Source organism: Myiozetetes cayanensis, unplaced genomic scaffold (genome assembly GCF_022539395.1).
Source record: "Myiozetetes cayanensis isolate MyiCay16 unplaced genomic scaffold, myiCay2020 scf4, whole genome shotgun sequence".
In the NCBI taxonomy this organism is placed as follows: Eukaryota; Metazoa; Chordata; class Aves; order Passeriformes; family Tyrannidae; genus Myiozetetes; species Myiozetetes cayanensis.
In genome coordinates, this window is record NW_026087631.1 from 5,854,533 (window position 1) to 5,916,002 (window position 61,470).

Sequence of the window (61,470 nt, forward strand, 5' to 3'; positions counted from 1 at the left end):
AGCAGATCCCACACAATTTCAGGGTTGAGTAGGAGTTGATGTTGATCATTCTGGCAGTAAATGGTCCTCCAGCTCAGGGCACTGAGACCCCCTTGGTGCATCATCCCTGTTGAAGACAGAGGCAAAGAAAGAGTTAAACTCCTCTGCCTTGTCTCTGTCCCTGTTTGTGAGGTGACCATCCTCATCCTGTAATGGGCTGATGGTATTTCTATGCTGCCTTTCTCCATTAATATATTGGAAAAAACTCTTTTTATTGTCCCTCACATTTCTGGCACCTTCAACCCCAGCTGAGCTTTGGCCTCACAGATTTTCTCCCTGCAGCGGCGAGGAGCATCTCTGAATTCTTCCCATGTCACTTAACCTTGCTTCCATTGGGCATAGACTTTCCACTTTTGCCTTATTTCCAAGAGAAGATCCCTGCTGAGCCAGGCTGGCCTTCTGCCTCAGCTGCTTGACTTCCAGCATTTGGGAATTGCTGCTCCTGTGCCCTCAGGAGGTGATGTTTGAAAAGTGACCGGCACTGATGGACCCAGCACCTGCAAAAACATTTTCCCAGGGGACCTTACTTCCTAATTCCCCAAGCAGCCTGAAGTCTGCTCTCCTCATGTGCAGAGCTGAGGTTTCACTGGCACTTTTCCTGCTGCCAGTGGAGATTTTAAACTCGCTGACTTCATGGTCGCTGTGGCCAAGAGACCACCAGTGTCCACTTCGCTCACGAGATCCACTCTGTTGACAAGCAGATGATCAAGGAGGGCATCTTTCCGAGTCAGCTCCCTCATGACCTGTTCCATAAAGTTGTCCAGGTTTCTGTAGGAATCTTTTAGCCCAGCTTGTATCAAGGCTTAATTACTGAAATGCACCAAGTAAAGGTTTTAGTTCCTAACTGAAAATACATAAAGCTGTACCTACTATTTGAGCAGTACTCAGTTAACGGTTGGACTTGATATTAAAGGTTTTATCCAAAATAAACTATTCTGTGATTCTGTGAGGCATATAACAATTTCTCATGTCCTGGCTTACCTACTTGTAGTTCCTAACACTGTCTCATCAGATGCAGTAATGACTGCAGTTAATTTAGCTGTAGTGGATGTAAAGTAACATGGTTAGTGCAAGCAGGCTCTGCAGTTGTTCCCTTATGTGGGAGCAGCTGTGCAACACTGTCAGCATATGCTATTATATGCAACTAACTCCAAGTGTAATTTTGTAATAAAAACATAACTTAAAGCATTTGTCTGCATTTTTTTAGTGTGTTTCTTTTGGTCTTTATGTGTGTGTAGTTTGTCCTTCTCAGATGGTGGTAGAGATAAAATATCCCCTTTCACAGATACTGGATTCTATTGCAGTGAGGTGTCTTTTGCGCTGGAGTATTCTTAACCCGGAAACTTTCAGTACACTTGATGTATTCAGTGGAGCCTTGAATTCTTATCTGCACAGTCAGGAAAAATCCTTTGAGGATCCTAGAAGATCTGCTTCGTTTTTTCTTGGAATTCTGTTCAGATGGCTGAAAATCTGATTTTTTAAATGATTTTATTCACCCTTTGTAACCAGATTGAACTGAAGTCACAGGTCAAGAGATTAACTGGTAATGTTACGTATCTTCTCTGAGCTGGAGGAATGGCTTTATTTGGGACCTCTTTGTTTTTCCTTTTCCTATTAGTAACATATTTGCCACTACCAGTCAAGGAAGCTCAGAAATACAACAGTCAAATGCAATCCTTAAAATAAACATCATCAATGAGGAGGGAAGAGAATTGTTCCTCTGTGTATGGTGTTCCCATGTCTTTCACGAACAGGATTCACAGGACGCTTGGAATAAAGCAGAGTATTCTTTATAGACACTTGCATGAATTTCAGCAAGAATAAGTCATCCCAAGGTAAGACTGATGAACAGTGTCCACTGGGACAGTGTCTTTTGGGATGTGACCTCTTAGTCACTTGTGGTCTGAGGGAAGAGCTTAGATTTAGTCCTGTAGTCTTCTGTGGCAAAAACAGTAGGATCCCTCTGACAAAATGCATTTTTGGGATGTGGTCAATTTATGGCCTTACTCTCTAAAATGATGTCTAGAAGTAATCATCAAAGAGCTATCTACTGACAAAGTTAGTAGGTTTTTGTACTGGTTATGCAAGCACAGTGGTACTTGCAAAGATAATGCCACTTCTGAGCTAAGTTTACCAATGAGGAAATAAGCAGATACATAACAGGGAAAATATATTGTCTCATGTAGAACATACTCTTAACAGAAAAAAGACATTGTCTCATGTAGAACAAATGTGTAACCAGACAAATCATGAAAACCCTATGCTGAAGACTGGCGTTCAGCTTAAAAACAACAGCAACAAAAGAAAAGTCATGTTGTAACAAAAATGTTCCTTTTTTTTTCTTTCAAGTGTTTACTGTCATGTGGATTGCAAGGAAGCTCTCAAATTCTCTTGCAAAGGCACCTCAGTTCTGTGGTAGTCAGCTGTTCACAGAAATACTAAGCCAGAAGAACGATGGCTGAGCCAGCTAGGTTGCAACTGTGGCTACCAAGCCTTTAATTTTAATGTGTCTGAGACAAAAATCTTTCTTTTCAAAGAGCTTGACTAAACATTTGAGCTGTAGAGAGGAGGGTCTTAGAGTAGGAAGTTTTAGATTACTTTAACCTGTAGACATCAACTTTAACCTGCAGCATTTGATCAGGGGAAACACCACAGTGTTTTGTCCTAAGGGGTTCTTCTGTACAAGAAAACGTAACCGTTGTTGCTGGTAGTGTGTAGTGATGTGACTTGTGTATAATTTTGCTACCAAAGAGCTGTGTCTAAATGGAAGACTATTGGTACAACTGTCCCTTGTAAATCAGTGTAACTGGAACATTGCATGCACAATGGAGCATTATTAAAGTGCATGAAATCCTATCCTATGCCTGTTTTCATCAGAGGCTGATGTTCTTGCCTTTGTCTAGCTCCATCCACGTAAGCCATTACTGACTTTCATCTTCGTGGTCTTTGCAAATCGTCTGACAAAACGGTGTGTAAGTCCTTCCTAATCCATTCAGTGCAAAATCACCTCCGCTAGCACAAAGTGCTTCCATCAGTTGCTGTCTGGTTGTGCTGAGGCAGATTAGGAGTGTGCCATTCAGCTGGACCTTCTGTAGCAGCATTCTCCAGCGGAAAAGCAGGGGAGTTTCTCACCACTTTCACCACAGAGAACACTTTCACAAGTGCTAGCAGCCAATTCATGCAGTGCTGTGGTAATGAGGGAGTTATGGAGAGGTGGGACAAGTCTGCCAAAATTGAGGGAGCACGCACTTATTTAGGTTTCTGTAAGTACCTGCCATGAAGAGCTAATAGAAGCTTCACCAAATTTAGCCAGGAATCCCACCTCAGGATCCTTTGGCGCCTACACTGGCTGTCTTATAAAAGCTCTGTGGTACTAGGACTCTGTTCTCCACGAGGTGCATCACCCATCACTGTCCCAGAGAAAGCCCGGAGGTACAAGCCTACCTGAGGTTTCGGCCTTGCAGAATTGAAGTCGCTGCTGTATTCTGCTGCTGCCGCTCCGCAGGCAAGGTGGGCAGCGGCCGCTAGATGACAGTGACGCGCATCCCCAGCCTGCCACGCCGCTTCAGCGCCGGCCAACAACGGTGCCACCTCCTTCTCCGGGCAGCATCACTAATTTCACACCTGCTAATAAAACACGGGGGAGCAGCTGCTTGGTAATTCAATACGTAGCGCCACACAGGCATCGAGCGCAAGCATGCTGGGAGGGGAGGGGCTAAATGACCATCTTCGTGTTGGTGTTAATTGGAGAGCAATTTTTTGTTAACTGAAATGATGGCTTCTCTGACACTGGACACCTTGTACCAGATTTGGCCTCTGTTTAGTCCTGGTGTTCTAAAAATAACCCCTCTGCTCAGAACTTGGGGTCTGTGGCCCATTTACACCTTTTAGAGACAGGCTTCCAGTCAGAGAGCTACACTCATGTGCCCTCACAAGCTGGGAAGTTTTCATCCCCTAAAGCCAGCCTTGTTATAATAAATTTCTCCAGTCTTTCTGTAATGAAGTGCTGGCCATTGCTGGCTGTTTCTGGGAATACAGGCTGAAGGACAAGAGGACCTACTCCTGCTTCTTAGAAGGCAGGGGAGGGCTTGGGCCAAACTGAGGAAGTCGAGCCCTCTTACAGGTCTGAAAGTGTTTTCCTCACTCTCTGGTAAACAGGACAGAGGACTTTGCTAAAGAAGTCAAAGACAGGCCTCTCTTCCTCATCCACTGCTTTGTTGAAACTGAGTCTTAGGGGGCTGTTACCAGGGGTTTTAAGTAAATGAAAAGATGACATCTGTGACTTTAGCCAAACCAACTTGAGCACGCAGTGACACAGGTGCAGCTGCTTGCTATGTACGTATACACTGAGCTGCCAGGACATGCTACCCCTCCCCAAGGGTATAATGCTACCTCTGGTGCTTCTGCCCACATCTGAAACGGTCAGGTGACTGGTGTAATGCTGCCTTCTCGGTACTGCTTATGAGCAGTGATCTTGCCATGGCAGAAGAGGTCTTGCTGTACGTGGGCTTCTCGTTCTTTGGGGTTTGGGTTGCTTTGTGTAGGTGCATTTGGTTAATTACTTCAGTGGTTTTCTGATGTGTCCTGCCTGTTGCCCAAGTCATCTCTGTAAAAGATCCAAAACCAGCTGAACAAATGCTTGTGCTGCTACCAAGGAGCTTTGGAAGGAGGAAAAGGGAACTGGGTTTGTATTGCTGATGTGCATTCCCTGTCCAGTGGCAGGTAGATAACCTTCTTCCCTTTCCAGGTGCTTGCACACATCTGTCCCTGCTCCAGCTTCCGGACACACCATGAACATGAGCTTTATTACCAGTTTTCCTAGAGGACAGTGAGAACACACTTGCCCTGTACATCAAAGCATATGGGGCTCACTGGCTTTGCTGGCTGCCTCTTGCAGTAATAGTTTCTCTGCTGCAAAATTAATCAAAATTACCATCTGCAGGTACCCACAGCCCAAAAGCACAGCCAGGGCTTCTGAGCACTGTTCCAGCACTCTGCTGCCAGCTGGGTGGTACTGACAATCAGTTTGCTGAGTTGATTGAGGTCTAGTCTGCAAAGATCCTGAATTCAGCTGAAGGCTACAATAAAGTAGAGACTGTTGAGTGTTTTACAAGGGCAATGAGAAACATCTGTTTTTAGAAACCCATTTTTAAATTATCATTCTTTAACTGAAAAATGAAACACTTGTAAAGTGAGAACAGAAAACTGCTAGATCCATCTTGTAGCTGAAATTTTTCTCCTATGTCATTGCAGAAGGAAGGGGAAGATGAAGGACGACTGGGGGGGGGCAAGCCAAAATCATTACTCATGCATCACTAACAACAGTTAAAACTACTACAGCAAATGATTTCAGGATAGGTGCCTGCTGCAGAACCACCCAGCACACCCAGCAGTTCTCTGCATTTGCAGAAAGAGCAGTGTCTTCCCTCCAGGTTAGCCTGTATTGACTTCCTCATTTCATTTTAATTGCTACTACATTGCCAGATCTGTGCTTGTCTGAGCCACGTAGGATAAAATTTATAGGGGGAGAAGAGGAAGAGAAAGATGAGATATAACCCATTTTACTGCAGGACTGCTACTCAGCAGCCATGGCCAAGACATGACCCGCATACCCTGGGCTTTGCATCCCATGATGCCAGCTTTCAGCTGTCACTTAATAGTATGAGCTTTTCACAGCAGAAATTACACATCCTCAGAGTCTGAAAATGCCTGGTGTACACAGAGATGCCCCCTCACTCCAACAAGTGCTAGCAGTCTCTTTGACACGTTAGGAGTCTCACCTGACTTCTGTTCCTCAGCACCATGCCTGCATAGTAGACACAAGCAGGGCAGGGCAACACTTTGCCATGCTTTGCCATGCTGCATTCAGCCTGGGTGGTGCTGGAGTTGATGAGGTTTTGCAGTGATTTCTGAGGGGTCCTCAGGGAAAAGGACCTAGACATGAAGGCCTCCTGCAACCCACCCCAAAGTCTTAGGCCAGTGGTGGAGACTGGCGTTGTATCACCTCTTCATAGCACCCCATCCACCACATGATCCCGGCAGGTGAGCTCAGATGTCTAGGCATAAGGTAGCAGCTGGCTTGAATTTTACTGAAGTAGAGGTGTGCAGATCCAAAGATTAACCAGTGTGTTCTGCAAAGAGTAACTTGTCTCCTATATGTCAGTGTCCACTGGAAGAACGGGCACAGACCACCACTCAAAAAGGTCAAATAGGATGCCTCAGTGATTTGAATTCCCTATGAACAGGGGGATTCCTTGTGAATAAGTGCAGGTGTTGTTTTGAAGTAGGGAGGAGACAGCAGAGAAGAAAAGGTCAGAAAAACCCAGGGAGTAATGCAAACTTAGCTCATAGCCTGAACCAGTATTGCAGCAGGACTCTGAGAAACGTACATAAAATATATCTGGACAGCAGAGGAGTGCTTATGTTGTTGAGCAGATAATGTTTTAATTGCTTCCTCCTGTTCACAGAAAACGGGCTTTGTAAGTACACAGGATACATCCCTGATATCTCCTCCTGGCTGGAACAGTGCTTGGGACGTTATGTTTCTGATTCATTCACATGTATTTGAGTCAATGATAATCCTCTGCTTGATAACCACAAATGTTGCTGTTTTCGGTTCAGCGCTAATCTCCAAAGGAACAGTAAAAACAATTTCAAGAAAGGATAAAGTCTTTTTCCTTTGTCCTCTTCTAACAGAGAGCAGAGCTGGAATTTGGAGAATTTTTAAAAGCTGTTTCTATTTCCTAGTGTGCTGTGACTTTAGGTCCTGTAAGAACAGTGTGCCTACTGGAATCATGCCATTACAAGGGTATGTGGTCAGTTTGGAATATTTTTGTAAGAGGACAGAATGATTAGATGAATTTTCCGTGTTTGTTTTAGCTCAAATTCCTCATAAAGGTTTAGCTAGAAAAGCAGGAGAGAAAGAGTTAGCTGGGGCACCTCTAGCTTTATATCAACATCTGGTATTTTAACCAGCATCAAAAACTAACTGCTGAGAAGGATGAAAGCTGTTGGCAGTGAGGGACTGATCTGGGGTATGAATGACCTCTGAATGCAGACTCCAGAACTGAGTGCTCTGGAAAGGTGAGGAGATAAACAAGGCAGTTCCTGATTTTGCCAAAGTCCACCTATTTTTGCGCATAGAAGGAGAAGATCACGAAAATATTAGAATTCTATGCAGGGCCTGCACATGTGTATGTCCCATTGTGTACAAGAACCAGTCAGCTTAACCTCTTCACACCACCTCTCCAACTTCCAAAATGATTCTGGGAACATTCAAAATCTGTCACAGATGGCTTGAGAGTGGCAGTAAATTTCAGGGTATGTGCAGGTGACTATGGGGATGCCACCGGTCAGGAAAGATGGCAGACGTGACATTTACACCTGGACTGCGAGTCTAAAATAATGGAACAGCTTCTGCAGCTCCTGGCTGCCGGTAAAGTATGGCCATAGCAGCACGGCATTTCCATTGCACTTCCTAGTGGTGCCCAGCAATCAAAAGGAGTACTTCTAATAAAACTCCAAACTGATGATCAATATTCAGTTGATCTTAGCTCAGTTTAGCTCCAAGGCCAAATTCAGTTACCATTGGGGCGGGGGATAACCAGCTAGAAGTGGAAGTTCTACTCTGCTCTCATCTGATGAGATGCTTGTACTCCATTGCAAAAGCTTCAAATGAGAGCCACTAAGGAAAGCCGTCTGATGTTCCTGATTCACACAATTTCATTTGTACTGTTCCTCAGTGCTATGGTCCTTCAAGCTGGATTGCAAGACACTGTAAGGAAGCCTGGGAACATGAAAGGATTCAGTTCACAAGAAGTATTTATGTAGAAATATAACTTCCTATCCAGCATCCAGTCACAGGAATCCCTGAGTTTTTGGGTTTTCTGGTCCATTATCACGGCAAAGTAGGTGTCCTTGGTGCAGAAGCAAAAACAAAACAGAAGAAGGTAAGAAGAAGTTAAGTCCTTTCAGTATTTCCTCATAAATTAGAAAGCAGCAAGATTATCCTTCTGTGTTTGATTTTAAAAGCTTTTTTTTACGTATCATTCTAAACGGTGCCAAAATGCAGCTCTGTATCATGTTGAACCTCTACTGAACAAGAGGAGGCAGAAAAACAGCAGTTAGAAAAGAAAGTGCAGTGGGAGCCCTGACATGTACCAGTGTATGTAATATTTGAGCAGGTATGTATCACAGTCCCACTGATGACCAGGTTGATCCAAGAGACTGATATATGCAAGTTTTGCACCGCTGTGGTAACAGCGTATCCTACTTCCAAGCTGAACAACCAAACTGGAAAAGAGAGAGTGCTACACGCAGCGGAGTGCCCCACCTTGGCCATGACAAGTTCAAGAAAACTGAGACTGAGACTATTTCTTCAAATGGATGAAGCTTTGTAGGATATCACTGAAACAAGTCAAAAATAAAATTTCAGGAGGCTTTCAGAACCACACAAGAGAGTGAAAGATTTCAAACAGATTGATGGACTGTCTCCTTGTAAAGTAACAGTTTAATACTTGGGAGTTCTGATCTAGAATGTCACTGTTCTGTTCAGTATTCAGTCTTTTCCTGCTCTGCTCCAGACACCAGCCCTATGTGGTGTCCATGTCTTCCCTGTTTCAGAATTGTATTACTTCCAGGCACAAATTTTATCATATTATTATTTCATGTCTGGAAAATTCACCAATTTTTCTGTTTATCACTGTGACTTATTCAGTGGCCTAATTAGCTGTGAGATCTGGGTCTCTAATCCCTTGACTGGCTCTGACCTTGAAGGATTTTGGATAAGCAAATTTTTTGGTTTTAGCTTGCATTTATCCATTAGGAAAATTCTAATGTTGAATTTTTTTTTACATTGTGGCTTTATAGGAACTATCACCTCTAAATTCTTGTGCTGAATGTGAGAGAAAGAATAATAAACCAAATTTCTTCCTTTTGGGACAGAAAGATCCAAGTGCACCAGAACTTTATAAACCTAACTAAAATCTTTCTTTCTCATCCTGCCTGTGAAATAACAGCATGCAGGTTTGAGAAACAGTATCATTCAAAACCAGGACAGTATAGGTTATTAATTATCATGATAATGCTAAGAAAATAATAGTTTTTATTGGTGGCCATGACATTGTAAAGGACCTTCAAATGCTGTTACATACCTCCTTGCACACACAGCCAGTTTCTACATCCTTATCACTAGGAGCCTGAGCATCTTACATTTGCAGTATTTACTATATTTGCAGTGGAGATAATCAGCAAAATTCCCACTGCAGGATATAATGCAGGTGTATTTTACATACTGTTGCACATGCAGGCACATTCTAATGTGGTTCCAAAAGTACCAAGGCTTTTATCTATACTGTCTCATTGGGTATAGATACTGGCCTTAAGGCAAGAAAACAGCAGATAACAACAAGATTCCAGCTTTAATTTTGGACTCAAGCCTACAAAGATGTAGAAGAGGCCACAGGAGAGGCACCAAGGGTGTTTTAGAAAAGTTGTGTGCTGAGGGGCTCACCAGCATTTGCTGGGCCATGAGCACTCAGGGAATATCCAGTTGCACAACACTTAATGACAAAAGGTTATTAAACTGTTTTTCAACCAAAATGTGGAGAAACAAGTTGATTAGATCAAGGACTTCTATGACTAAAACCAGAATCTTCCAAGTCCCACTGAAATGCCTGGTTTGAAGTCTGTATTTTATCAGATGCATGGGGAGAAGCTCCTGTGGGAGGCCACTCTGTCAGAACAGGATACAGCCTAGCACAGGCCAACACAGCAGTGCTCAGAGTGAGGCAGAGTTATGCACACAAGGAACCACAATCTGGCACAGAGATGAAATATCACTAACCAGCTGAGTTACCAGCTTGCAAGCTCACCTGCTCTTCTAGGGACTGAAAGACGGCATCAACCGTGAGCACCTGACGGACTGTATTTTGCATCTGGGTGAGACAACTGCCATTTTAAAATGCTGGTGATTAAATAAAAGTAGTGGGACACGTGATACTCACTGCCCCGCTCTGCGGACTGTTGCTGCGAAACGCTGGCAAGACAGGTGCATCTTCATCTCCAGAACTCTCTTGCAGAGACTGCTTTCATAGTTTGGTAGTGAATTTTATGACAGCTGCAAATTTATCTTCAGTTTCTTGTCATCTGTGGTGTACTTCTTGCAACCTTCTTTCGTGGTCATTGACTCTTCCCCTGCTTTCACAAGCAGTGAAATCATTGGCTCCCATCAGTCAAAATGACCCCCAGTTTCCCCTACAGTTTATCCAGTGCACAGTCATAGCTTGGTGCCACTGAAAATGTCCACAACCCACTGGACTTCTAGACTTTTAGATCCAGGCTGCCCTCTCAGTAGGCACTGTTTATGAAACTGCATGTGGCTAAAGGAAAGCTGGAGGTGAATCAGGCGGTCAGAGTGCAGGGAACAAAGCGTGCACATGCCTGTTAGGGTGTGAAGCAGAGGCTATGTAATACAATTGGCAATGGAAGGAGGTGGTGCAAGGAATGAGGTTGGTACTTCCTCCTTTTAACACTTATGGTTCATTCCTGCCTTTCCCAGCAGCTCGGGGGGCCCTCACGGCCTTTGAAACAGACTGAAAAGGTACTTCACCAATGTAAACATACCAGAATTGCAGGGCTGGGGCAGACATATGGGGGCTGTGGTGTAAGACAGCGGAGAAGATGGAGATGTTGGGACAGACAAAGGAATGCCACAGGCATGGCAGGAGACAAAAACCTTAGAGGAAAACGAAGGCAGGTGGGAAGTGAGAGAGATGGTGCTATCATCATGGATGAAATCTGGGGAAAGGCCAGGATGCCGTAGTAAGAAAGGCAGCACAGAATCAAAATACGCGATGTATGTGCCTCGTGCATTTGAACTGGGAAAGGAATGCAGTCATGCCAGGGGGCTTTCACCTGAAATGTCAAGACTGGCCTGCTTCCATGAAAGGACCAAAAGCAAGGATGACAGGACAAAAAGTCTTCGTGGTGTGGACACTGAGACACTTGTCTGGAGTGAAGGCCCTTGAGGAGAAGCTGTATGAGGAGCAGCTGAGGGCACTTTCAGCCTGCAGGAGACTGAGGGGAGACCTCATTGCAGTTACAACTTCCTCATGAGGGGAAGAGGAGGGGCAGGCACTGATCTCTGCTCTGTGGTGGCCAGCGGCAGGACACAAGGGAATGGCCTGAAGTTGTGCCAGGGGAGGTTTAGTTTGGATATTATAAAAAGATTCTTCCCCCAGAGGGTGGCTGGGCACTGGAACAGGGTCCCCAAGGAAGTGGTCACAGCACCAAACCTGACAGAGTTCAAGAAGTGTTTGGACAATGCTCTCAGGCACATGGTGTGACTCATGGAGATGTCCTGTGCAGGGCCAGGAGTTGGACTCGATAATCCTCGTAGGTCCCTTCCAACTCAAAAGGTTCTGTGATTCATACGGCACCTCGTGGGCCTCCTCCATGTGGAGCTGGAGCCTGTCTGGAGGACGCTCCCGGTAGTCCTCCACAGGCCTGACAAAGGCGGAAGGGGAAGAACAAGAACGAAAAAAGCCTCCAGCCCTGCGCCTGGGGTCCGCAGCTTCCCAAAGCTGGCGAAAGGAGTAACGCGATCGGCGACCGAACGCCGGCCGGTGGCGTGGGCCGGGCTGCTCTCTGCCGCTCCTTCCCCATAAAAGAGCTGAATAACGCGTGTCCTGCGGGTCGGGCCGGTGCTGGGTCCCGTTACCTCGGCCGCTTCCTGCCCGCCCCACACACACACACACCCCCGGCCGGCCCGGCCCGGCAGCCCGCGCGGGAGAGCCGCCGCCCTGCCCGAGAGTTTCCTCTTCCTCCGCCGGGGCGGCAGGAGGAGGAGGAGGAGGAGGAGGAAGGGGAAGGGGCCGGGAAGGCTCCAGCGCGGCCGCCGCCGGTGCGGCAGGGGCGGGGCGGCGCGGGAGGCGGCGCCAGCGGCCGGCGGGGCCCGGAGTCACCGTGTCACGGCGCCCGGGAAGCCGTTGCCGCCGGATCCGCCCCCCGCAGGGCGAGCGAGGAGGCAGGAGGAGGAGGAAAGGGAAGGAGGAGGAGGGAGGCCGGCTCCTCGCCGCCTCTTGTGTTTTCGCCCCCTTCCCGGCCCAGCCCCGGCCCCTCTCCTCTCGCAGCGGGGCGGCGGCGGGGGGGCGAGGCCGCAGCGGCGCCCGAGCTGCCCGCGGGAGCCCTGGGAGGGGCCTGGGCCGCCGCCTCTGGACTAGGATGTCCCGACATGAAGGTGAGCGGCGCGGGGCGCCCAGGCCGCTCCCGGCGGCGGCGGCGGGGCCCGGCCCGGCGGCCTTGGGGGCCGATCATCATCATCATGGCGCCGCCGGCAGCGGGGCCCGGGGCCCGGCGGCGGAAGGAAGGCGAGGCCCGGGCGGGCGGGCCGCGCTCTGCAGTGTCATAGCGGGGCAGGCCGGTACGGCCCGTTCGCCGCGCGGCCGCGGCCGGGCGGGGCCGGGCCGCAGGTACGGCCGGCGGGGCCTCGAGCCGGCCCCGCTGCTCTGCCCGAAGGACGGGCGGAGCGGGGCGCGGCAGGCCCGGCCGCGCTGGGTGGGCGGCGGCCCCGGCGGCGGCGGCCCTGCCGACGTGTCGGCCCCGCCGTGGCGGGTCCGGCCGGGCCCGGGGCCTCGCTGGGGGCCGGGGAGCGGGGCCAGGGGCGCGGCGGGGCGAGCGGCCGGCGCGGCCTTGCCGGCGGGTGTCGCGTCCTGGCGGCCCCGGGAGCGGCCCGCTCCCCCTGTGCCGTGCCTTGCCTTGCGGCGCAGGAGGCCGATGCTGGTGTGGTAGTAGCGTGTTTTGAGGCCGCCGAAGAAACGTGTCCTGTGTGCTGCCTGCCCCCCTGGTCCCGCTGTGTTTACCGCCGTGGAGGAGTTCGGTTGGTAGTTCGGCGTTAGTCAGAAGGAGCAGGGTGGAGGAAGAGATGGAAGCTAAGCAAGGAATCTGTACAGGAAGAAGATGGGAGTGTGAAAACAGGAGAGAAAGTCGCTAGGTTTTTCTGTGCCTGTTTACCAGTGTGCCAAGTGTTTGGACTAGTGTTAAAATAAGTCTGTAAAAGCAGGGTTTGTCGTTTGAAAAGATAACCTTCTGCCATGTTGGGAACTTAATTCAGCACCTGTCTCCATTTTATCTTATCTAATTTTTAATTTCTCTGTTTAATCTTAAAGTGTTTTGACAAAACCATTTTAGGGGAATCCAGTATTTATGACTCATAATGCTGACTTCTAGTTAGTCGCTTGATGCTCGACAGTGGTGTGTATGCGATGCATTTTTGGTGTGTGGTGCAGTATTTTGCAGACTTTTGCAGTATTTTGCAAGTATATGTGCTTCCCTATCAAAGAACTGTCTTCCCTGAATCCACTAGCTCTTTTTTTGCTTGCTTGCTAAAGTTAAATTTAGTGGGAGTGCTACTTTCTGTTTCTCCCCTCCCCCTGCCCTCCATAAAATACATGTTTTCCCAAGAGGCTGGAGATGGATTTCTTTATGGTTAAAGATGCAGTTTTTAACTGAAATGAAATGAGCACTGATCACAGAGTTGTTGTTGGTGGTGGTGTTGTAGAACTACGCAGTCAGTAAGACTTTGCTGTGATGCATGTATCCATAAAATTTCTTTAAAGTGCATTAGTAGAATACAAGCTTTTCTAGCTTGAACAGGTCAAAATCATGGAAATGATATCATAGTGATATCACGTGTTGTTTTTTAGTGTTCTTCAGTGGTAAGTGCATGGACTGTTATAAAAGGTGTTGATGTGTGCTAAAAAGACATTTCAGTCCTGGAGTAGCCTTTTTAAGACAGAAAAAGTTTGAGGGTGGGTTTCCATGTAACAATGTTTCTGATGGAGAAGATTTTTTTGTAGCAGAGAAAATTACATTTCCTCTCTCAGATATTTGTTGATATTTTTAGTAGGAGTGACTGTTAATGAAATCAGGCTTAATATTCTCTTTCCGAAGCAGATTCATCAGTGATTGTTCTGTTTAGGCACATCTAGTTAGATAGAAAGGTAAATAGTTGTCTCTCTTGCCTGGTGAGTGTGAGTTTTGGTAATTTTTTTACCATGGATGTGTACTTCTCAGGTGTGGATGAGAACAGACTCATGTTCTGAAAACATGAGAAGACTGTGAGATTAAAAATGACATCTGCTACTTTGTCCTTGTGATCATTTTCATTAACGAACTAGTCTGTCTCTGAATTTCTCAATGATTCTCCTCTTACCTCACACTTCAGGTGTTTTGTTTTAGTCAGCTTTAGCTGCAGGGATAGAATATCATGTATTAGTATGGGGGTTGTGGTTTTCCAGCTTCGTGGAAAAGAGGTTTGGAGACTTGACTTTGGTAGAACTCTGGAAATCTGTAGAAATTAGATATTAAAAAAATAATTCATGTGTAAGGTCATTCATAGCTGACAGCTTTTGATCCAGTGTAACTAGTTAGGGGATGGCTGTCTTGGAAGAATGTGGCATAGAGAAAAAAGCAAGATTTAATCATGTTCAAGTGATTTTTTCTTTTTCTATGTGTTTCCTTTAAAATGGTCTATCTGCAAAGTTACAAAGATTTATTGATGGTTCTTGACAGCATCTGGATGCTGTACCAGTTTTATGATGGAAAAGGATTAAATACTGGAGAAGTTAGAATTCGAAAGTTGTGAAGCATCTGATGGAGACTTAAGCTTACTTTACAGCCAAGTTTCTTGACTTTTTCTTTGGTGTAATAATCTCTGCAGTTCAGTTGTTGGGGTGTTTGTGGTTGTTCGGTTTTGGGGGTTTTTTGGTTTTATTTTTTTTGAGGGAGACTTTGTTATACTTCGGAAAAATTCTGACCACAGCCTCCCTGTTCACTGTGCTCTCATTTCACACATGAACTCTAGATTCATGTTTCTGCCGAATTCAGGAAAATGGGCACCAACTAGAATTTGAATTTTTGATGCTTTTTTTGAAACTTTCATTCGGTGTTTAAGAGGCTTCGTTGGTAATGCTGTCAAGAGTTGAGTATTTATCACTTGCTATTGCTAGTCTCTTCTAACTTTTCAAATGCCTTTTAATTCTGTGATTTGGTGTTAAGAGACTAGCTACTCTCTGGTTTTGTAGAATGCAATATGAGGTCATCCCCTGGTCTTGGATTTCATGTTGTTCCCTTAGGAGCAGTGTGCTGTGTTTCTCTGGATTAGCCCCTCTGTGGTGGAGTATGTGGTGGTGTAATATTTGGGAGCCTACAAGGAACAGGTAGGTAACTTTTTTTTTTTCCTAATGCTCTAGAAAGTTTACCAGAAGATAGTTTGCTTATTAAAGATTATTTCTTTCTTTGGACATCCATCTGGCGATGATCTCTCCTGTGGCAGGAGACACCACCCAGGCCAGCACAAAAATACAGAATTGCCACTTCCAGTAGAAGACCACTTTTGCAACTTCTTTTGCAGAACTGGGTTACTGCAGCATTACTGGCCGGGCCTCAGGTTCCACACAGCTGGCAGCTCCAGAGGGCTTCCAGTGCCATTCCACCAGCATCACCTCCGTCTGGTGTGCTCTGCATCCCAAACCTAGTTCCATCCTTTTTTCTTATTCTTACTAAAGGGTGTAGTCTTTAAGCTTCAAAAAAACAGCGATAAGTAGTGGTGATTTTTGATGGTGCCTGTTTGTCAGCGGTTTTTGTGAATCAGCAAAACTCTGCAGTTAATCCTAGTCCCACATGTAGTAAAGTTGTGAACTGGTGGTGGTGATGCAGCTAGGAAGGGAGAGCTCCACGGAGTGACTGTGGAGTTTCCAAATGTTCTCTGCCGCCTTCAAGCTCCTTGTACTTCAGTGAGCTGATGTCTCGGTGCTCCTCTCTTGTGTGTGTATACATAAATGTGTTGCACAGAGATACTTACATCGAGTGGTTATTTGTAAGAGAAGGGTAAATAAGTAAACCTTAAAAAGAAATACACCAGACTTGGTCTTTGAAATTCAGTCCGTCGTAGTTGCAGGTGAATATGTACCAGCCACTTAAAAACAATTAATGTAAGGGTAATGGTAGCTCGAGTCCACTAGCAGAACGGTGAAAAATTGGGAGTCTGGGCTGGTGACATCTTCTGTATGCTCACAATACAAAACATAAACAAAACTTCATAACAAACTCCTTGAAAATGTTAAAAGCAAGAGTAATTTCTGCCCTTTGTAATTATGCAGCAGCTGTTTCATACCTGAGCTGCAGAAGGGCACTACAAACTTCTGAAAAGACAAATAACACTAAGCAGTCATGTGTAACTTAATACATCATGTAATGCTTGTTATAGAATTGCTACTAAATGCAGAATTAATATATTTTGGCATGTAAAACTTTTAATTCAGTTAACAAGACTACATATTTTTCATAGAAAGTAGTCAAGGTACTGTGTTGGTGAAGTATGGCAATTAATAATGAAACGTGCATCTGTGATAACCAGTTACAACTTGCTGCCTTTTGGTACTTACTTTGCTTACATATTCTCCAAATATGGAGTTTGCTATTTCACAATACAGAATAATAACAAATTCTTTTGTATGCTGCTGCCACTTCGATCTATTTTGTAGAAAATAAATCCAGATTAAGTTGTATGTGTAATACAAAACAGGTTTTTTGAATTTGCACCAGTACTCGAGTCTGATGGAACATTTTATAACTGTGTATGCAAAGTGCTTTATACTCCTGTTAGTTTTACTCTATGGTAGCATATGAATGCATCTAATTACAGATGTAGTGCAGTATCTGAAAATGAGCTAGTGTGACAATTGGACTGTTGAGAGCTGTGTTTAGACAAAAAATGTTCATGTTAAATATAAACAGCTGGAAATGTAATTAGAAATATTTGAACACAGTAATTTGCTTTATTATTAAACTGTTGTTTGATTTCAGTAGGAAACTGAATGATCATTTAATAATAAAAAGGGCTGGAAATGTAATTCATATTTTAACTGGAAAGATAACATACTGGTTTTGTGGAAGCTAGGTTTTCATTTTAAAAAAAGGTTTCTGGTTCTGATGGTTTAGGAAACAGGGTGTGAACCAAGATGCTGCTGTCCCTACTGAGTCTGTGAACAAGGTCCTCCAAAAGTGTTTGTAAAAGAGAGACCATTTTTTCTCCCAGGTGTTCATAAAAAGTAGTACCAGGGGGTCATGGGTAACAGGAGAAAAAGGTTAGATCTAAGTTATCTATGTTAAAAGGTTGGTAGCCGTATCTTAAGCAGAAAAATGGGAACAGAACAGTGACACTTTAACTGGTTTTGGGTGGGAGTGAAGAGAGAAGGCTAATAGTGAAAAAATATTGGTTTCAAATATTTGTTTGAACAGAGAGGGATTCAGGGGAAATTTATAGAGCCATGAAAATTGCTTGAGCAGTACTAGGCACATAAAATTCATACATGTTAAATAAAAAGAAAACCTTTCAAATACTTTAGCATGTTTATATTACTGATAGCGTTTGAGGGAGAATTGTTGGTGCCACTTGTTCATTGTTGTATCTTCATTGTTACCTTACTTCTGTTACTGTTAAATACAAAACCAAAGTGGTGGCTAATACAGGAAGTGTTAACACATTCAAGAAGTTTCTGGACACTGCAGCAGATTTGAAGAAACTTCGCTCAGGAATTGGGGTGTACCAGAGTTTGGCTGCAGGGACAGCAATAATTCAACCTGCTTTGCGTTATCTTCACGTTGCACACAGTTGCGTAGTGTGTACTCCATACCACCCCTGCCTCCTTTGAGGTTTGCAGGAGTGTTCTCTGTGTTAGACCACTTCTCAGTGTTTGGGAGTGTGCAGCGGACGAGCAGGTAGAGGTGTTACAGAAAGAAAGGACGGTCGAGGTGTTGGCAGTGGAGCTTTGTTGTGGAGAGCTGGATCTGCTGTCCTGTCTTGTGCTGCAGAGTTCATGTGAACTGCTGGGTAAATCACTTCAGCACGAATTCACAGGTAGCTGTTAGCTGTTCCTTTGGCTGTGAAGGCCTGACCTGGGGTTTTGGGATTGAGCATTTGTACCTGCAACTGTAGTAACTGAACGGTGAGCTTTGAAAAAAAACCCACTTAATTGTAGAATATCAAGGATTCTGAAAAATCCATCCTTTGGCATCTTGAGTTTGGTGGCTGGGTTCAGTGGATTTAGAGTTTTTACATGCCTTGGTTTCCCTCTATTTCAAGAGAATGAAAATACTGCTCAAGAAGTGCTCTTAAAGTTAATTTGTTGATGTTTGTGCTGCACTGAAATGCAATAGAGAAAATGCTTGCAAGGAGAAGGCAGTGAGAAAATCCATAGTCAGTGTGAATTTTTTTGAAGTATGTGATAACTAAGAGCTCAGACTGTCAAATAGGGACAAAACAGACTTTCCTGTTTGTTTACTGAACATCATACATACTGGTGCACTGAGTAAGGTGGTATTTTTGGAGAAAGGAATCTAATTGTGTTTGGTAGCATTACCAGTTAATTCTGACTGTGGATATATATATGTAGGGATATATATATCTCCCTATATTCTAGGGATATATATTTTTTAATATGGGTAAGGTTGTGAACTTTCATAGTTTTTGTTCTCGAAATAACTCGAGCTAAATCCTCCACATGCAGTGTATTCTTCCCTGTACAGGAGTTAGAACAGATGAGTGGGTTTGGAAGCTGTCGATTCTGAAAACAGGGACATAACAGAGAAGGGGTATAGGCAGAAATGTTGCTCACTCATACAGAAACAACATTATTAAGGTACTGTGAGCAGTTTGGACACACGGAGTTCAGAGAACTCAAGCAGAGTGCTGTTAGTGACTCAGGGTGTGTGAGGGGGAATTACTGCACTGACAGAAACTGAAAAGCTGTTTGCCTCAGAAATGCTGATATAGAATCTGAAAAAAAGGCATCATCTGCATAAGATGTAATCTCTTATCTCCCTTTTCAAATAGAAGAAGAAATTTCATTAATTCAAAAGGGGGAATAAAACTGAACTGCTCTTTCATACACCATGTAATGACAGTGTGGAGAATTTTTTTCACTGAATGTTCTTAAGGCTACCTCATATCCAGATTGAACAATTAAAGCTTTGGATTTTATCTTAAACTTTCTACTCCAGGTCTTTTGTCTATCTCAGATTCAGGTGTGGCTGTTAAGGATCTTAAGTTTTAGGTCCCTTTGCCTGAAGCATCACTTGAGCATCTAGTTTGAACTTACTCCTATGGAGTTTTTCTATATCTAGTCCACAGGGTTATCCAAATTTTTATCTAAGCATAGCATTTTGACAGTTAATTTTGGTGCACTGAAATACGAGCATTTTGAATTCAGTGTGGAGCATAGAGACAAGCTTGTTAGTTTCACTGTTTCAGAATAGAATATATGTGTAACCCAACTTTTCATTTACTCAGTTTGGAAGCAAGGTCTGTGCCGAGTGAAAATTGTGAGACAGCATCATAGAAGCCCCTAAGTTATTTATCAAAGGCGAGTGCAGGTGATGGCTTGAAGTTATCTGTTCTAGTTCGGAATTAACTTTTAAGTATGAATAGAAGTTGTCACTGGAACTTCTGACATATTAGGAGAAAATGGCTCCCCCTGCCAGTTTTTTTCTGAGAATATGGTTTGAATGGGTGATAGGGAGAGGATGGATTTATTTGGTAATTTTTGTCTTCTAATGTTAAAATATTTGTAAAAAATATTAGGCTAAGTCTGTGATTTGCTTCTGTATGAGAATTCCTCTTCTTATTGCTCATTTCTCACCCTGAAGTGAATTTCCTGCACGTGTTAATTCTTTCTGCTGTGATTGTTTTATTTGGAGCTTCAAGGAGACTTTCTGTAAAAGTCGCCCCTTTTTCAATTGGAGACCTGGGTAAAACTTTTTTTTTAGATTAAGCATGGAACCTGGACACGAGAGACCATGATGTCTTTCCTATTTGCACATGGGATATTAGGTGGAGATAGGTGTCTTTCCTATTTGCACATGGGATATCAGGAGACACTCAGGAGAGTCTCCTACAGGTAGGAGTTGGTCTTGAACCCCATTGCAGTTTTATCAGTGCAAGGCCATCCTTCCAAATTTTTTACTCCTTGGGACATTTCACTAGCATATACTGTTTGCAGCTGTCACTTTATACAGCTTTCCTATACTATTTAAAATTTGTTTTTACTTTCAGCATTTGTATAATTTCATTTTTCTTAAGATTCTATTTATCCTATTCCACATTGATTTGTATTATCCCACTGTCATCACTGACAAAAATCCAGCCGAAGAAAGACATTAAACAAAAAAAATCATTTTTAAAAAAATACTGCAGAAGTAAGATGAAACAACAGATAAAGTTTTAAAAAAAATTATAACTGCATTTTTTTTTCTTATCTCAGGTCAGATTTGGTCTTCCCCCACCACTTCTGCCACTTCCTGGTGCCAGATTCTTTTTGGGAGGCAATGTTTCTTGTCTTGACTGACAAGAGGTGCTGTCTCTGGTAGGATAAATTATCTTCTTTGCTTTCTTTCTTTTTGTCTTTGATCTCTTATCTTTTACCTCATACTTTGTTGTCACTATTCTTTTTTCCCTTTGCTGTGCTCTCCCTCTCTTGCCTTCCTCCTTTGAGTGCTCTGGGGTGGGATTTTCAAAAACACCTGGGGAAGCTGCAGACCCACATCGGGTTCAGGTGCAGTAGAAGTTTAATGCCTGCCTCTGTAAGCCTCTTTGAAAAGCAGAGCTCTGGTGTTTCTTGGTAGCACAACTAGCCCTCGCTTATTTCAGAAAACAGCTGTTGCTGGAAAGGTTTTTTAGGCAATGCTTTCTTTGGCCAGTTACAGAGATGAATTTGTGTTTTGTTGTTTTTTGGTTTTTTTTTTTTTTTTTAGTTAGCTGATGAGATGAGGTGTCTTTAGTAGTGAAGATTTAACTAGGTTATGACTGATGTATTCTTTAATTGTTGAGGAGAGTCATTGTGTAGTAAACTCTTCAGTGACAATTGATTCCTAGTGAAATGCTGTTTGCTGTCAGCTTATTGGTACTAAAGCAGCCACTATTCTTGGCTGAAGGTGATTTCTAGTGGCCTGCTCTGTTAGACTATATTTATTCTAAAAAGTTTAAAGGATGAGGTGAAATATTTACATATAAACAGCGTACAAATTAGCATAAATTAATGCGACAGAGGAAAATATACATATTCATATTAGGGTTGTAGTTTTAAACCGATTTCTCGACCAATATTCAGACCAAACATGAGTTGCTTTCCGGGTGCTTGACAGTATGGCAGGAACTTCATGGCAGCTTCTGGAAAATAAACACCTGGGCGTGTGCCTAGAACAACATTAGAATTACTTGGCAGTTGAATAGAGGAGTCCTGGAGGTTGGAGGACGGTGCTGTGAGCTGTGTTAAACAGGTGGTGCTCTCTGTACTTGGTATAGGTACCTCAAGTATCCTAGCTCCAGCAGCAATAGATCACACAAGATTTTCAAGGTCAGAAATGCGCTAGGATATAGTCATGAAAGGACTTCTTGTGTGATTGTCAGTAAGTGCTGTCTTTACCTCCACAGAAATGATTCTGATGAGAATCTGTGTTCAGTTCTACTGGAAATATGTTTTTGCATAACTTAGCTCTGTGTGTGTGTGTGTGTGTATTAGCTTAGGATGCTTAGGAATCAATGTTCACCTGGAATGAATTTTAAACTGCTGTGAGTCTTGGCAATAACCATTGTCAGTTGGACTTTCTTTTTTGATAGAATGAAATTAGCTCTGAAGAAATCCGTGGTTTGGGCACAAAGGCCTGTCACATCATTTTTCACTTCAACGAAGCAAATGTTTGAATTATTGCAAATGTTTGCATATGCTTTTAATACAGGCAGCAATACTGAAGTGTACCTCGTACAGCTGGTGTTTAGTGTACAGCTGTTATTTGTACCAGAATGCAGGCCGAGGTGGGGATTGTCTCTGCAAGTGGAAAATCTCTGTAGTGCGAAGAACCTTGTGATCCACTGAAGAAATGGGTCTGTGAGAGCAACTTCAACAGCAGTAATAGTGCTGGAACATAGGTCACATCTGGACTGACACAGCTGTGCCATTGCAGTTTCCAAGGTTTCTTCTGACTGTCTTTACTTTCCGAGAGTAAATAAGGCCACTAATTTCAGCACCCGAATTATTGATACTATTGTTTTTCAAGTACCCAAAGCAGACTCTCTAAACCTAGCTGTGGAAAATGAGGTAAGAGATGATGGAAAGAGAATTCAGGATGCCCTTGAAGAAGGACACCTAAGCTTTGCAAAAGTAAGCTATAGAGAATGCAGAGCTTTCTACGTCATGACTAAGCTTTTTTCAATCTAGATTTGAATAAGGTAGCTCAGATGATCTTAATTTCATACCTGTCTCCTGCTATGGTTTGTACTGTTCTGATAAGATGAAAATGTCATTAAGTGTGGTTTGATCTCTGTGCAGATGGGAATCAGTCACTTCTGCTGTAAATGATGACCTGTTGATTATATTAATTAAATACCTCGTAGATTTAAGGAGATGGAGTAGAAACTGTAGGGAATGTCTTGACCCTGGAATAGGTCAAACACATTTTCAAGCTCTCTTCTCCTTTGGTTACCTTCAATTTTGGAAAAGTACAAAGGGGAATAAACCTATTTGCCCTCCTAAATTCAGAAAGAATGTGTGGTGTGATCTGTAGGTACCTTTTCTGAGGTTGCTTTGCCATAAGGCTGTGAAATACCACGCAGGATCTGGCATTACATACACTGTTCCTTATTCTGAAAGACTGTTGTGAGGAGTGGAGGAAACAACTGGAGATTTTGCTATAGAAGAGTGGCTTTGGAAGTGAAGATACACAAGTGAAGATTTCTCAGAATATAACCTTGTCTTTATAGTGAAAATACTTGAATAATTGACTGTTATTAGTCAATTATTTAGTGGTAGAGGCTGCTGTTGATAACATTCTTGCGCTGTTGCGAACTGCTGTCTGAAGTTTAGTTAGAAGCAAACAATCGGCAAGATTCAAACTCAAGTTTAACTGATGTTACATTAAAAAAATAAAAGTATAAATGGAAGATTTTAACGGGTTTTGGGGTTATTTTGGGGTTATTTTATTATATCTGTTAGAATATTATCCAGCTCTTAAGTATTGGAGCCAGTTACTGGGAAGTGTCATTACTCTACCTGAAAACTCAGTTAATATTTTGTTCCTGGAAGCATTACAAATTAAAGGAAAGTGACCAGAGAGCGAAGGAATGAATTGTTGAGAATTCCATGCCAGAATACGTTTATTCAGCAAAGAATGAAGTACTCTGAGGTGGTAATCCATGGAGATGCAGGACTCCAGACTCGAGCTTTGAGGAATATGATTATGTATTTTTTCAGAGCGAGTATTTCAAGTCAGCTGCTGATGAACACTCTTTGTAGAACTTGCATTAAGCATTGTGTTGAGCTTCTTCCACGCCTATTTTTCCTTTCTTCTAATGCTCCTCAAAAATTAATTGCTTTTCAAGAAAGCAGCCACTTCCTTAACGTTTGTAATAGGACATTGCATTAAATGTCCCTAATTGGTAAGATGACACTGCCTGTGCACTCTTGCACAGTGCTCAGCATTTGGAGATCTTAGTAGTGCGTAGCAATTTAAAAGGTCCATACTGTAGTTTGTTCCAGTTAATCCAAAAACTCGAGAGAAGCTGCTGGGACTCAGGGATGTGTCAGAAATTAGAAACTGCAGAGGAAATGCTTTGAATGATCTGATGACCTACATTTGGGATGGAGCAAACCTTAGGGGTAAAGAAGACTAAAGAAGTTGTGTGTAAATAATAGAGTCGTTTTGTTTTCCTCCTGCAGCAATTGTAAAGTGTCTTCTAATGGTATGCAAGAAAAATGGACTCAATGCTGACTCTGCCACAGGCTCTAATGTACAGCAGTTGGGTCTGCTACCTGCACTGAAGGATGTCTGCAAATCAAAAAAAAAAAAACGCTTACAAAAGTCCAACTGTAAAATATATTTTATGTGGAGAGTATTTCAGGTACATTGCCAAACCTCCACCCTGAAAAACCTTATGCTCTGATAGAACTGTAAACTTTGTGAAGGTAAGAGGTGCTGAGAGGTATATCAGTGAAGTAAGGTAGCTGCGAGCTCTAGCACACCCAGAAGTGCCTGGAAGGAAAGTAGTTAATGTTTACTTTTACTTGTAATACCTGGTATGTTGTAACAGTTGATAGAGAGCTGAGAAAATCTGTTAAAATAACAGTTGGCTTAAAAACTGTACAGGAACGTGGACATCCTGTTCAGCTAAACAGGCTGAAGGTGTCTCTTCATCTGTGAACCCCAGCGACACCACCTAGGGGACTGCCAAGGGCAGTGGATGGAGTTTCAGGCTCATACCAACCCCACTTCATGGGTATCTCTAGACTAGAGGACTTGCTATTCTCGTGGTAGAGCTGGTTGCGTTTGACACGCGTTCCCAAATCAAACATGAGGATCAAAAACACTGTGCAGTAAGGCAGTCTTAAAAAACTATTTGTGTTTAAAGAAGGTACTTCTTTATGCAAGTTTGAGGGTGAGTGATTTTGCTCATAAAGGTTCAAGAACTTGAAAAGGTAGCTTAGTGGGTGAAAACCACCTTTGTGTGGAATTGAAGCGGAGTCCAGTGGGCAGTGGAGAACAGAGCTTTTAAGTTAGTCTGAAAATGTAAAGGAAAAGTTATGTGCTTCCAAGAGGCAGAAATTGAGGAAAACAGTTAAAATATCTATATGTCTACCTTCCCCTACTTCATTATCTAATTTTTCTTCAGTAGTATCTTTGTATTGTAGCACTCAGAGATTTTTTTTTGGTAATAGACTGATCTTTTAAAAACTTTTCTCCGTGAAATTCTATCAGATTTCTTTGTTACAGTTAATATTTCCTTTATCCTTAAAGTAGTGTGTCATGCATTTTGTAACTGTAGCATGGTATCTGAACCTGTAGTAGGGAGTAATGGGAGTAATGAGACCTACTGGGTGTTTGGCCCTCCCTCTCCTTTTTTCTTAAATCATGAAGTGAGGTATGTTTTACATGTTTTGATAAAATGCTGTACTATTGGCACCTGGTTTATTTTGTAGTTCAGCAAATAAAAATGTCTCGGTTTTGTTTAAGAGAATGAGCTACTTACAGTAAAGAGACTTAAGTACTGAAAACTCATGAACAGGAATCTGTTATATCATTGTTGGACTTTAGTGTTTAGTGATAGATCGGAAGTTCTTCAGGAAAATGATGTGACTTGTTATTTTCAAGTAGGGTAGTGTAGTGGGTTTCTGTGGCTGGGTTTTGGTAGTTGGGGGTCTACAGGGATGGCTTCTGTTAGAAGCTGCCAGAAGCTTCCCCTGTCTGGGGGAGCCATTGCCTGTCCTGGAGCCGGCTTCCTGCACCTGGACAAGGCTGAGTCCATCAGGAATGACAGTAATGCCTCTGGGATAACATACGTAAAACCAGAAGATTGTGGCACAGAAAGAATTCCAGCCAAGGATGAGCAGAGTGAGAACCTGGGAACAATAATGCAGACACCAAGGTCAGGGCAGAAAGAGGGGCAGGAGGTGCTCCAGGCCCTACAGCCCTGGTGCAGTCCATGGTGGGGCAGCTGTGCCCCTGCAGCCCATGGAGGAGCCCACGCTGGAGCAGGTGGATGCAGGAAGGAGGCTGTGACCCCGTGGGAGGCCCAGGATGCAGCAGGGTCCTGTAGGGGACCTGCAGCCCATGGAGAGGAAAGCTCAGGCTGGAGCAGGTTTTTCCTGGTAGGATTTGTGGCCCCTGTGAGGGACCTACAGTGGTACAGCTCATTGGTGAAGGACTGCACCCCATGGAGGAGTGACCCACGGGACAGCAGTTTGGGAAGAACTGTTGCCTGAGGGATGGCTCAAGGACTGTCTCCCATGGAGGGACCCCACGGGAGCAGGGGAAGGACTCCTCTCCCTCAGCAGCAGCAGAAACAACAACTGACCACAACCCCCATTCCCCATCCCACTGCACCGCTGGAGGGGGAGGTAGGGAGAACATGGAAGGAAGGAGGGGTGGGGGGAAGGCATTTTGAAGGTTATTTTACTTTTCACTCTTTTGCTCTTATTCTGTTAGTAATAAATTTTAAGTATTATCCCCACTTTGAGTTTGTTTTACCCATGAAGGTAATCAGTAGCTGACTTCTCCAGCCTGTTACATCAACTCATGAATCCTTAGCTGTTTTTTTTTTTCTCTCTTCAGTCCAGCTGCAGAGGGGAGTGAGAGATTGGCTTTAGTGGGTACCTGGCGTCTGGCCAGGGTCAACCCACTACAGGTGGCTAGTAAATTATTCTTAAAAGTAAGTTGGATATATAAGTGGGATGCTTAGCACTGTCAGGGAAGCATTCCAGAAGATAATAGATCACTTTTGGTTCTTTATGCATGTGTGGTTTAAGAGGACAAGAAAAAGAAACTGCAAGTAAAAAAAGCTAAATGAAACTCTTCCTAAACAGAAGAACAAAAAAGAAAGGAAGGCATTTGGTATGGCTGGCAAATGCCTGAGTTGCCAATCCAGGGACCATATGAGCATGTATGAGCAGCCCTGCCAAGAAGGACTTGTTGGTGCTGGTGGATGAGAGGCTGGACATGACCCAGCCATGTGCACTCACAGCCCAGAAAGCCAGTTGAATCCTGAGCTGCATCCAAAGCAGCGTGGGCAGCAAGGCAAGGGAGGGGATTCTACCCCTCTACTCTGCTGTGATGAGACTCTGCCTGTAACACTGCATCCAGCTCTGGGGTGCTCAGCACAGGAGGGATATCGACCTGTTGGAGCGAGTCCAGAGGAGGGCCACCAAGATGATGAGAGGGATGGAGCACCTCTCCTGTGAAGAAAGGCTGAGAGAACTGGGATTGTTCAGCCTGGAGAAGAGAAGGCTTTGGGATGCCCTAATTGCAGCCTTCCAATACCTGAAGGGAGCCTACAAGAAAGATGGAGAGATTAGAGCATGTAGTGGCAGGACAAGGGGGAATGGCTTCAAAGTGAAAGAGGGCAGGTTTAGATTAGATACTAGAAAAAAAATTCTTTTGAAGGTGGTGAGGCACTGGAACAGATTGCCCAGAGAGGTTTTGGATGCCCTATCCCTGGGAGTGTTCAAGGCCAGGTTGGATGGGGCTTTCAGCAATCTGGTCTGGTGAGAGGGGTCCCTACCCGAGGCAGGACAGTAGGATCTGTATGATCTCTAAGGTCACTTCCAACCCAGGCTATTTTACGATTCTGTGAATTAGCAAAGAAGTCTGTACCATGAAGAATCGGAAAGAAGGGGAGAGGAGCGGAACATGCTCAAAGCCTGATATGAAACCTTTTTTGTTTTGGCTTACTGTATATCCCACAGCACTCTTGTGGTGTAGCTTTCCCACGATAAGCAATTGTTGTTTCTGCAGGCATGTTTACCAGCCTGAGAAGCAGTTCTCTGTAACAAAGAGTGTGAGGGAAAGACTGCCAAGGCAATCTATTTATGTTCATAGTAAGAAAAATGCCTGAGAAAGCCCAGGGTAAAATATTTCTAATACCTGAGTGAATGTACTGTAAGTTTTTGACCTATTGCTGCTCTGTCTTGTGTTCAGAAAAATTCAGTTGTTTTTTGCAAGTTTCTAGACCTCTTGTGGTGCTAAGGAAAGCTAAATTCTTTTTATGATATTGTGGTGCCGTTCAAAACAGCAATTTTGAAGGTAGTAAATTTGAAAGTGTTTTTGTGCTCCTCCCTGTGAACTGAATGGGTTGGGAGGAATCTAGGTATGACTGCCGTGCACTAGACATTGCTACTTTCTTTAGTGAAGAGGAGAACCACTTGCTCTTCTTTCCCTCCCTCTTCCAACTGCTTTCTGGATGTGTGTTCCTCACATGAAAAGCCTGTATATTTCCAGACCACTCTGTGCAAGTCTTTAAGTCTTGAGTTACCGTGGGGTATTTAATCACGGAGCTTTACTGCTATTGCTGGAGCATTTGCTGCTTGAAATCTTTTTTTGTCTTTCACTTCCATATCTTTGGTTTCCCAGCCAGTGTTGCCCACTTTCTGCATTGTGCTAAATCTGACCTTTTCCCCATCCCATAGGGGTAGAAAAGCTTCCTGTGTTTGCCTACCTGTGGAATGTTTAAGAGGATCAGGAGTGAGTCTGGTAGTGCAAAAGGAAGTAAAGCTGAGTGTGTGTCCCTGACACCAGGGCTATGGATAGGGGTACCTAAATATTTAATTTCAGCTAAGGTTCTTGTGAAGGTAAGAATTTACAAAGAAAACAAATGCATTTTGACTCTGCCAGGTGTTGTGGGGTTTTTTTCTCATGTGCCTGAAACTTGTCTCACAGAAATAGCAGTCTTCAGGCATGTTTACTTCTCTGCTCAGCTGGGCTGTACTAATCAGTTCACTCCCATCCCTGATGTGATATGTGTCTTGTTTTTCTTGTGTGTTTTTCCCTTTTTATGCCACTTTTCTCAACACTAATCCAAATGTACAAAGGCTTATTTTCTGAGAAAACTGTCTCTTAATTCTTTCAGGGCTCGACAGAGCCTGAAAAAAACAAGTAATTTTGTTTAACTTCTTTTTAGGGTTTTAGTGTTTCTTCATGTTTCTTCCACCTGTAAAACTCATTTGTGTGTGATGTACTTTCCCCCAGCCCAATTGTCTTTTAGAAGGTGCTTACCTGAGCAGTATATTTCTGTTGTCTCTTTAGTCGTGAAACAAACTCAGGAACCTGGTCCTGTCTTATTAAATAAGAAACTTTGCCATTGATTTTCCTAGATAGAGGATGTAGCTTAGTGCTGTTACTGTTATTTTCTTGCCCTGTCAGTGTTTGTAGCTTCATCAGTTTAAATATTTTTTCTGTTAATAGAATTTACATGCTGTTTGCCATCTTCCAGATTAGCAGAGTTGTTAAATAAAATCATGTTTTGGTGCCGCATTACAAACTTTCTGTGCTTCATTGCAAACTGTCTAATTTTAATGTATTTACAGTACTTAAGCAGGCTTTTGTGTTGTGATGGTTTTGGTGGTCACATGAAATTGTATTAATTGAATAATAAGAGGCATGTGAGACAATGTCAAATATTAAATAAGAAATCCAAGTTTGCTTGATCAGAAGTCTTGTCAGATTTCTTCGTAGTTTTGGGCATGTTTTGCAAGTGTTGGGCATGTTTTGCAAGTGTTAACTAATGACTTGTTCCTCAAGCACTGGAGTTGACTGAAGGTGTTGTGTTTGTAGCTTCCACAGCCTGGGATGTGAAAGCAAAAATGGAAGAAGTCCTTTTTGCAGCAGGCTGGCTGATGCTCATGGACCAAGGCTCGTGGGCCTTGCTTGGCCAGCTGTGTTGCTTGATTCTTTGTTTCTACACCAGGCCAGCAGGATGAGGGCAGTGATTGTCCCCCTGTATTTGCCACTGGTAAAGCCATGCCTTTTGGGCTCCTCTCTTTAAAAAGGACATTTTGATGCTGGAGCTCGTCCAGAGAAGGGCAACAAGGCTCATGAAAGGTCTAGAAAATGTGTCTTATGTGGAGCAGCTGAGGAGCTGGGTTTGTTTCGTATCAAGAAGTGCAGGCTTGTTGGGGGACCTCGTTGCTCTCTACAACTGCCTGAAAGAGGAGGTGGGTTGGTGGGGACTGGTCTCTTCTACTGTGTCTGTAGTGAGAGGAATAGGGGAAATGCCTTGAGCTGAGGCAGAGGAGATTCAGATTAGATAATAGAAAAAAATTTTTTCACTGTTAGCGGTCAGGCAGTGGAATAGGTTTCCCAGGGAGGCGGTGGAGTCACCATCCCTGGAGGTGTTCAGAAGGCATCTCAGTCTGGTGCTGGGTGACGTGGTTGAGTGGCTGAGGGGTTACAGTGGTAGTGCTGGGTTGGTGGTTGGACTGGGTGATCTTAAAGGTCTCTTCCAACCTTGACGATTCTGTGATTCTGAGTATCAGGCACTGTGCAAGGGGGCTTCATGAAACTTGTTGACGACAGAGAGATGACCAGATTCAGGTGTCTGTTTCTACTCCAGACTCTAGACAGGAAGGAGGAGTGCAGTTAAGAAAACAAAAACCTTTTATAGGCCCGATTCCCTCCCTTTCCTCCTCCCTTTTTTTTTTTCCATTTCCAAGTCAACAACATCTCTTCCTGCAACTTCAATCCTACTGGTTCTTTTTGCAGACATGCTAGACAGTGTTTTTAGTTACTTCAGGGGTATGGTGTGTGAATTTTCTGTTCAGCACTTGGAGCTGCAAAGGTGACGAAGTATATATTCAATGTTGTAGGTGTCTTTCATGTTTGTTTTCACAATCTGCTTTAGTAAACACATGAGGAAAAGTAAACAAAAATCAAAGTTCTATGGTTTGAGTGAATTTCTGGTGAAATTTTGGCAGACAGCAGAAATTTATGCTCTTAATATTTAACCTCTCAAATTAGGCAGTAGTCTGCATTAAAGAGATGATGCTATTGAAGTAAGAAACATGTGTCATTCCCCTTTTTTTAATGCTCTCAAATAGCATATATTTTCCTATATTCGGTCTTGGAATCAAGTGAACTGCTTCAGTACAATGTCTTACCTTAAGGTCTAGGCTTACTGTATGGCATGGAAACTACAGGTAGTTAATGTCAAGCAAATTTATTTGAAAAAACCAAACAAAACCGCAAACAACCCTCTGAAAGAGCATCTTGCACTGAAGTGAATCAAAGGCATTTTAAAAGTAGTGTGTTACTTATGATCCTCAGTATATATAAAATGCTATAAACGGGTTGCAGCCTCTTCTACCACAAAAGAGGCAGCACAACTTCTTAGTTTTCACTTGCATGTTTTAAGTTGGGGGTTTTGAAATGTAGAAACCATGACGTTTGTCCAGTCCCTTGAAGTTCAGTGGTACTTCAGCTTGTCTTTTGGAAAGGTGAACCCTCTTAGTACCTCACATAAATTAGGAAGAAATTCTAAAGTAAGTGGCATTTTCATTCTGGAAGAGAAACCATTGATAGGCCGATTTTGTATTTGTGTTGGACATTAAAGAAATTCAGTGATCCTCACTCTGAGCACTGATGAATTAAAAGCAATATCTGAATTATGGGCTGGAAGGTTGGTTTTTGGACACTGAGCTATTGACAGGACTGTGAAATGGTGAAACTACCGAGGAAACTAAGGTCTTCTGGTGTACTGCTAAAAGTGAGGAGTTTAATTCTCAGGAATAGCAGAATGATTAAGTATTGCTCTCAGGAACTAATTGTTGTGTTTTCACTGTTTGAATACTTCAGATGTAGGCTTTGTATGCATTTAAAATATTTTCTAGTGACTGGTGAAGGGCATTTTCTTTGAAATTTCTAAAAATTGAGCAGTACATTGAAAGTATCAGTAAAGTTTAGCAGCTCATGTTGTTGAGCTTGGAACATATTTCAGTATCTCTTTATAGCTCATCTCTGACTGTAAGTTCTCCATAAGAGGAAAACAAAACCAAACTGAATTTTCTACAGTTTCTCAGGTAATTTTTTACCTGGGTCTGATGTCAGGGCTTTTATTATCATTACTATTCAAATTGCCCCTAGTTTCTGAGGAGACCAAGCTGGGGAAAAAAATCTTTGCTTTTTTCACAAATGGGTGTCTAACCAAGGCAGTAGTGGCTTGGGGACATTAAAGGCATTTTAATTGAAGTTATATCCTAGCTTTGTTTGTAACTGTAAATATAAATTAACCCTAATACCTGCGGTATGTAAACCGTTTTTTTTTCAGTGTTGGTTCTGTCCATTATGGAATCAGATTGTGCTCCCTTTGGTGTGTCTATTAAACCCAGAAGTTGCTTTAATTTTAATTAATTCCTAGGAAAACCAATTATATGTCATAAGATTAAATTATATTTGGCTATCAGGATCAAAATAGGAAAGGTGTTGGAGAGGAGCATTATTTTGGCTTCTTTTTTTCCATCACTATTCAATGTACTGCATGTAAAATGCCGAAGTCACGGGCCTAAATTAGATGAAGATGAGGGATGACTTGACATAAATGTAGTAAAAATTTTGTACTGAAGGGGTAAAACATATTTTATTAGTGGGACTGTTAAGTGTCTCCTGATTGATTTCACTCCAAGTGTGAAGCTGGAGAGGTTGAGCCTGTTGGTACTGCGGGAGAATTCTGCTGATGAGGGACCTTTGAGAATGTGGAGTTTGACAGTTAAAGGTGAGCCCGAGCTCCTTAGGCTTTTAGCACAATGCTGTCCTCTGGTGGAACAGTGCTGCATTAAAACAGCACTTCTCACTGAGCAGAAAAGTTTTAATTAGGTATGTTATGCAGTGTATGCTGGTACTTATATAGCAATCACAAAGTAGAAAAAAATTTGAGGACACCTCTGATATTATCCATGATAACGACTATGTGAACTGTAACTAAAATGGGTATTTCTTACTCTTACCACTCCAAGTCAATGCTTTGCAAAAGGTGAAGCAGAAGTTCTTACTGAATAACAAGTAGTTTGGGGTTAATAGGGTTTCACTCTAGGATTCTTTTGAAAGTCAGTAGTAACACATTATGCAAGTCAAAATGTATCGAAATCCTTGGCACCCATTGTTCGTGCTCTTCTCTTGGTCATGTGTATTTGTTACCTGCTTTAAAATTAATCTCTCCACACTGTGTTTGTTGTGGGTTTTTTTTCTACTCACAACCAGTGATTAATACGGATGCATCCATTTTAATCTGTAACATACCTGCTATAGTTGCAAATATAAGGTAAATGCAGGGACACGTTGGATAGGCACATACTGAAAGACATGCTGTGCTAGATAGAATATGTTATCTTTGAGCGTTTGGGGTTTTCGCAGAGTGAACTTTTGGAATTTCAGTTGATATAAAGATTAAAGTATGAAATGTTAAAATTAAAGCTGTTACTATAGTAGAGAAGATAAGATGGGAGGAAATTATTTGGCTATTTTGGTTTCCACATCCCAGGTTGGGTAGGTGGTTGAGGTTTTGGCAGCCAAATAATAGGCTTGAAGAAGAGCAGGAAAAACTGTTAGGCCTGACTTTGCTCGGACTCTTATAAAAAGGGAAAAACAAGAGATATAATTTCTGGAAAAGAGATCCCGCTGGATTCCAGGGGAGATCTGGGAATTTAAGCATGTGTTTAACTCCTAAATTTCTATTTAATAATTTTTCCTTTTTCAGTTTTCATTCTCTTCTATAAATAAGGAAATAAGAGTAATCTGGCACGTCCCCTGCTGCCAGCTGGTTGCTCAAAGGGGAGAATGCAGTAGCTGTGGCAAAGTACTGACCCTGAGAGATGCAGAAAGCACAGTGTTTCTAAAATGTTATTCTCCTGATCTGACTTCACCAGCCAAAGTGATGTGTTATGCTAGTGTCAGCTTTTCTGTGTGAGTTGGGTTGTAGATGTTTTGATAATTGATCAGAAGAAGTGAAGTTCATCTATTACTCAAAGATGTGGTGCATTTTCACTTGCAAGTGTTCTGAGGTTTAAAATACAAACGTTATGTTGTGATTTGTGTTTATGGCTGAATTTCTGCCAAGTCAATGTCATGTAGTATATGCAGGCTGCAGTTTGGAATAATATGGAGAAGTATTGACATAAAGAAGACGTGTAAATGAAAACTTAAAAATGTCTGTCTTCAAGTAGGAGTGATGTAGATGTTTGAGAGAACGTGTGGCAGGAGGAGTTTGTTACAAAGAGGCTTACACCTGCATTAAATCAACTTTTCTGAGGTAAAGGGAAAAGAGTGGGTAAAATATGACTTACTGGAGAACTGTGGCTTAGTACTTCATTTGGAAAGCTCTTGGTGTCTGATGTAGGCTCTAGGTTAAATAAGTCTGCTTATTTCACTGTGATGTCTAACTTGCTGATCAACTGTTTTCTAGAAAGTTTAGTAGGAAACAAAAAGGCTTGCAATGCTGCCAATGACTGATAAGTGTTGTGTGTGTGGTGTGCATTGTTGGGGAGATGTGCGTGCTGCTTAGGTGAAATGCTGTGGGTCTCTGTGTGGAGAAGGGAAAAAAGCAAACAAACCAACTGAAGCAATTAAATTCAGTCTACAGAGTTAGCAAGCAAATGTTCCCAGAAGTTAAGTTGCTCTCAGTGTCCAAATCACCAGATTGTTGAAGATCCTTCAGAGCTAATGGATAAAACTTCAGAGAAAAGCAAGTTTTAAGTGAGAAAGATTATATTTAAAACAAAACCAACCAAACAAGGAAAAAACCAAAACAGCTTTGAAGATGGTAATCTGACCATCTTGAGGCTATTAACAAAGATTCTGTAAATATATTCTTCTAATGCGCTACTCCATGTAGAGTGATGCTTGCAGAACGGGTACGGAGTGAGGCAAATAGAGAAATAGGTTCAGTATTCACATAAGTACTGTGCTTACATATTAGAAACTTAGATAATGCCTTAAGCTCTCCTAGTAGGTAAAGAAAGTAAAGTAAAAAAATTACAAAATTATTTTTCTCACTGTTCATCTGACTATAGTGATGCAATTGTTTTGAACAAGTAGGATATATCAAAAAGAAATTACTTACTGATGTGCTTCTGCATTAATTTGTTGCAAAGCTTCTGTTCAGATGCTATAAAGAGGAGTATTCAAAAAAGAAAGGGCAAAAAAAATTTCTGTAATTAACACCAATCCTCTTACAGTGAGGCTTGAAAAAATAGGGAGATGGCTAATATGACTATTTAGTTGTGGCAGTTTTATTTCTCTGAAGTTGCCTGTGCTTTTATCAAACTGTGAAGAACAAGTGTTAACTGATACTGAAACAGGATATTGATCAGAATCCTACCTTAATTGTATACACTGGTTTCTTTTGTGAAGGCCCTTAATTTGCTGCTGCAGTTGCAGAAGTTTGTGTTAGCCTTCACAGATTACAAGACAGTGTCACTTCTGCCCTTTGATGGGTAACCCAGAGGGAAGTGAAACCATACGGAGGAAAATGAAAACCTTTTGAAGGTATAAAAGCCTTTCCTCTGACCACACATGCAGTGTGACTGCTTTACAGTGCAAAGGTTGTGCTTGAGAAGGAAACAGAATGGAGGGAACTGATGCAGCCTAACTTGAAAAAACAACTTAGGTTTCTCTTCTGCTGTTTTAAATGGAAAAATTTATTCCTAATTTATACCCCACTTCTAATGTCAGGGATGGTTATGGTGTTCTTCAGAATTAAAATGTTAGGAAGTATGGAGGTAAAGGCTTAAAAGTTAGTATATTTTTGTCAGTGGTTGGTTTGCTTGTTGTTGGTTTTTAATCTCTTAATCAGTCATTATGCAATTTAGCTTTTAAAGGTGGCCCAAGATTCCTAATTGAACAGTCAGAATCCTGGTCAATGCTAAGAGTTGAAGGTTCCTGTAGGAAGTTGCGTCCTAGGAGATTTTATGACTTAACCTCTTATAATTTCAGGTGCTTGGGTTTGCCCTTATTTTGCTTCAGGAATTCGGGATTGTAACTTTGGGAGAGCAGTGTCTTTCAAAGACACAAACGCGTTTAAAAATCGAGTCCCGTGCCAGCTGCGCGCGCCAGACATGGTTGGCTCCTTTTAGGTATTGAGAGGCAACGGCAACAAATCTGCCTCATAAAAAAGTGCATTTGTTACTGTCTTAAAGCAGTTTTATTTGTTCACAGGTGTCAGCTGTGATGCATGTTTAAAAGGAAATTTTCGAGGTCGCCGATACAAGTGTTTAATTTGCTACGATTACGATCTATGTGCAACTTGTTATGAAAGTGGTGCAACGACGACAAGGCACACAACTGACCATCCAATGCAGTGCATACTAACAAGAGTAGATTTTGGTAAGTGATAATTTCAAACTCTAGTAATTTGCTGCTCTGTGTCTACAGGCGTAGTGCTGATTTTCATATTTCTGCTGATTACTCACTTCCCCCATCAGTGCACTGAAATAAAAGCCAGGTTTTCATGTTCTGATAAACAGGCATGTTTTCTTTGATTTTCTGTAGCACAGAAGAACTGCTTTATAGATATATTTGTAATTGGTGCATATATATTTTTGATTTTGTTATTTTGGTCTGATAACAGCAGATTATCAGACTAATAAACTTACTTAATAACAGTGACTATTACTGAAAGTGCCATGGTCTACAAGAGGAAGAATCCTGGTGAGATTTTCTAGGAAGGTTATTCATGGGTGGCTTATGTGGGACTGTAGGTACAGGAAGGGTAGGGATGGGCTGTATTGACCTTGAGAAATTAATGGCAAAGACAAGTATGTAGTCTTTTTGGAGCTCCTTTGTAGATCTACTAATTTAAGAACTATTTCTGACTGTAAAGCCATGTCAGTATTTAAAATAAAAAATAATTGTTCTTGTCTCGTATCCCATTGTTGTTTCCATTGCATTGTATTTGCAACAGGTTGTAACTTGCAAAATAATTCTGTGACAGTCCACTGCTCTAAGATGTTGCTGATCTGGACATGTATGTTCTTTTGATGTTAAGCTCATGAGACTGGCATTTTAATATTTTTTTTTTGTGATTCCAGCTGTAATCCTAATTTTTTGAATCCTTTAAATAAGATGATTTCTCAGAAGCTGAAGTCTTGTACTTCTTTACCTCTTTGATTAAAATAGGAGTAAAATATATACTTGATTGCTTTAATGTTTAGAGAATAGGTATGTATAGAAACATGCAGTTTCTAAAAACAGAGTTTATATCAAGGTATCTTAAATTTCCTTTCAATTCTCAGACCTCTGCTTGCCCTCTAGACTGGCTGGTTATGACTTCAGAAATCCAGACCCTGGGAATCCAGAGTTTGAAAGGAAATAATGTAGTGCATTATTAAAAATCCACACCCCCATTTTAACTTGCATGTGTTTGTTGTTGGGCTTTTTTTCTTTTTTTTTCCTCTGTGTTACAGTATCAGGGATCGAGGTCACTGTTTGAAATGCAGAATTGAAACTTCTTAGCCCGTTAGCAACAGTTATTTTTGTGTATTATACGTGGGTTAAAAAGACAGCAGTGCTGTAAATATTAAATACTCATCACGGTGGTAAGAAGACTGAAACATACTTTCTATGAAACCTTAAACTAATATTAAATGTCAAGGATTTCAGCGTACTGCAGTGAGAAAACTTTGTTCTAAACCATCCTGTCCTTAAAGATGCCTGTCATCAGAGCCCAAGAATGGCTAGGAATTGTATTTTGTTTTGCTACTTGGGTACTTCTCCTGTGTAAGTATTTGATAAACATATCTTTTGGCTTAATGCATTTTATGTGTGCATGTGGTGGGGACAGAGAGAGGTTATTTTTTACTAATTAAGTATGCATGAAGGATATGGATGGTGAGGTGGAAGAAGGTTCACAGTGAAGTATTGAACTGAGTAATAGGATTCCAGGGGCAACTTCTGCATCTCTTGGTGTTTATGCTGCTTATTTTCCAAGTGAGGATAAGAAAACAAGGTCTAGCAATTTCATATGGCTTGGTATCCAGGCATTGCTCCCACAGAACCAGTGTTAGGAAAGAAAACACTGCAGCTCAGCTCTGCAAAAAGAATTCTGGTTTGATTAACCCTATAAAGCAAGAACATCACCCGACTGTGAGCCACAGCAAAGGTTAATGGCACCCACTAACTGCCTGTGAGCTTATAACTGGAGAATTAATCGGGAAATACTTAAAAATAACGCATTCCTTACAGCTCAGGAAGATCTGTGACATCATTCCTAAAATGTTTTGATTTTAGAGTTCCCTGCAGAATACACATAAAGGAGTGTACCTTTACAGTGTTGTACAGATGCTTAAAGAAGCTGTGGTAACTTTTCAAAGGGCCTTGTGTAGCCAAGGAGATCATGTGATTTTGAGGAACATCTAAAAAATTAAGAGCTAAGGAATGGTAAGTTTAGTTTAAAAAATCAATAATGAACGGTAGAAGTAGTCTAGAATGACTCAGCGTTGTTAGGATCATTGTGCTAGTGGATACTAAAAATCTCCAAGGAAGTGGATATTAATGGCTGAAAAGAAAATAATCAAGGGTAAATTGGCAACATAAATCTAAATGGCATTGTTACGTTTTAAGCCCAGGCAGCAGCCAAACCCCACACAGCTGCTCGCTCACTCCCCCACCCGTGGGATCAGGGAGCCAGTCAGAAGGGTAAAAGCCAGAAAATTTGTGGCTTGAGATAAAGACAGTTTGATAGGGAAAGCTAAGGCCAGACACACAAGCAAAGCAAAACAAGGAATTAATTCACTGCTCCCCACGAGCAGGCAGGTGTTCAGCCATCTCCAGGAGAGCAGGGCCCCATCACGTGTAACGGTTACTGGGGAAGGCAAATGCCATCACTCCAAATATCCCTCCCTTCCTCCTCCTTCCCCCCACTTTAGGTGCTGAGCATGATGTCGTATGGTCTGGAATATCCCTTTGGCTGGTTTGGGTCACCTGTCCTGGCTGTCTCTCCTTCCAGCCTTCCAGGCACCCCCAAATCCCTCCCCAGCGTGAAAAGCACAAAAGGCCTTGACCCTGTGTAAGCCCTACTCAGCAATAACAAAAACATCTCTGTATTATCATATCAACCCTGTGTTCAGCACAAACCCAAACCACAGCCCCACACTAGCCACTGTGAAAAAGTTAATTCTACCCCAGCCAAAACCAGCACAGGCATAGAAGTAATGAAGTCTTCAGTCACTTAGTGATGATGTGGAAGTCAAATGAGAGTGTCTTCTAGTGTATGACAGTCTGAGTAGGGAGTTTTCCAGAGCAAGGAGAATATCACTGGAAACACAAACTGGAAGGCTGTTAAGTGTAGGTAGGCGTGCAGGCTGTGGTTAACCTGGCCACTGACGAACTTCAATACTGTTGTCTGTAGGCAGGTTCGTTTCAAAGGTATGAAAACGCCCATTTACTCTTGTACTGTTGGGTATTTGTCTTCCAGGAGTCAGTGTATGACCCAGGATTAATTCTGAAGCAAGATGGGATCCAGAAAAATGCCAGTGCTGTTGTTACTGAGCCCCCACAAGACTTACTGGAAAAAATGCTTTAACCAGCACGAGAGTAATGCGCTGCTGTAACAGGGACAGAGCTTAAAATAAAATATGAAGTCTCACATGTAATGACAAGTGGACTTTAAAGTGCAAATCCAATTAGTTTATTTCAGAGGGGTCAGAGAGTAGCATTGCAATAGGCCTGTGTAAAGAACAGGAATGTGCTAACCAGGCAGTCATGGTACTGTTGTGCTCTTTGTAGGACAATTTGTCAGGACAATGGAGAAGTTCAGAGCAAATTTCCTAGTTTTCTTCTTCCTGAAAAAGAATTCTAAAGCTGTTAGGATGTTTTTCGGGTCTATGCTGCATCATTTTAAAGTGGTTATACTGACAGAGAAAGCAATACAAATTGCTAGTAGAATCCTCTGCCAAAATCATTTTGTGTTGCTTTCATCACAGTCCAGAAACTACCTTGGTTCAGAAATACTTTTGCTTGTCAGCTCAGGTGCTTGTGTGACAGAAGATCCTGCCACCTTTTGTTCCTGATTCTGAAGCAGAGGGCTCTTATTAAATAATGGGTACCTTGGTAATGTTTGGTGTGGAGTCTGACTGGATTCACCAGAATTTAGCTTGAGGCTTTGGTAGTTTAGGGTGGCTTTTTTCACCCGCTAAAATAAAATCTGTTTGTTAAATGTGTGTATTGCAAAGTCATAGCATGGTAGTTTATTTGGAAGGGGAGCAGCTTTGAGGGTAATACTGTTTAGAATGGTATGGCTGCTTCATCAGTGATACAGGAATATATATACTTTGTTTTGTTAAGTGTGGTGTGTTGCCACCATTTGGTCTCTTCAAACATTGAAAAAAAATTCAAATAAATACAGTACAACTTGTAAAATACTGATATTTTTATCTGTCTATATATATCACATTGAAATTGCATTACTCATATAAAGAGAAGTGAAACTAAAATTCCTTTTGGCCATGTACCCTTGTAAAAAATTATGTCTTAACAGAAAAGACAGGCTGTTATAAATGTAGTCGTGAAGCAGACGTCTCTTTGAAAGACAGATTTTTATCCAAGGAATGCTACAGTTGCTTTTGTTTCGTTGCTAACCTCCTGCCAATTTTGAGAATGTGCTACTTAGAGTTACGTATTAAATATACATGTAACTTTTGTAGCTGTAGATGGATAAAAAAAAAAAACCTGTTTATAATTTTGGTTGGATTTTCATATTAAATTTGTGTTGTTTCTTGGTTGGTTTTTTTCCCCTCCCAGGAAAAACTATAATGTCCAAGCACTCTGGTGCTTGAAATCTGACTTCTTAAACTATTGTTGGGTCCTTGTCAGAAAGTATTCTGATCCTTCTACTCCTTTGTATTCTCCCCCAAACTGATCAGCAATACGGGGACCAAATCTTCTTCTAGAGGGATGTCGTTGAGCCTGGTGTTCTTTTTGCTAAGTAGCCTCGCCTTCCTAGCTGTGAACAGAGGGCTTTAGAGGTCCAGAGGAGTTGGAAGAGTCACAGACTCCTGCTTCTGTCTTTGGAAAGAACCAAAATTTAACGTCTGAAAAGGTTTCTTTGTGGCCAGAAGGGACAATCCTTTGGTCACAGGCACATTGCATTCTAACACTGATAGATTTGTGAATGAAAACAGTAACACAGTTGTAGGTTGCCTCACTTGTGCAGCCATGGAGGCATGGGGTTTCCATTTTTTCCCATATGACCTCTAATTGTTAGGATCTTCATTAGCAAAGGAACTCTTCATAGTCAAGAATACGATTGTTCGTAATTTTTAGGATTTTTTTATGAACTTGTAAAAACAAAACAGATGGGGAAGTAGCCATTTAATACCCTCAGCACTAAAACCAGATATAAAGATTCATAATATCACCTAATTACCTTTTCTTTTTATTTTAGATTTTTTTTTAATTTAGATTTTTTTTTTTATTTAGATTTTACTTTAAAGGAAAACTTATCTGGTCATTTGTATTTTGGATTAGAAACAGGATAGATTTGGATTTTAAGAGATGGAGAGAGATTAAAGTTGAGGGGGAAAGACGAAGGGAAGTATAAACTCACAAAGGAAAAATATTCTGATTTGCCAGTGACTGTTTTAACTTCTGCGGGTGCATTTCTTAATATTTTTTTTTCCAGGTGAAGGCATTTTTATTTGGCTTGTGCTTGTAGGTTTGATGTGTATTACGAGAAAGAAATGGAAGGAGGTTTGAGTGGGAGAACACGCGAAGGTGTAATCGCGAGACTGGAAAGAACTCACGTTTTTATTTTTTTGTTGAATAAATGTTTCGTTTCATATTCTCTAAAAACAGGGACCAGCACAGGATTTGACAGTACTCTCCCCTCCGTGATAGAACAATGTGTATTACTGGACTTTTTGACATCTGCATTGAGCTGACAGTGTATCCAAGGAAAAGATACTTCCATGTGCTTATGTGCCTGCTCATCTATTCACAACTCTCCTCAGATGGGTTGTGGCCCTGGGCCCTTTGCTGAGCTCCAGGGAAGTTGGAGTTGGCACTGCTGCCTCACTTGAAAACAACCAGAGAGTTTTATAGATGGTTTTAGACCACTCATCATTTTAAGGGATTTGTTTGTTTGTTTTTAGGCAGTAAATGCAAAAGTTGCTTTTCTGTGCAAAGTCTTTAAACAATAAGATGATTTGCTCCTTTGAGTCATAATCTTCGTGTTTTATCCATATCAGTGTATAAAATACCAGGACTCAGAAAATTCCCTGAAGTTAAGCTGCTCAGGTAGAAAGGGTCCTTCAAGGAAAATTTGACTTGGTGTTCTTATGTGTGTGTCTGTTTGCAGGGATGGAGATTTTCATTTTACCAGTCAGTAAGTAGGTATTTAATTTAAGCATCATCATAAGAGTCATAGCAAAGCTTAAGTGAAAGCAGAGGATCAGCTAAACAAACTGTTGTTAGCTTTGGATGTGTTTGTGACTGACTGGTGGTTTTGTATTCCCAAAGGTATGCAGAATTTTTTTGCAGAAATTCTTGTTCAGTTATTGAGTTTCAGAGAACAATACAGTGTTTGCATATATTGTTTGGGGCAGACTAAATGCAGTTACATTTGGAATTCTTTTAAACTATTCAGCTCCAAAGTTTGGCCATCTTACTTACTTTGTTCCCAGTATCTATCTTTATTTAAGTTCCAACTCTCTTATATCTTTGGGACACTGGAAAAAGTGAAAACAGAAGTTTGCATTTACACTGTGCAATGACACTGTAGAAATAAAAATGCTCTTAAAGCTTTCTTTTTTTCTGTATACTGTAACAACTTGGGTAGCGACCTGTTTTAATTGTAATTTTTCATTATATATAACTGCAAGGAGGATTTTCATTCACCTTCACTAAAGTGTTTTGCGGTTATCTCTTTAAAAAACAACCATCACTTGAGCCTCTTGCTTTACAGGTAGATTTTTCTGAAAGAATATCTCTTCCAGAATCCATATGACTGATCCATTTAGAGACCATTTTAATGACTGCTTAGGACTTTGTCCCACATAAACCGGGTTCATACTTTCCTCATTTGAAACCATGACATGTGCAAGTTGTTTGTGTTTGGTTACACTGCAGGACATTGGTAATTTTTTTTTACCCACACTCAGGTTTTTGGGTGCATCAGAAGGGAAGTGTGATTCTTGGAGAAACTTCCAGAGGAGTACTTAGCCAAAGATGTACTGACACTGGTTAGGTGTTCCAAAATCCTGAAGTCTCGTGATTTATGTTCATGTATTATCTGAAACAGTCTCCATAACACCTCAGACTTGGAGCAACTTAATTTTTGCATCAGTCTTTATTGCGTATCATGTAATAAGAGGAGAATGAAAGACTCTGAAGCAAGACTGGTCAGCACCTGTAAAATATGTCTGTTGTAATTTTAGAGAAGCTACTCAAGGCAAAAGATAAACATAAGCTTACTGTGAGTAATGGATAAGAACAACAGATAGTGCAAAAAGGAGGAATATGCTGTAGTTGTTTCTGGTTTTGAACATTCAGAACACACTCTAAAGCTGATTCATACTTAATTTATAAATGAAACAAGCAGGTATGAGAGTTTTAAGAGGGTTTTTTTCCAGTCTGGTAGTCTTATCATCTTCAGTTGAATGTGGTACATTTAAGTGTTGGCCAGCAACCTCTCCTGCAAATATGGGAAAGTAGACTTTTTTCTTCCTAGCTTCACTGGTTCTTCCCACAGATTTACAGGGTATTAGTCAAGGACAAGTGGTGCAGAACATGAGTTCTAGTATCTGTTCAAACGTCCAATTTTTAATTTGTAGCAGGAGATCCATAATTTTATGAAAGTATTTTTCTGTTACTTATCAGTGAGTCCTAGAAAAAAATGTCAGTGAAAAGATTTTTAATTAATTGCTGGAGAAAACCATGTATTTTGGTTTTTTTTATGTGAATGTGAATCTTAGTTGTGTTTCCTGTAGAACATATAATACCAGAGAAGATGAGAGAGGAAAGCTATTGCATGATTTTATAAATTTTAATGTTATGTTTGGTGAACTTCTGTGTTAGCAACTTAAAAGCACCTGCTTTTCATCAGTAGTGCAAAAGTGCTCACATTCAACACACCTAAAAGTTACAACCAGTGTGTAACAGATAATCGGATTCCTTTGTCACTATCAAACTCTGATGTTCTGGAAATCTCTCAAATGCATTACTACTTAACTGTGAAGCAGTGGTTCAGCTGTGGCATAAATATTGACACATGGTATCCCTGAGGACTTCTAAATTGCAGTCTAAATTTGAGCTATTGCTGAGAGTTCAGCTTGTGAAATCTCATGTTATGATTGAAAAATACCATGGTTGGGCCCCGTACATGGGATAAGAGTAGTGGTGGAAAAGTGAAGGTTTAGCAATACTGGCAGCATCACGATAGAAGTCTTTGTTCCTAATGAGTATTAGAAAACTATGTTGTGTGTACTAAATGGAAATGAAATGTAGTCTCTGATTTTTGTCGTCAGTACCTGGACACTTGTTGAATGTGGCCATTTCAATGAAATGCCAGATTAACTTGGCAGTGATTACAATGAAGGACATTTTTAAAGAGAGGTTGATGTGAATGCAATAAATGATGATACTACTTTGAAGTAACCCCTGCTTAAATGCTTTCTGTTCCAGATTTGTACTATGGTGGAGAAGCTTTCTCTGTAGAGCAGCCACAGTCATTTACTTGTCCTTATTGTGGAAAAATGGGTTATACGGAAACATCTCTTCAAGAACATGTTACTTCTGAGCATGCAGAAACATCAACAGAAGTGGTAAGAAGCCTCAGAATTGGCTTTTGTGGTGGAAATACATTTAAAATAGTATCTTTTCTGAAATTGTTACCCTCCTGTTCTTTTTCTGTCTTGAGGCATGTATTCATTTAAATGTTTTGTCAGAACATGTAGCTACTACACGTGACAGGGACATCAAAATTCTTGTGATTTGTGGGTATCATAATATAGTGAGCTTGCTTGCTTGTTTTGTGGTTTTTGTTTTGTTGTCCTGATAGAAAGGCTGCCATGTTTAGGAGATTATTATTCTGTAAGACACAATTTTTGGAAGTTCTCATGGTTAGCCTGTCTAGTTGTGTCTCTCTTTTCACAGCCAGTATGTAATTGTCCTGTAAGCTCAAAGCTATGCCAGTCTTTTGTAACTGTAAGAGAGAAGGAAGAAATACAAAGAGTTTGGTGTGTTTTTCAAGTAAACTGTTTTAATGGGCCTGGTATTTTTATGAAGTGGGATTTTACCTTTTTTTTTAAATTGTTACTGTCAAAGCAGGGGGGGTTTCCCCCATCCCTAACCATTAGGACACTAGATGTGTTAAAAATGCACATCTTAAACAAGTGTCAACAGAAATACTTCGATCAGAGGTGTTAGCTCCTGCTATCTTGGTTGACCTTGGGAGCAGGAGAAACTGTTTTAGCAGAATGACATGCAGGGTGTTGTTCTCTGGTGAATTGTTTTGCCAGAGATTCCTAGAAAAAAAGTGATGCTTGAAGTGTGTTGCTCATTGTTAATGCATTATGAAGAAATTAATTATAAGTAGGTTCTCTTTTCTAATCTTGTACTTTTCTTAACTTTCAAGGAATTCTGTGGAAGAAAATGAATGATTTCTCTCCAAGCCTGTTATGGAACTTGGGTGAAGGGGTAGTATGAAAGGGTGTTTGTTCACCGTTTTTGAGACTCAAAGGTGTCCTGATCTTTCTTAAAAACATAGGAAGTTGAACAGTTTACTGCACAATCAGCTGGACTGTAGGATCACTATTTAACACAGCGACACATGCAATTTTTGTAATCTCCTTGAGGTTTTTCTTAAATTTTGCAGCTTTCAAACATAGCATCAAGCATTCAGAATTCCACATTTGGATGCCTTTGTTTGGTTTAGTGGCTTAGTATTGCAATTCTCATTTGCACCACTTGATGTCAGTGATATGTTCCTGACACAGAAATGTTCACAGATCCCAGGTTTTTAAATTTGACACGGCCTTTTTTTCGTCTGTGACTTCTAGAACTCAGCACTAGTTCTGACCTAACAACTAAAGCCTAAATTTGTGGTTCTAGACACCTGCTGATCCAGTGAATCCTGAAAGAGTTGTATTTGTAAAAAAAAAACCACACAAAAAAACCCAACCCCTGAACACTTTCAGTGCATCAGTCTGCAACACTGCTATATCTTTGTTCCAGACACTGATAAAGGACAGTTTTTTAGTCCTTGAATACGATTGTCTATGTTTGTGCTAAGTTTTGAATGTAACTTTGACAGTGAATGTTTAGTGTGTGTGTACATCAAACTTACTTGGGAGCTATAGCCTTACTGAGACAGTGAAAGGCTACAGGATTACTAAAGAGGAAATTATTATGGATTCTAAATGTTTGTGGTTGTAGGTTTTCAAACAATTGTTTGTGTTTAGATGGTGAGCTTGTAGTTGTTGTAGTATCTCTGTCTATCAAAAGATACGTTTTATTTTAGATATTTTCAGATCTTTAAAGGAAGTTTACGGGGGTAGTCACAGCCCCAAACACCCCCACCACCCCAATTTTTCAAACAGTAAGCCAAACAATTTTTGCTCAATTAAATTTTGCCATTTTTATATTCAGAGTGGTGCAGGTAAGAAGTTCACTTTCTGCTGATTTTTCTCAGGTATGTACAGCAACGTTAGGTATCTGTGGGCAGGAATCACAGACTGACTGAGGTTGAAAGGGACCTCTGGAGGTCACTTGAGCAGGGCCACCTACACCTGATTGTCCAGGACCGTGTTCAGACAGTTTTTAATACACTGAGGACAGCGGCTCCACAGCCTCTCTAGGCAACATGAGCCAGTGCTCAGTGACCCTCACAATGAAAAAGTGTTTCCCGATGTTCATGAGGAAACTTCTGTGTTTAGATTTGTGCCCAGTGTGGTCCTGTCACTGCCTGGCTTCACCATCCTTTCAGCCTCCCTTTAGGTATTCATGTACATTTATAAGGTCTCCCCTAGAACCTGCCCTTCTCCAGGCTGAACAGTCCCATCTTTCTCAGCCTTTGCTCACGGGAGAGATGATCCATTCCTGGAATCATCATTGTAGCCTTTTGCTGAACTCTCTTCAGTGTGTGCATGTCTCTTACGTATGTAGAGCTGAGAACTGGGCACAGTACCCCAGGTGTAGCCTCACCTATGCTGGATGAAAGCAAAAGATCACCACACTCAGCCTGCTGGCAACACTTTCTGGTGCAGCCCAAGACACCACTAGTTTTCTTTGCTACAAGAGCTCACTGCTGGCTCATGGTTCACCAGGACCCCCAGGTCCTTTGCTGCAAAAGCTGTGCTCCAGATGACTGGCCTCCAGTGTGTGCTGGTTCCTGAGGCTGTTCCTCCCCAGGTGCAGGACCTGTACTTCCCCCTTCGTGAGGTTCCCATTGGCCCATTTCTTCAGCTTTTTGAGGTCCCTCTAAACGGCAGCACAGCTCTCGGCATATCAGCCATTCCTCCCCATCTTGTGTAATTGGCAAAATTCCCACTGATCACCATCCTCTGAAGCCAGCCACTGAGACAGTTCTCACTCCACCTCACTGTCTGCTTATTCAGACTGTGTATCAACAGCTTGTCTTTGAGCATCCTGTGAGAGACAGTGCCAGAAGTCTTACTTGAAGTTCTGGTAAGCAATACCCGTGCTCTTCAGTCATCCACCAGGCCAGACGCTTCATCACAAAAGGTTTATGAACTTGGTCAAGCATGTCTTCACTCCATGAAGCCATACTGACTGTTCTTGATGATTTTCTTGTCTTTAATGTGCCTGGAAATGGTCTCCATCACCTCCCCAGGATCAAGGCAAGCTGACCAACCTGTAGTTCCCAGGTACCCCTACTTTCCCCTTCTTTAGGATAGGAGTGACACTTGCTTTACTCCAGTCCTCAGGCACCTCTCCCAGTCACCATGATTGTTCAAAGGTTATTGAGATCACCCTCTCAGTAGCATCTGCCAGCTCTCTCAGCACTTGCTGGTGCATCCCATCACAGCCTGTGGACTTAAGTATGTCCAATTCGTTCAAGTGCTGGATTTCAGGTTAGTTGTACTGTTCCAAATCAGATACAGCACAAGTCTGCTAGCATTGTAAATGCAAAAATTTTAGAAGACATCATCAAATTTGGTCTCCTAGTCTCGTTTCAGAACAGAGATGCAAAGTTTTTACTATTACATTGCACAGCATCAGCTTTCTCACCTTTAGCAAAACAGTAACTAGGCTATTTGTACATGAACTGTAAGGACTAGGCTGTTGATACTTTGCTGATAAAATTGAGGAGAGCTTTCCTTGCAGTAATGAAATGGACAATCTGAGAGAGTTTGAATGGTTCCTAATTCATTCTCGAAGATCACAGTAACTCTTGTTGAGGTTACAGAAATGCTGTCGCTTCAAGTGGTCGCCTTAAATAGGCAAGTAGTGGTAATATAAGCACAGTTCTGAAAACTGGCAGGTATTCTGTGAGTATAATTGACATAGGACTTCAGAGGCATCACTCAGGGTAGCATGGTGATTTCTTAATACAAATGCTCATGAGTTCAAGAGAACCTTCTGACTGCAGCTTTTGTTCATGCATGTTCTAGTTAACAATGATTCTTAGTTGTATCACACTTAATCAGGGATGCAGCAGTCTTTGTTTTGACTCTTGTCAGAGCTTATGCTTAACTAAATTGTTGTTTTTGTGTGACAATTCTTGCAAAATTTTCCTAGTCAGAGAGTTCTTGAAAGTTGAGTTGATGTTTAGAATTAGAGTTGGGATACTTTGATTCCTTCCTTCCTTCTCATTGTTCCCTATAGCTTTTTCTTAGCTGATGTTTTTCTAAGGACTGAGTCTCTTCGGGCACACGTGTGCAGCTTGTAACGCCTTTGTCCTATTAGCAAAGACCCTTCTTTTGCTTTGCTACTTTCAGTAGTGTCTTGTTTGTCATGTGTTGACTTTCTCCTTCCTCAGAGTAGATTAAATGAAAAAAAAAAGATTGCTTTGAAGGTGTTGCATTCTCTTGGTATGAAACACATTCTTGAAGATTAGGCAGCTGTAATGAAGTTTATGGACTTTAGAACTATCTGCCCAGTACACATCCATTCCTGTATCCCTGTAGGGTAGCTGTATGATATGTTGGCTCAGGGGAGGATTTATTATATTATGCTGTGATAAGTTGTTCCCTGTAATGTGTCCACTTTTTTGCTTCTGTAGTGGTGAAAAATCTGTGAAGACAAATGCTAAACATGGAAAATAAGGGGGCAGGGGTTGTAGCAAAAAACTTTTAAAATGCCTGGTGTTCTGCTCAGAACTGGCTACTAAAGTTAAAAGTGGCATTAGGTGCAGCAGTTGGTGTTGAAAGCATTGAGATTTTGCAGTGAACTTACTTCAAGACTTTGTTCTCACCTCCATGAGAGTAAGACAGATGTATGCACTACTCTGTAGGTGTCCTTAATGCCCTTGGTCTTTGAGATCTGCTGTCAACAGCTCGGGTATATGCATGAGGAGCCCTGGGAGCAAGAGGTTTATGTTCCATCCCAGCTACTATAAAGAAAAATGGAATATGCTTTTCAAGCTGTTTGTGGTCATTCAAAAAGAAGTCATAATTATGGCAGTTGTAATAGTAGTGTTTGACTACCTAGTTACGCTGTACTTTGGTTTAAAAACAAAACAAACCAAACAAAACCATCCAACCACTGCTGTGTGGCATGGTCTCAGTTTGATACTTAGCAAATACTTATGGGCAGTTTCATTGAAGCCTCTACTGGGATGAGTGTCAAGCAGGGAAATGGCATTCCTGTGTAACTGGACTTCAGTCTGCGGCAGAATTGGCATACAAATACTATTTTTCAAGACACTGAAAATTGAATTTGTGAATCATAGCTCTGGTTTTCATAGTATTCTGAAAATCATGAAGTAAAAGATGACTAAATATCTGCAATTCAGTACATTTTCTGGGCTTGTTTGAATATGTTGATATCCGGGTGTTTGTGAATACCTAGAATGTGATTTCAAAGCATAAGATGTTTGACTCAATGATGTAAGTCCTATTTTGTAAACCTTATAAAGTTGGAGGTTTTTTTCTTGCTTTCTCATTTCAGATTTGTCCAATATGTGCAGCATTACCTGGAGGGGATCCAAATCACGTAACAGATGACTTTGCAGCTCATCTTACACTGGAACACAGAGCTCCTAGAGATTTAATATCCTTTCCAAGTTGAGGCAAAGAAGCTAGACTGTTTCACCTAGTAACCATGATGACTTGGTGCTTAACTGATGTTAATGCAGTTGTTTAATAATGTAATTTTGTAGTGTTACTGATAATTTGTAAATATTTGGGAAACAGTATGTTGCCTTTCAGTTACCTTAAGCAGCCAGATATGCAGTTATATCTGTGCTTGATGACTGAAGAGCCAGAATTGTTAGGGATTTTTTTTATCCTTGTTCTAGGAATATTTTTCTTTTTTAAAACATTTTCTTCCTCCCTAGGATCAACTGATGAAATATATTTTGGGCTTTTACTTAATGACATGCAGGCTAGGTACCATCCCTACAGTCAGTAATCTCTGAATTATTCCTTTGTGTCTCATTTAAACATACAGACAAAAAGGCTGCATTATAACTTTGATAGTGGCTTTTTGTTTAAAGATTTTTAAAAAGGAAAAAAAGAATAAGAACATTGGAGTAAAAAAAATAAACTCAAGCCCTACCAAACAGAGTTCATGACACTAACAGAAGGGAAACAGCATTTAAGGAGATGGCTCCAATTCAGTTTGTTAGTGTTAACATGGTTTAGGGTCAGGACTGACTGAATGTGCGTGTTAAATGCTACACAATAATTGAATCAGTGTAAAGGAGTTTGGGTGTTGGTTGGCTCTCTGAAGGAGTAACAAATAATGCAAAAAACACTACAAAATTGGATAAAACCAGTTATCTCTACTTCACCTTTCTGTGTTTAGACAGGAGTGGAGTTCTCAGCATTCAGGAACAGGACAGTGCTGAGAGCTTGGTCCCAGGCATTCCCAAGGTCCTCAATGGCCAGGAGTCATTCTGTCCTCCCTTTCAGGAGGAGGTGGGATGAGACAGATGTGAGAGTGTTTTCCAGACCATTAGATCTTTCCTGGCCTTTGGGCATCTCTGAGATGTTGCTTGGTGGGTGATGTAGTTTGAGCAGTTAAGTTATGCTTTTTCTAACAACTGCGAGTTTTTCACAGAATCACAGAATACGCTGAGTTGGAAAGGACCCACAGGGATCATCAAGTCCATCTCCTGCCCCTGCACAGGACTATCCCCAAGAGTCACAACCTGTACCTGAGAGTATCATCCAAACACCTCTTTGAACTCTGTCAGGCTTGGTGCTGTGACCATTTCCCTGGAGAGCCTGTTCAGTGCCCAGACACCCTCCAGGGGAAGAACCTTTTTCTAATATCCAACCTAAACTTCCCCTGGCACAACTCTAGGCCATTCTCTCAAGTTCTGTCACTGATCACCACAGAGCAGAGATCAGTGCCTGCCCCTCCTCTTCCCCTCACAAGGAAGTTGTAACTGCAGTGAGGTCTCCCCTCAGTCTCCTCTTCTCCAGCTGAACACACCAAGTGCCCTCAGCTGCTCCTCACACGGCTTCAAATCAAGGCTCTTCATGACCCTCCTTTGGTCACTCTCTAACAGCTTCAGATCTTTCTTATATTGTGATGCTCCAAACTGCACACAAAATTCAAGGTGAGGCTGCCCCAGGTCAGTGCAGAGCAGGACAATCCCCTCCCTGGACCAGCTGGTGATGCTTTCCCTGATGCCCCCCAGGACAGGGTTGGCCCTCCTGGCTGCCGGGGCACTGCTGACTCACATTCAACCTGCCATCCACCAGGACCCCCAGGGCCCTTTCCTGGCACTGCTTTCCAGCATCTCATTCCCCAGGTCTGTTCGAACATCCAGGGCTGCCTTATGGTGCAGAATGCAGCACTTCCCTCATGAAATTTCATGTGGTTGGTGATTGCCCAGTTCCTCCGATTTTTCATAGTCTCTCTGCAGGGCCTCCCAGTTTTGTGTCATTTGCAAACATGCATAGTATCCCTTCCAGTCCTGTGTCCAAGTCGTTTATGAAGATGTTGAAGAGCACCTAAGATGGACCCTATGGAGCCCCACTAGCTGTGCTGGCTGTGACCATAGACAGCATTGTCTTTCAGGTGTTCTTCAGTACCTCCAAGAGTAATCTTCCAGTACTTGCTGGTAAACCGGTAGTTTCCGGGGTCCTGATTCTTGTCCTCCTTGAAAATCAGGACAACTTTTGCCAGTGCAATGTGACCTCTCCAGGCTACCAAGACCTCTCAAAAAACATTGAGAAAGGTTTTGTGATGACACCAGCCAGCTCTTTGAGCATTCTGGGATGAATCCCATCAGATTTGTAAGGATCCAGCTGGAGCAGCAGATCCCACACAATTTCAGGGTTGAGTAGGAGTTGATGTTGATCATTCTGGCAGTAAATGGTCCTCCAGCTCAGGGCACTGAGACCCCCTTGGTGCATCATCCCTGTTGAAGACAGAGGCAAAGAAAGAGTTATAAACTCCTCTGCCTTGTCTCTGTCCCTGTTTGTGAGGTGACCATCCTCATCCTGTAATGGGCTGATGGTATTTCTATGCTGCCTTTCTCCATTAATATATTGGAAAAAACTCTTTTTATTGTCCCCCACATTTCTGGCACCTTCAACCCCAGCTGAGCTTTGGCCTCACAGATTTTCTCCCTGCAGCGGCGAGGAGCATCTCTGAATTCTTCCCATGTCACTTAACCTTGCTTCCATTGGGCATAGACTTTCCACTTTTGCCTTATTTCCAAGAGAAGATCCCTGCTGAGCCAGGCTGGCCTTCTGCCTCAGCTGCTTGACTTCCAGCATTTGGGAATTGCTGCTCCTGTGCCCTCAGGAGGTGATGTTTGAAAAGTGACCGGCACTGATGGACCCAGCACCTGCAAAAACCTTTTCCCAGGGGACCTTACTTCCTAATTCCCCAAGCAGCCTGAAGTCTGCTCTTCTCATGTGCAGAGCTGAGGTTTCACTGGCACTTTTCCTGCTGCCAGTGGAGATTTTAAACTCACTGACTTCATGGTTGATGTGGCCAAGGGGACACCAATCTCCACTTTGCCTGTGAGATCCACTCTCTTGACAAGCAGCTGATCAAGGAGGGCATCTTTCCAAGTCAGGACCTGTTCTGTAACGTTGTCATCCAAGTTTTCTAGGAATCTTCTGGCCTGGGTTGTCCAGCTGTGTGATGCTCCCAGGTAATTTCTGGCAAGCTGAAGTCCCCCATAAGGACAGGGGGAGTTAATTGGAAGTGTCTCTCAGTTCCTTAAAGAGTAATTCATTGGCATCATCGTCCTGGCTGGGGGGTCTATGGCAGACTTCCACAGTGACATTTGCACTATTTGTTTGCCCCTTGATCCTTACCCAGAGGCTCTCAACTGTGTCTTTGCTAGCTTTGAGCTCCCAACCCTCCTATGACACACAATGCCACCTCTCTGCCTCTTCTGCCCTGCCTGTCCCTCCTGAAGAGCCTGGAACCATCCAAAAGGGTGCTCCAGTCATAGGGCTCATCCCACCAGGCTTCATTTACGTCAGTGATGCCAAGTCTCTGGGACTGGGCCAAAGCTTCATTGGTGTGGAAACACTTCAGGTGTGGTACATTGTAGCCAACATCTCATGAGGCAGTTGGAGGGATCCCATTAGCATTGCTTTCCTAAGTTTTGGCTCACTGTCCCATCACTCATCCTGACGAGCCTGGTATTTTCCCCTTCCAGGCTAGTTCAAAGCTCTGCCAGTAGACCAGATATTGAGTAGATCATCCCAAAATTTTTCTGATTACACCAACCGCAGAGGCTCTCATTGACCTATTCTTATCAGTGTTATTCCTTGTTATCAGAAGGATTGAGGAAATCACTGCCTGGGCTCTTGATCCTCTACCCTGTCCCAGGGCCCTGAAGTCTCTTTTAATTGCCCTCAGGCTTCTCTTTGTTATTTCATCTCTGCCAGTTTGAACAACCAATGATGGACAGTAATCAGAGGGCCTTATGAGACTGGAGACTTTTCCAGTAATGTCCCTTTCCCAAGACCCTGGGAGACCGCAGACTTCCTTGTGAGTTGGGTCTGATCTGTATTCCCTCCATTCCCCTTAGAAGGGAGTCACCTATTACAACTAACTGAGGCTTTTTCTAACAAGATTTACATCCCTGATAAATACATAGCACTATACTAAAGGTCCAGCTGTGGGCTTCCAACATTGATTTAACAACTCTGTAGGCCAGGAAGTTTAAATTTTCCAAGCTCCAGAGTGAAATTAATTTCCTGCTGAAATGCACAAGTTATTTGATTAGAATTCAGGCTTCTGCAGCATTTTCTCCCCCCTGGAATTGGAGATACCACCAGATGACTTTTAATTAGGGAATGTTTGAGCTATAAAAAATAATCTTTTCAAATACTGAAGGCTTCAACTCCTCGTTGCCTGGGAGAAGAGACCAACCCCCCACCTGGCTACAACCTCCTTTCAGGTACTTGTAGAGGCTGATGAGGTCTCCCCTGAGCCTCCTCTTCTCCAGACTAAACAACCCCAGCTCCCTCAGCCTCTCCTCATAGGACTTGTGCTCAAGTCCCTTCACCAGCCTGGTTGCTCTTCTCTGGACCTGCTCCAGCACCTCAATGTCCTTCCTGAACTGAGGGGCACCAAACTGGACACAGCACTCCAGGTGTGGCCTCACCAGTGCTGAGTGCAGGGGAAGGATCACTGCCCTGCTCCTGCTGCCACACTGTTCCTGATCCAGGCCAGGATCCATTGGCCTTCTTGGCCACCTGGGCACACTCTGGCTCATGTTCAGCCTCCTGTCAATCCAAACTCCCAGGTCCCTTCCTGCCTGGCTGCTCTCCAGCCACTCTGTCCCCAGCCTGTAGCTCTCAGGGGGTTGTTGTGGCCAAAGTGCAGGACCCAAAACTTGGCCTTGTTGATCCTCATCCCATTGGAATCAGCCCAACTCTCCAGCCTATCCAGGTCCCTCTGCAGAGCCCTCCTGCCTTCCAGCAGATCAAAACTCCTCCCCAGCTTGGTGTCATCTGCAAATTTGCTGATGGTGGACTCAGTCCCCTCATCCAGATCATCATGTTAAGCAGGACTGGGCCCAGCACTGATCCCTGGGGACACCACTGGTGACTGGATCCCAACTGGATGCAGCCTCGTTCACCAGCACTCTCTGGGCCCTTCAGCCAGTTCCTAACCCAGCACAGAGTGCCCTGTCCAAGCCCTGGGCTGCAGCTTTTCCAGGAGTGTGCTGTCAAAGGCAGTGCCAAAGGCTTTGCTGAAGTCCAGGCAGACACATCCACAGCCTTCCCCTCATCCACCAGGCGGATCACCTGGTCATAAAAGGAGATCAGGTTGGTCAGACAGGACGTGCCCCTTTTAAATCCATCCTGTCTGGGTCTGATCCCTTGTCCATCCTGTAGGTGTTGTGTGATACGTTTGTGTCTTTTGGTAATAGCCAGAAGCTCGCTCTTTCCATGAGGGGTCTAGTAATTCCTTTCAGTCTTAAATTCTCAACCTCCATGGCATCACAAGGTTCTGCATCATAACTGATTTATGAAAAGTACAGGGTACAAATACTCTTACTGTAGTAGATACTGTACGAGTGGTAAGCATGCTACTGCAAAAATAAAAAGCATGGGAGATGGAGGACCTAAGCTAAAGATCTAGTAACAGTTAAAATATTAAAGTCTATATGTTATTTTATTTTTCACCAGTGATTTTTAAATCTTGTGATTTTTAAAAGGAAGCCTTAACTGGACTGTCTTGGAGAAATGCATGTTAACAACTTTATGACAAAAATAATCTTTAAATAATTTGTTGATTGCATCAAAATCTATATGAGAGAACCTGTAGAAGGTTTGACAGGAAATATAAGCATCTGATAGGGAGAAGTGGGGGGAAATGAAAAAATGAAAAACATTATTGTCATAACTGGAATCAGTGGTACTTCTTTGGCTAAAAGAAGAAAAGGTGAAACAAAGGGGTGTGATGGATGTGCTGAATACTCCAGAAGTTTTCCTAAGGACACTGAAGTGGTGAAATTTCTTGGATAAAAGCATGAATTACAGAAGTAAAAAGGATTACAGCAATTATTACATACTTCTGATAGGAGTGGCAGGAAAGCTTTTTAATATTTTTAATACTTAACATAAGAATTGGGGAGGGAGAACCGAATCCCTGTGTCTCTAGTAAGCTTGGCTGAACATGTTTTTGTTTTTGGGGGGGATTTTTTGTTTTTCGTGTTACTGATTAGAAAATTTTGATCCAAAAAAAAAAAAAAAAAATTACCAGATCAGTAAGTCTGACTTGCACCGTAGCTTCAGTGTGCTTCAGAAGTTGAATCATTACTCTGTGAGTGAAGAGCAGTGTGCCTCTGAGTATTTCACCCATCAGATGTGCTGGTGATTTGACACTCAATGCCAAACAGTTCTGTTTTCTTAACACCTCGGCTACGATGAATCCAGTGGCGTTCGGCATGTACGTAGGATGTTCCACCCGGGCCGGGGCTTGGGAGGCCCCCGTGCACGTAGATCAAACATGCACTTTACTACCAGTTCCCCTGGTGGGCTCTCATCTTCTCAGAGTTCGTATTCTCCAAGCAATAGAGAAGCCATGGATCCTATAGCCGGTAAGAGCCGTGACCACAGCGGTTGCCCCGATGTCCTCCTCTCGCGTGGGAAGCAAAACTGAACCTTGCCAGTGCCCTGCTTTCTGATGGTGTGGCTGTGGGCACTGAGCAGGGTGCTTGTAGCTTGTGCTTGGAATTCCAGGCAGTGTAAGGCTTATTCCCAGACCTCTGCACTGGCGCTGAGTGTTTCCGTAGGTGACTGTGTCCAGCTTCCGTCACCTGATTTAGCACGTGCCATTTTAATTTGCCACGTGGTAAGGGTGTTTGTGGAGGAGAGCATCCGTCTCAAAGAGGATGAAATCAACTCAGTTTGATGTTAATGGGCATTTAAAATTGGGTTTCAGTTTGCCTTCAGGCTGCTGTTCAAGTGCCAGGCTTTTATTTAATGTTTAATATCACAGACCTTATTTTAAGATGTACATCTGAATTCTTTTATAAACTTACTGTTGCAAGTATTTGAAGTCTGTTTTGGTCAAGGTTATTAAAACTGGGGAGGGGGGGGAGAAGTGTGTTATTTTCAACACCAGGATTCCCGGGAATAACTTGTTTGGCCTCTGTTTAGCTTTGATGTGAAAAAAATTCTTTTTTTACAAGAAAGAAAAAATAGAAAATATAGACAGTTCTGAAAAACAAATATAGCTTTGCCCAAGGGCAAATCTAAACATTTTCATGTGGTGGTCTTTGCCCATGCCAGTGTAAGAGTCAGGGAAGCCCCAGAATGCCTGCTGCCAATACACCTTTGCTTCAGATGCATAAACTGGAGCTTCCTGCTGTCTGGCTGTGATTTCTTCAGAGGGAGGTGGCAGCTAGCTGGCTTGATGAGCTCCCCTGGAAGGAGGGCTGTGGTTCCCCTGCCTTCCTCCATCATGGTCCCCTTTACCTGCCCACAGCTGTCTCTGGTGCTCTCCTGGCCTGGTGTGACCTGGTCTAACTCATTAAATTAGCCCTTCAAAATAAGCAAGGTCACGGGAGGGCCTGAAAAAGACTCAAGTTTGTTCAAGGAGGGAGTATGTTCATGAAGCTTCCAGTGCAAGGCATCCTCTTTCTCTTGCAAGGGCGGCGAGTTCAGCTCAGTTAAATGTGCTGAAGTTTGTTCTCAGCCTCACAGGATCTTCACGTGCATCTTTTCTCTTTTGGTGGAAGCTGTGTTTCTGCATTTGGAGCGCACTGAGCTGGGTGTCCTTCTTGTTCCAGGATTGTCTTGAGTTCGCAACTGCTTCCAAAATACTGTTTTGCTACACTCCAAGCTTAAACTTACAATGAGGATAAATATATCTAAATCTTGTCCAGAAGTTTAGCATGGCTTCCTTTTTACTGGAATAATAAATAGGAAAGACCACAGTAATTTTTGTGTTTAAATGAAGTTTATAACATCGGTTGCTTCTTTATTTACAATTTCTTTTTCCTCCCTGTGGCATTCTCTAGCAATTAAAAGTTATGTAATCTTGCTGTTGCTGTCAGTGTTGGTGAAAGTGTCTTGACCACCCTGACTTTGTATTTTGCTTTAATCCCTCAAAGAAAGCTTGCATTAGAGTTAACGCAGTGGAAGAAAAATTATCGTGACTTCCCTAGTGATTTTGTAATGTGGAAGAGAGGGGCAGGAGCAGGATTGTCCTCTGCTTGCTCTGCCCTTGCATCCACTGCAGCAATTGTCTGACATAAGAAGTCCCTGCTACACAGGGTGTAGAGGAGATTCTGCAGTAATGCACTGAGCAGTAATTTGCTGCTAATACTTATTTAAAAAAATTCTTTGTGGCTGAAACTTGCAATAAGCATTCCGTCCTTCTGATTTGGAAGACTAAAGAACACAGAGGGGTTTTTTTTAGTTGCTAGGCCTTCTCTGTGCTTCCAGCAGAAATAAAAATTCCTACAGAATGCTTTTGATGTGAAGCAATGCTCCAGTATGTTTTCTTAGCTAAATTAAAATTTTGAAACAATGGTACAGTGTTTCTCCTTGCTGCAGCACAGCTTCCCTCTGGGACAGTCAGGAAGATGAAGCTTGTGCTTTCAGGTAACAATTGTTGAAAGGAAAAAAAAAAAAATCAACCAAAGTGAAAATGAACAAGTTTCTGGGTCATTTGGTATTTTGACTTGAAGTCTCAGAGGATTACTGCAGAGGACATAATTTGCCAGACAAAAACCTGTGGATTGACTCTTAATCTTCCTTACCCTCAGAGCAGTTAAATGCTCCGACTTTAAAAAAAAAAAAAAAAGAGTTTCATGGGCTCTCTGAGCATTGTTTGTTCTTTGATGTTGGTGATTGTAGTAAAAAAAAAAAAGGACTCGCACTGAAATTCAGGGTGTATTCATTCTGTTGTGTAATGCTTGTTTAAGATCTTTCATCATAGTAGCTTTCTCTTCTCTGGCAGAGCTTTTATCTCAGCTATCAGGTGTGAGGCGTTCTGCAGGAGGACAGCTCAACTCCTCTGGCCCTTCTGCTTCTCAGTTACAGCAGCTGCAGATGCAACTGCAGTTGGAACGACAACATGCACAGGCAGCAAGACAACAACTGGAGACTGCACGCAATGCAACCAGGCGCACCAACACGATCAATGTCAACACCACTATGACACAATCTACAACAACAACCAACACGTCTAACACAGAAAACAGTCAGCAGACTATCCAGAATTCCCAGTTCCTTCTTACAAGGTAACTCGTTCAGTGTGTTTACCTGTGTTTTGCCTCTTTCTTGCAATTTCTGTTTAGTTCTGGTGGAGATTCAGAGCTCAGTGAAACTTCAGTGTTTGGAGTTAGGCACATGCCTAGGATGGTGTTTGTTGACAGCATAGTTAGCTGGTTTAGAAATTACACTTAAATCCCAGGGTATTTTAAAGAGCATTCACCTCCTATGGCATTCCATTTCTTTCAGAACACCGACTATTGACCTGAAATAAAAATGTTTTCCACCTAGGCCTTGCCATGCCTTCTGCAAGCATATTTTTGTTTGTTTGGTATTGTGAAAGAGTGTGGGAATTTTGACAGCTCCTGTGCCAAGAGACCTGGATTTGAGTCAAATGGATTTTTGTCTGAAAGTCCAAAATAATGCCATGTGGCATCTTTCAGTCAGAAACTCATTTGAGAACCTCAATCAAAGCACCTGCAAGTGTCATGGATTGTGATTTTCAGAGTTTGAGTGAGCAGTTTCCCTGCCCCTATCAGGACAGGCACTGTACCCTAGGAGAAGTGATGGAATGAATGTTGTATGGTTTAGCAATGATTTAGCATTGATTTAGCGGTGATGCAGCAATTCGTAGGCTTTATGTGTGCAGTAACATATTTCATGGCAAATGTGAACTCAGAAGTTGATGGAGAAGCAAAGGAGGCACACAACTGCATGTCTGGGAAATGGCAACAGCCCTCCCTGAGAGACTCCTGAATAGCAGGAAACCTCATAAATAGTTCTTGGTTTTTCCTCTCACTTCAGGCTCCACTCTGGATGGTTGCAGGAGCAGGGAAGGGGTGGGTTGTTAAATCCGTGCCCGTCTCACTGCGGGGCCAGAGGCTGCCAGTGCCGCACGTGTGGAAGGGCAGGCAGGACTGTCCTGGAGGAGCGGTTTCTGAGCCTGTTGGTGGTGTCCTTGGTGAAATGGGCTTTTAGCAACTGCCTGTCTTCTCTTGCCTTGCTGCTGCACAGGTTGAATGACCCGAAGATGTCGGAAGCAGAGCGTCAGTCGATGGAAAGCGAGCGGGCAGACTGCAGCCTGTTTGTTCAGGAGCTTCTACTGTCCACTTTGATGCAGGAAGAAAGTTCCTCCTCAGATGAGGATGAGCGGGGGGAGATTGCAGATTTTGGTGCTATGGGCTGTGTAGATATTATGCCTCTAGATGTTGCTTTAGAAAACCTAAATTTAAAAGAGAGTAATAAAGGAAACGAGCCTCCTCCACCTCCTCTTTGATGACATCCCACTTTGCAGACAATGTCCTCTGTGCTGTATTTGCCAATGAAAAGTGGACAACAACTATCTTGGGTTTGTTTTGGTGATTGTAATTTCAGGTCTGTCACTCTTGTTACATTGTGTACATTCAAAAGAAAGAGAGAAAAGATATATATGATAATCATTTCCACTTAACTAATTTTTACTTCTAGCAGGTAAATGTAGGCTGCAGTGCAGAGCAGAAAGCTCTGTGTCCTGTACCTTGACATGCAAAAGGCTCTCCTAATACTCCACATTCAAACTGAAGAGGAAAAAAAAAAAATGAAAAATCTCTAATGAAGCTGCTGTGTGTATTTATGAATATTAATGAATAAAAACTGCTTGGATGGTTTACCTTAACTACTGCATGATGTTTTTTGCAGCGTGCATGAGTTTTAGTGACCTTGTCATTTAAAAATTTAAATACAAGGAGTAAAACTATAAAAAACACAAAGCTTTCCCATTATTCGAAGGTTACCTGAGGAGAAGGTTAGTGCTGAGTAGCAGTTTTGTGGCCACGAAGTAGCTTTTGAATAATATGTGACAGAATGGCATCCTCACGTGCTGTTCCTGCACAGGATGGAAACTGCAGTGGGATACATTGTCATGACCGGGGTGTGGCATTTTTGCTGTATGTGATCATTATGTTGCCCTGTCAACCGTCACCTCAATGTGTGGAGTTAATCTTCATTTTTTTGCATCTGTAGGAGACACAACAGTAAGGCCACTGCTGGAAGCTACTGCAAGGGGCTTTTGTGTGCCCTGAAATCAAATGACATTCACTTTTGTTTAAAGCTTTTCTTTGTTGTGGTTGTTAAAATTTTTTAATTGTTAAATATGTTTTATTCAGGTGTAGACAATTCATATATTCACTGTGTTTCTTAAAAAAAAAAAAAAAAAAAAGTTAACCTGGATCATATTGTCTTTAGTTTTAAAAAGCCTTTCACAGCCTCAAATCATATTGAGTTATTTATGTATTTGCTTCATAGTTTGCAGAGACTTGACAGTATGAGGAAAGCTAGAGGATTTGGATCCCCAGACTGTCAGTATATTACAATACAAAATTCCTAATGCTAACTTTAGCACCTTTTATTTATTGTTTCTTTTGGTTATTTTCTCTGGTATAAAAAAGTTGACAAAGCCTTTTAGTTGAATCATGCCACCTACATGCCTATACTGTTAACCCTACTGGTTTGGAAAAAAAAAAAAAAGGTGTTTTTGTGCATAGAAATTTATAATAGCCCCAAGGCAAGGACAGGGGTATGTTTGGGTTTGGTTTTTCTTTCTTTTTCTTTTCTTTTTTTTTTTTTTTGGTTGTGTGGGGTTTTTTGAATGTAAAGTTAGGTTATAAAAACAAAAGTGCACACAGCTTCTGATGAAAATTTAAACTAGGCTTATATCATAATGGTGTCTTTCCAGATTTCTCACCTCACCCCCTCTCTCTTTCTCTGTATCCTCCCTTCTCAGCAGCATTGTAGAGTAAACGTACAGACTTGGACA

The 61,470-nt window shown here is 42.2% G+C and overlaps 2 protein-coding genes across 3 annotated transcripts in view; both read left to right on the forward strand.

The window, feature by feature from the left end:
- The window catches only part of FNTA (farnesyltransferase, CAAX box, alpha), a 28,227-nt gene extending 26,998 nt beyond the window's left edge, over positions 1–1,229 (forward strand). The window contains exon 8 of the mRNA XM_050328892.1: positions 1–1,229. This exon is cut by the window's left edge and continues 894 nt beyond it. The gene's annotated coding sequence lies outside the window, so the exon portion shown is untranslated.
- A 10,850-nt stretch (positions 1,230–12,079) lies between these two features.
- LOC126647073 (E3 ubiquitin-protein ligase KCMF1) lies at positions 12,080–60,330 on the forward strand. 2 transcript variants are annotated; one of them, XM_050328939.1, is made up of 7 exons: positions 12,080–12,277; positions 35,563–35,730; positions 44,023–44,162; positions 49,471–49,572; positions 55,879–56,053; positions 58,423–58,705; positions 59,691–60,330. In XM_050328939.1, the coding sequence occupies exons 1-7, from the start codon at positions 12,262–12,264 to the stop codon at positions 59,950–59,952; spliced, it is 1,146 nt and encodes a 381-aa protein (XP_050184896.1). In that variant the 5' UTR covers positions 12,080–12,261; the 3' UTR covers positions 59,953–60,330. The 2 variants fall into 2 exon arrangements, with proteins under 2 accessions (XP_050184896.1, XP_050184897.1); XM_050328940.1 differs by lacking the exon at positions 12,080–12,277 and adding an exon at positions 20,375–20,462.
- Positions 60,331–61,470: the final 1,140 nt, after the last annotated feature.

Coding starts and splice junctions, on each gene's coding strand:
- LOC126647073 (XM_050328939.1), top strand. Junction 44,163..49,470: donor CAGAAACATCAACAGAAGTG/GTAAGAAGCCTC, acceptor TTCTCATTTCAG/ATTTGTCCAATATGTGCAGC. Junction 56,054..58,422: donor AGCCATGGATCCTATAGCCG/GTAAGAGCCGTG, acceptor CTTCTCTGGCAG/AGCTTTTATCTCAGCTATCA.